This window comes from Habropoda laboriosa, unplaced genomic scaffold (genome assembly GCF_001263275.1).
Source record: "Habropoda laboriosa isolate 0110345459 unplaced genomic scaffold, ASM126327v1 scaffold18, whole genome shotgun sequence".
NCBI classification, from domain to species: Eukaryota; Metazoa; Arthropoda; class Insecta; order Hymenoptera; family Apidae; genus Habropoda; species Habropoda laboriosa.
The window spans coordinates 2,550,341-2,603,073 of record NW_017100152.1 but is presented as its reverse complement, the minus strand read 5'-3'; the positions used below and the strand labels follow the sequence as shown (position 1 = coordinate 2,603,073).

Sequence of the window (52,733 nt, the reverse complement as noted above, 5' to 3'; positions counted from 1 at the left end):
CGCGTCTCAGACTACCAAATTCCAGGAATTATTCAAGGAATTTTCCTCGTTTGCCAAAAAAGTCATTCCTGTAGCAAAAACATACATTCCTAAACTCGCTGCGTGTCACTCTATCTTTGACAAAATCGAAGTCCTGGTAGAAGCTTTTCAACTTCTATTTTCATAAATATTACGTTCCCGCCCTCCCAAGTTCCCGGTATCATTATGACATAGAATGCTTGTTCCTTACGTTCTAAAACTCTGGAACTCGAAATATTCATGCTCACGAACAACGTTATCATTGCAACAATCCAAGAAACTTGGTTGTCCCCGAATGTTGATATGACCTTTTGCGATTACAACATCGTCCGTAAAGATCGTTTCCGTGGCCGCCCGCACAGTGGACTTGCAATTTTAATACATAAAAGCATTAAATTCTCTAATATGCCACTGAACATACCGGGTGGCGTTGAGGTCGTGGTTATCAAACTAACTGAATTCAATGTTGCTATCATCTCTGCAGACAGTACAGATAGGGCTCTCGACCAAGCTTCCCTGGATGCCCTTACTTCTCTTCGTCTACCCTTTGTTATCGGTGCTGACTTAAACGCAAAGCACACCAATTGGAATAACTCCTGCTGCAATTCCAACGGCAAAACTCTCGATGCTTACTTAAAACGTGGCACGTACTCCATATACATATTATCCGGACACACATTCGCGCTTCGCTCCATTCAAAACAACATCCACTACCGACTTTTTCCTCTCAAACTTCACTATCAACGCTAATTGCGAGATTAAGTTGACGACTTGAACTCCGATCACCGTCCGGTGCTTCTCTCGCCCACATCAATTAAAATATCCACTAATTCAATACCAATAACAAACTGGAATAATTACACCAAATACACTACTAACATTAAAATCAATCACACCATGGATACACCTGCTTGCATCGACTCCGGTGTTACTCGAATCCAGCGCTTTTTAAAGAACTGCTTCTTTAAAACTTCCAAAATAATCAGCACTCCTAACAGATTCTCTATTCCCGACAGCACACTAAGTAAACCAATTAAACTTGGGAATGCGGCTCGGAGACGCTGGCAAAGATCAGGTAGCCCCATTAACCTTGTATTTTACAAGGAGCTCTCCAAAAGCGTAAAAAAGAGGATTATTTACTTAAAATGGCTACAGGTACAGAACCAAATTGCTAGTGCCAACCTGCCAAATCACACCTTCTTGCCGGTTTTTAGAAGGGTTGTTAACAAACCGCTTAATATTCCTCCACTCATGGACGAATGCGGAAATTTTTATTCCGGCAAAGCTGAAAAGGCCCAGCTAATTGCGGAATATTTCATGGGAACCTTCGATACAACATTCTTCACCGCTTCACCGATTCAAAATCTAATCCATAATGACGTCAATCTCTTCTTCAACAATGAAACCATTTCCTCTTCCTCTCCCAACGAACTTACACTCCTATTTTCGCCGAAGTCGATACACCAGATTGTGTCCAAGTTAAAATCTAAGAAATCGTGTGGGTGGGACAGGATTTCGGTCGACATGGTCAAGCATTCGTCGTCAAAGATCTTCACCCAACTGTATTATATATTCCGCGCTGCCTGGCGCTTAAGTCACTTCCCCAGAGCCTGGAAAGTTGCTAGAGTTATTCCTCTTCCCAAACCCAGGAAAAATCACAAATTCATTACCAACTACAGACCAATTAGTTTGCCAACTCTGGTAAAAGTCTTCGAAAAAATTATTCTTTTCCTACTGAATAAACACATAATTAAGAACAACCTTATTATAGATTCTCAATTCGGCTTCAGATCACACCATTCATGCATTTACCAACTACTTCGTGTTTCTCAATTCCACATACACCATGTAAACACTAACAGATATTCGGCCATGGTTCTCCTTAATCTTAACAAAGCATTCGATTTTGTTTGGCATGAGGGTTTCATTTTAAAGTTAATCAAATACGACTTCCACCCAAGCCTAATTAAACTAATTCACGCCTACCTTATTAATAGATCCTTCTTTGTGCAGATTGAAAATGTTAAAACTGGGCTCATGCCTATCAAAGCAGGCGTACCGCAAGGCTCGGTCTTGGGTCCCTTGCTATTCCTACTGTACATTAACGATATTCCCTACGGCCTCGACATCACACTGGCTCTTTTCGCCGACGACACCGCCATCCTGGCGGCCTCATACAGCCCAGTACGTCTTACTAAATTACTGCAAAGTTATCTAAACACCCTGTCTTCCTTTTTCAAAGGTTGGAAGTTAACCGTTAACAGCAACAAGTCACAAGCTATACTATTTACTCGTACAGCTTACTTGAGTCCCCCAAGTTAACCATAAATAGTGGAAATATCGAGTGGTCAAAAGAAGTCAGGTACCTTGGCATAACGTTCGACTCTAGTTTACGTTGGGATCCGGCGGTCCTCGACCAAAGAAATAAAGCCTTAAAAGCCATTAGAGCAGCCAGCATCCTACAAAATTTCAAATCTAAGCTCCTTACGGACCTAAAATTGATTATATATAAAGTTTGTATTCGTCCGGTCGTCACCTACGCGGCTCAGATGTGGCACATCGCTGCTCCTTCCTATATCGCAAGTTTACAACGAATCCAAAACAAAGTATTAAAAATCATTTTAAATTTGCCTCCTGACCATTCTACGTTTGACATACACATTAGGACCCAAATTCCTATGCTAAAAACAATAATTGATTCCTTAGTTAAAAATGATCGTCCTTATTTACACATAAATCCTCTCATCCGCAATAACTTGCTTTACAACAAAAACTTTCTTCCATACACGCCCAAAGTCAGATTTCCACTAGATCAATTGTTATATATCCATATGTGTGTACAGGTTTGTGTAACGAGCACGCACACCATTATACCGAGCGTGTCCTACACGGCTAGATCCCACCAAATGGCAGAGTGTTAGTAGGTTAGTAGGTCAGTACGTCCTATAGGTATAGCTCTACACAATCAAATCGTTGCCAAACTTTATCAACATTTATCTCGGAAACTATTTGTTTGCGGTATATGGCTCCTTTCAGACTTTATCTCTTCTCGTCGAGCAGAATACGTTGATGTAAAAAAAAATTTTTACATTAATTTTCAATGTTATAAACAATTTTGCGGAAACTTTTTTTTACAAATGTCCACCAATCCAAGGATGTAGATTCACCCCTTGAAGCCGTGACCATTAATTTTTTTACACCCTATACACTTACCATCGCACTTATGTATATCTTAATAAATTGAGGTGAAAACAGTGTAACGGCGTTTCCTCACCCACCTCAGTGTCATAAATTACACTATTATCCATACCGTATTGTAAACGGGAAAGTTTGGCTATTTTGCGATTACAATGTAGCAACGATTTATTTTTTATAATATCGTCGAAAACAGTAAAAGTGACTGTGCAGTGAAGTGAGTTCACCGACCCGGCCATAACATGAGCCCACACGCGGCCAACCAAGAGAAACCCCCCAAGCCAAGGTGTGAGATACCGTGCCGAGGGCTGCGTGGCGCAAGGGTTGTTGCGTCGCAAACGGTTCCTCCTAGATACCAGACGACCTCCAGGAGTATAAGTCAAGCCCCGGGCAATCGCGGCTCTGCCCAGATGAAATCGCTTGACCGCGGTACTCGCGAGATCAATATGGATAACTATGGAAACATAAAACAATCAATTGATAGAATATCAGAAAACCTTCTCCAGGGCGGGGCTTCCTCAAGTAGCAAACGACCGGAGGACAACTCTAACGTGGGGGTGGGCTCCTCGAGAGACCACCCGAAAACCTGCAAGGCGCAGCAAGACGCCGCTACAAAAAACTGCTCGAGAAAGGGGAAACTGAGAAACAGATTCCAGCCTCAACCCCCTCTCAAAGCACTCCTCCCCCTCCCCAGGTAGAAGGGGTGACCGCCGCCACCTCTGCAACCGGGAGACCAAGCAAGCCGTCCGGGGCGATAAAACGCACCAGAACGGAGCTTACAACCCCCCAGCCCCTTGGACCACCAGGGCAAGGAACCTAAGGTCCCTGACCAAGGGACTTATGCCCAGGTGACGCAGGAATAAGCAGGCTGGCGGTCGTCCCGGCTGAATACCCGGTGGGGAAACTAGGAGCCGGATATATGACTCGGATCAGGAAGCTGATTAGGAAGCACATTCTCGAACTCCCAGCGAACTCCAGGGCTCCTGTCTTCACTGGATCGTGGGAGCGAGACGGAGCCCTAATTTTCGCGTTTGCGGACGAACCCACGGGGGACTGGCTCAAAGGCCTCTCCCCCGATCTAAAGATTGACAGAGACACTCTGCGGGTGCTGTCGGCCGATGAGCTGCCCAAACGCCATCGGGCGGTAGTGCATGTGGAGGAGCCGGGCCTGTCTGCAGAGGAGGCCCAAAAACTCCTCGACAGACAAAATAAGGGCCTGAGGGCTGGGGAGTGGGCCGTCGCCTACCCACTTCGCCTGCATGTTCGGCAACGCGTCCTTAGAAGCCCTCAGGTCCTGCAACTTCAGGCCCTTCTGCGGGACCGTTCGAGCGGCTGTAAAGCTACTCGAAAAGGAACCGAGGGAGGGACCTGGAGCAAGCCAGGCAAACAAGAACGCCGGACCTGCCAAATAATGGCTCATTCCGGTATACAGATAACGCAAATTAACTTGCATCACAGCAAAAGTGCCTCGGCGAATCTAGCCAAGAACATGGCTGCGATGCACACAGGCATAGCATTAATACAAGAGCCATGGCTTGTTAACAATGCTATCAGAGGTTTGAGCGGGTGCGGTAATATTTCCTACACACGCTCAAAGGAAAAACCTAGGACTTGCATTCTGGTCAAAGGACTAAGTGCAATCCTACTGCCACAGGTGAGCTGCGGGAACGTTACAGTCATCCGACTCAAGCTCAACCTAAACGATGGAGGAACCCTGGAGTTCTTGTTGGGGTCGGTTTATATGCCCTACGACTCTCCAGACTCTCTAGGCTCAGAGATGATGGTGTTGAACAGGGGAACCGAACCTACCTTTATGGACTCTAGAAGACAAGAAGTAATAGACATTACAATCAGCTCGGAGGGAATGGCGGGCCTGGTGAGGAACTGGAGGATCTCCACGGAACCTTCAGGATCTGTTCACAGACTTCTCCCTTCAGCTGAACACAAACATCACTTGGGCACGCAACCCAAGACGCACGGACTGAGATGGCTACAGAGCAGATCTTTCTGCTACTGTAACCAACATCCCAACCAGATTACATACCAGGGAAGACCTGGAAATAGCAGCGTTCTGTTTGAACAACACCATCACAGACGCTTATGAATCAAACTGCCCCGTAAAGCCCAGGATTGGCTCGTCTGGAGTACCATGGTGGACTCCTCAGTTAGCCAAACTCAAGACAGAGACCAGACGGCTCTTTAACAAGGCAAGGAAAACTGGACTTACTGTACATTGGGACGCCTATAGATGCTCCCAAAAAAGATACAGCAAAGCCACCGTTAACCCCGGCGGCCTTCAGGCTGTGCAGAATCCTGTCCTTGGATCATTGAACCCAGCTTAATTGCTTGCAACTCCCAAATGGGGACTACACCAAGAGCGAAAAAGACACGCTAAAACACCTCTTGAAGACACACTTTCCAGGCTTCCAAGAGAAAACCCCCACAAGTGGCTGCTCTAGGCAAAGACCCGAGGACTCTTACCAGCCTCGGGACTGGTCTAGCAGCAAAAGTCATACAACCCAGGGCCATTGAATGGGCGATTAAAACCTTTCGCCCGTACAAAGCACCTGGATCCGATGGAATCTTCCCAGCCCTACTTCAGGAAGGACTAGGCTCGTTAATTAGCTCCCTAACCAAAATCCTCAGGGCCAGCATTGCCCTCTGACACGTCCCTCAGATTTGAGGAAACACCAAAGTAGTGTTCATACCCAAACCTGGAAGAAATGGACACATCCTAGCGAAGGATTTCAGACCCATCAGCCTTACCTCTTTCATCCTAAAAACGTTGGAAAGGTTGGTTGATCGCTTTCTCAGGACAGGTCCGCTAGCCCTTCATCCTCCAGCTTCCTCACAATATGCCTATAGGGAGGGGAGGTCGATAGACACGGCCTTACACCACCTTGTGAACAAGGTTGAGGCACAGCTGGAGGCCAAGGGCTACACTTTGGGGGCTTTCCCGGATATTGAGGGAGTTTTCGATAACACCTCGTATTCGGTGATACGGGAGACCCTAGCTGACCGTAATGCTCCCGAAGCCCTGGTGGACCGGACTCAAAGCATGCTAACGGGCAGAAAAGTGACTGTCAGCCATAATGACGTCACAGTACGCGGCAGACCGGCCAGGGGCTGCCCACAGGGTGGAGTGCTCTCTCCACTCCTGTGGTGTCTTGTAATGAACGAACTCCTGATAAGCCTACAAACAGCTGGCTTCCTCACCTTCGGTTACGCAGACGACATAGCCGTCTTGGTTAGGGGAAGCTATTCTTAAGAAGCGAATGGAAGAAGCACTTAAGAGAATACAGGACTGGCGCCTGGCCAACGGCTTGACGGTAAACCCCTCTAAGACCTCAGCCATAATCTTCACCAGAAAATATAAAGCAGCACCTATTGGCTGTCTAAGCCTATGGGGCAAAGACCTCCCGTATACTCCGACAGTAAAATACCTAGGAGTATACCTCGACACCAAACTCAGCTGGAAAACACACCTCGAAATAAAAAGGAATAATTTCTACGCATCCCTATGGGCGTGCAGAAGAGCAATAGAGAAAACCTGGGGATTTAAGCCCAGCATCGCCCTATGGATCTACAAAGCCATCTTGCTGCCGCGGCTAACTTACGCCGCGATAGTCTGGTGGTCCAGAGTTAAAAAGGTGGAGGCAAAGAACCTACTCAAAGGTCTACAGAGAAATTACCTGGGGGCCGCCGTAGGGTCTGTGAAAACAACACCAACGGCTGCACTACAAGTGGCATTGGGCTGTCCTCCCCTAGAACATGTCATAATCAATGCCGCTAAGCTCACAGCTTACAGACTTAACTGTTTGGGGGAATGGAAGAACACCGGGATAGGACACACGAAACTGGAGTTCTTGCGCAATCCCCCGTTCTCACTCAAACAAGACAGAATCTCCAGAAAGTACTAGCTACAGGGGGCTTTTAAGACCCACATACCAGCTAGGGACGATTGGAAGAGACCAGGCTTTCCGAGCGGCCTGGGTACAGAAATTTGGTACACGGACGGCTTAGAAAAGAACGGTCGCTTTGGAGCAGGTTTCTGCGGTCAGAAAATGGACCACAGAACCAGCTTTTCTTTGGGGGAGCTGGCCACAGTCTTCCAGGCTGAGGTCCTGGTGATCTCCGAATGTGCTAAACTTCAGACCTCCTTAGGAGTAAAGAACCAGAAAATCTGCATCTGCTCTGATAGCAGAGCAGCTATAGAAGCCCTTGCAAAGACCAGCACGGAATCGTCCGTTGTCTGGGAAGGTATGCAAACGCTAACACAACTTAGGGAACTAAACAGAATCACCCTAGTATGGACTCCAGGTCACCGAGGAGTGTAAAGAAACAAGGTGGCTGACGGTCTAGCAAAACTGGGCACCCTCAAGAGCTCAGGAAATCGTCGGCGTCCCTTTTGTCATAGGGAAAAAACACATCAAGGAGGACCTGAAACGGCGACACCTGACCTCCTGGACGAAGGAAAAGGGCTGCCGCCAGGCGAAACTCCTGATGCAGTAACAACTAGTCAGCAGAACTAGAGATCTCCTGGCTATGAATAAAACAAGGATGAGAACCTGCATAGGACTCTTCACAGGCCATGCGACCCTTCGGGCCCATCTACACAACTTCGGACTCGCTGAGCAAGCAAACTGCCGGCTCTGTGGAGAAGAAAGGGAGGACAGCATACACTTTTGATGCCACTGTCCTGCCCTAGTTATAAAAAGATACAAATCCTGGGGCAAAATGTTCCTATGCCCCAGTGACATAAACAAGGTAAAGGTGAGCAGTCTTCACAGCCTGGCGAGCAGCGCTGGACTAGGCCTCCCCTACCAGACTTAACCACCCAGCTGGATGTCACAAAGGAACTATAAGGTCTAGGTGACTTTAGGGACTTCTATAGCCCCACTCGCTTTGTACTACTACTACTACTACTACTACTACCTGATGGCTTTTATTGGCTGTAAAAAGTGGCTGTCGGTCTGTCATGGCACGCTATTTTTCATTGCAGCCAAAAATTTGTTGGATCCATAAGCAATTTTTTAATGCGCCGAAATCTACTTTCATTATTCAGGAATAGCAAAAAAATATTTACATTTCAGTTTCCTAACTGTTAAAAAACCCTGAGGCTTCCTTTACAATAAAAATTTATTGTGTATAAGTGGCTTAGAAATTAACGTCTGCGCTATTAAATATGTCTTACGCGCCAACGTAGGTAAGAGAACAAGGTGACCAAATAATTTTTAGTTTTCCGTTCTTTTATCAGCGTGTTACATTATCGACAGCTGACTTAAATTCGTTTGCGTAAACCATTTACCTACAACGCAACTTCCCCTCAAGCACCTGCAGTGTAAGACCCAAAAGTAGTGGGAATGATCTGAGCCACCTATTTTGCCTTCACCTGGCCAGGCTGTGACGTTAAGGACTTCACGTTTGGTTTGTCGGACAGTACTCAAGTATTTAGTAAATAAAGTAAACAACGTAATAGAGTAGGAACTAAATTTTTTGGTGAGGAAAGTGGCAGACTAACAATGAAAGAACTTGTGTTTCCGGCGGCGAAGAAGAAGTGGTAAGGGAAGGTGCACAGAGTGGGAACTAATTTCCTTGGTGAGGGAATTGGCAAAGTGGGAGAGCATTTTGTGTGGCCCGCGGTGGGGAAGAAGTTCGTCATCTCTGGGCCAGACGATAATGTCAGAGACTTCAGGTTTGCTTTGCCAGACAATATGGTAAACGAATCTCCGGAGTTACTTCGACTGTAAACAAACTATAAACAAACAAACTGTATAGTTTCGATGTCTTTCTATACAATAACTAAGAATAATTAATGGTATAAGTAACTTATCTTAATAAGTGCATCTAAAGCAGTAAGTGCAATATTATCGTCTTAGTGATAAGATTACGCATGCTCCTTATTTGAAGTCTTTAACCTATTGTTGAGGCCGATCTCAAATACAATCGAAACCCCATTATTCGGTGTTCCCTTTCAATATAGCATTTAATTTTCTCTCCTAAAACGACACGCCATAAACCAGTTCAGAGTTTAACTGTTGTAAATAGCGTCAATCTTCTATGAACCTCTGAACTGGCCCGTAGCAATAATGAGTTAATGAAGCCATCGACCATCGGTTACCTTCCATAATGTCTTCGACGAGCACCTTCGTCCTTTGTTCACGGATTAACATTTTTCGCCTTTGAATTTAGTTTTCGCATGTTTAGTAGGGTCAAGGCGCTTCATAAGGTTATTACCTGCTACGATCGAGACACGCGGAATTTCCCTGACGTCATTCGAAGGTGCCCTTGGTACCTAGGGGTGACCAAGGGACTTGGAGACGGTCAGCTTGGGGGTGATTGCCACCAACCTTCAACCAATCAAAACACCCGACCGTCTTCCCTTTCCAACTTAAAAATTCAGTATACCGACCACTCCGCGTGTCTCATCCCCCGTCACTGCCCTCCGCACGTACTATTTAAGGATAGGTTTGCGCGGAGCACGGGAGAATAATCAGTTGAAAATCGAAAATCAATCAAAAAAGAATCGAAAAGAAAGGAAAGGGACAATATCGAAACAAATCGTACATAGTATCATATCATAACGACGGTCGAGACAAATCATATATCGTATCGTACCATAACGACTAACATTAATCGTCTCAACCAGGCTTAGAGTTATTAATTTAAAACTAAGTCAGAGTATTCGCGAGAATCGTAACGCGAAGCTCAACACCTATTATCATCGTAGTTTTGTTTTTTACTGTTAATTTTTGGACGTTTAGATTTATAGTATCACTCTGCAAAGTGTGAAAAAAAAGTCGGCAATGAGTCAGGCTACTAGTAAAGTGCTTTTTTTTGTCACAGGTTCGGATCCTATTAGAAGAATTTTTCATTGCTATTTCTTTTTATATTTTTATTATTTTTAAATACATACATAGTCTACTATTTGTGATTAATCTTTTAGTATTTAAGTATTTGAAATAATTTTATTTTTTTAAACGCGTAAATATGTGGTACTTCTGAAAATAGCTGATTTTATTGTCAGACACTCATTGCTGTTTTTAAACAAATGCTGAACTGTGATGATGTAGTTACGTTGAAATTTTCGTGATATAAAAAACATTTATGCTTTAATCACTTCTTTGAGGAATACCATTACTGAGAATATTATATTGAATAATCTATATTAATTTCTTTTTCAGCATTTGTTTAAAAACAGCAATGAGTGAAAATAAAACAGCTATTTTCAGAGTTACCGCATATTTATGTGTTTAAAGAAATAAAATTATTTCAAATATTTAAGAACTAATAGATTAATCACAAATAGTAGGCTATGTATGTATTTAAAAACACTGTAAAAGAATTTTTAAAATATCAATGAAAAATTCTTCTAACAGGATTCGAACCTGGGACAAAAGAAAGCACCGTTCTAGCAGCCTTGACTTTTTTTTTTCTTTTTTCTTTAAACATTTATTAACAATAATATTACAAAGTACATGTATGCCTTAACCATAAGTTAATTTACACTGTCTTTTCCATTTTCTGTTTAATGAAAGTCCCTGCCTCTTTTTATGGCTCTACCTTTCGTTTTGCTTATAGTTAATATGATAACAATTGATTTTTTAGGGTAATACTTTGTGTTACTCAACATTTACGTTAACATTAAGATAGTAATTGCCATTGTATCACAGGAAAACTATATTATTAAAAAACTGATTTTATTGCTCTTAGTATTATCTTATTTACCTTATTGCTACCACACTCACTCGTACCACATTCTTTTCACGTTCATTCATGCTCACACTCACTCACATACTCTACTTGTCTTTAATTTATTGTCTTTTTAATTGCACTTATATTAAGCTTTGGTAAATAGGCAGTCTTTGGTATGGTAGTTTGTGCTTAAGTTTAAGTATTGAATTATTAAATCTAATATCCCCTATGCCATCTAACAATTTGTTAATGTTTTTAATTTTGGTGGTGTAGAATTTCTGCGCTGTTTCCCTAATATAGTCAGAAATTAACGGTATTTGTGGGTCCTCATGAAGCGTTTTTATATTTTTGTATCTATCTCTGCTTAGAATTAATTTAAGGCACTTGTTTTGAAACATGTGCAGTGGTTTAATGTTCGTTGGAGCTGTTGAACACCAGACGGGTGCTGCGTACATTATAATTGGTCTAAGAATTGTAGTGTATATTAACCTTTTATTTTTAATCTGTACTGCTGAATTTTTAACCATAAGTGGGTACACTTTCTTCATTACCGCATGGTCTTCCCTGATTGACTGCTTGATATGGTTTGGATACCGCCGAGGATAGAGCCCAGCTGCTGGACTACTTGTCGCGACGGCGTGTCCGGAGGGGGAGACTGTAACAAACATCAATGAAGACGGCGACAAAAATTTCCTTTCCGCAAGAAGAAGTGAGAGGGATGACTCTCTATCCTTGTCGACAATCAAATAATCGCGAAGCTATAGAAGCTTCCAAAACAATCTAGCTCGCGATCCGTGGGAAACTCGCGGTTTCGCGCTTCATTAGCAATGGTCAAATATAAATATCACGGCCGCGGGCGCGGCCAAGCATTCTTGCTGTACTCTGCTGGGAGAGAACGAGGTATTACCATCGGTCGCCCGTCAGAGTGGGAGTACGAAGCTTAGCTTTCGGACGCCCTTACAGCATAGGAGAGTACGGGGACTGACAGCTGGGTTACTCTCTAGAGGAGAGAACGGCAGGACTATCCGCGGGTCGCCTTCCAGAGAGTAGAGTACAGGAGGCTACCCGGACGCCTTCCCACAATAATTATTATAAATCACTTTTCGCGTATTACATAATATTGTGATAGAAGAATACGGGAGCTATACCTGGGTCGCTCTTGGAATGGAGAGAACGGCTGGACTATCCGCCAGTCGCCTTCTAAAAGGTAGAGTACTGAAGACTACCCGGGCGCCTTCCCACAGTAATTGTTATAAATCGTTTTATCTGTTTCGTTAATGTTATAACGGGAGAGTAAGGCTGCTTAAAGCCGGACGCTCGAAAGCGAAAGCGACAGCTTGAACACTGCATTAATTTGTTCGAAATTATTCTGTATCAAACATATAATATGTATCGACGAAAGATAAATAAACTTTTGTGTGTTTTTCCCAGATATCAAGAAAATCCTTTCTTTCCAAAAATCCTACTACAAACTGTTCTATTTGATAGAATATAGAAAATAAAAGTTGGCATGGCAATAATCATTTCAAACATGTTACTTTAGATTATTCGCGTTATATGAGAAAAATTCTCGTACAACATGATTTCCTATAACACGAATTCATACAACGCGTAACGTGTTAACCGCGTTATACGGGAGTCTACTCTACTGTAAAACATGGCCACTCTTTACCAGATACAGGTACATAGACCGCATGGGCTATACTATTTCAAATATACTAACTTTTCTTGTAATGCAAAAATAAAAATTCCAATGTAAGAAATGCGAGATTTAGGCGGCGAAGTGATGGCCTGGACTTTGTCATCCAGGAAGAGAAAGCGCGCGGGTACCTGAGGGTACCATAAACTAAGCCGTTTCCCCGGAAAGTCGAACGAGGGGGCTCCAACGGGGTTTTTCGGAGCAACGCAGGATAGGACGCGGAGAGGACACTCTTATTGAAGCCGTCGAGCGAGAAGGACACCCGAGTAATCTCGTCACCGCTTATATTAAATACTACATTTTGGTTGATAGCCTATCGTGTATTCGTTTATTTAAGTTGTGCTGACACCAATTTATCCGTAATTTGTTCTTGGATGTATAGTTTTTGTAAACAAATATTCAAGAAAATGTATTAACACATTGGCGACGGGGCGTTTGGAGCCGCGTTTGACGTGGGTACGGTGTGATTTCGCGTCTTTCCTTGTAATCGCGTTACGCTGGAAATAACTGGTATAACTTTTTAACTAATTAATATTTCACAAAGGAATTTTGGGGAAAGGTGTAAATAACTTTTTTGCGTAAAAATGTATACTTTTTAAAGTGCCAACGTCAGAGGTTCTCAACCTTTTTATTATTTGTTAAGAAATACATATTTATTATTCTTCTTACGGTAACATATAAAAATTAATATTTTTTCTTCGTATGGTACGTTTGGAAACAGTTACCAAGATGTAACGGTACGTTACAATCTTTACACATATAACAAGTCTCTCGACGTCTGTTATGTGAATAACACACACGACACCTTCTTCTGACATTCTTATTTTTGCTCAAAATTCTTACAGGTTCGTGTTGTTCCATGTTTCCTGTCAGTCTTTCTAGTGGATCGAAGCGAGGTGCTCGTGCGGAAGTTGATGGTTGATCCGATGGTTCATTCGTTGCTTCTTCAATATCAGAGTACGATGTATCAGCGGTTGTTTCTAGCCATGCTTGAGCTATATTCAGCATGAAATCGTGGAATCTCATTTTTGACTGTGGATTAAGAATTTGAAAGATGCGGAATGAATTAAATGAGGCGCAGTGAAAAAGATAGAAAAATATTGGGTTGGCTAATAAGTTCGTAGCGTTTTTTATTAAGTGTTTTATTGAATAAAAAAACAATAATTATAACAACAAATTAATCAATAATATATTCTCCGTCACTGTTTACGATCTGTTCCCACCTCTCGACCAATTTGTTGATGCCCTTTCGCCAAAAATCGGCCAGTCTGGTGTCGAAGAACTTGTTGAGCCAGTTTTGTGAAGTCCTCATCGTTGTTGAAGGTAACGCCCCTCATTTGGTTCGACAGGGAGCGGAAAAGGTGATAATCGGTCGGTGCAAGGTCCGAAGAGTACGGCGGATGCTAAAGAACCTCCCATTCGAGCTCTTGGAGGGCGGCTTTAACAACTTGTGCAACGTGGGGCCTGGTGTTGTCGTGAAGCACTATGGTTTGGCCTTGTCGATTGGGTCTTTTCAGCAGAATTGCCTCATTCACGCGGTGCAGTTGGGCAATATAGAGTTCCTTGTTGACCGTACTGTTCTTCTCGAGCATCTCCCAGTGCACCATTCCCTCCCAGTCCCACCAAACGCAGATCATGATCTTCTTTGGGTGTAGGTCCTGCTTGACTCTCGGCTTCAGCGTATCACCTGGGGCCACCCACTCTTTTCTTTGCCTCATATTAGCGTATAGGCACCATTTCTCATCTCCCGTGATGATTCGGTGCAGAAAACGTTGCTTATGCCCACGTGTTGCTTGGTGTCGGGCGAGATGTTGCGAAGCAATTTGAAGGCGATTTTCTTTATTTTTTTGAGTAAGCTCGTGAGGCACCCAGACTCCCAATTTTTCTGCGAATCCCATCGAGTGAAGATGATTCAGAATAGTCTGATGATTACAGTTCATTTTTTCGGCCAATTCGCGACTTGTTTGGCGACCGTCCTCTTTCAAATGTGCCTTAAGACGCTCCTCGTCGAATTCCGAATGTCTTCCGCTGCGAGGCATGTCGTTGAGTTCAAAGTGGATAACACACACGACACCTTCTTCTGACTTTCTTATTTTTGCTCAAAATTCTTATAGGTTCGTGTTGTTTCATATTTCCTGTCAGTCTTTCCAGTGGATCGAAGTGAGGTGCTCGTGCGGAAGTTGATAGTTGATCCGATGGTTCATTCGTTGCTTCTTCAATATCAGAGTACGATGTATCAGCGGTTGTTTCTAGCCATGCTTCAGCTATATTCAGCATGAAATCGTGGAATCTCATTTTTGACTGTGGATTAAGAATTTGAAAAATACTTTTTTAGTCCATTTCAGAGTTTTTCTAAAGATAGGGTTGTATGCGAGATATTGATCGGCAAGGTCGACACCATTCATATATTGATTGTAATCTATTATACAATGAGGTTTTTGGATAGGAAGCCTCGTGTTGCGGTCAATTTTATTCGAATTTATCATTTTAGCGTTATGAATGGTAGAGATCATTTGAATATTGCGTTTTTTTCCACTCTTCCATATCTGGAGCATAATTTCTCCTTTTCTCTTGTGGCATGTTTCTCCACGTTGTAGATGTACGTTTTTTAAAGAATTTGGGATTCTCCGATTTGTTCTTATTGTCCCACAAAGTCTGACCTTTTGTGATAATAATATAGAAGCTAAATTTACACTATTGTAAAAGTTATCTGCATATAGATGATGCCATTTGTTTAGGTATTGATCCATTAGGTTCATGATGGTGTTCTCCAACTTGACATTCTTTCCACAATAAAGAATAAAATTACAAATATGTCCTGTTTTGGACTCGCAAACCATTCTATTGAGAATGCCATATTTTATAATTTTACTAGGGTTGTAAACTCGGAATTGAAGTCTTCCCCTCCATGGGGAATAGATTCTGTCCTGGTTCATATACACTTTTCAATTTATCTAGAAAATAATCTATAATTTCCTGCACTTTTATTAGCTTGTTTTTATTTGCATGGACAACTGTGTTATTAGTGAAATGCAGGAAAGTACAAATTTGTAAAAACCGATCTCTACTCATAGTATTGCCAAAAACTGAAGTTGCTATAAGTGGATTTGTGGACCAATAATTGTGTATCTTGTTTTTCTTCACTAAGCCCATAATTATTATAAGGGCAAATGCTTTCTTGATTTCCGGAACTGTGACATCGACCCATTTAGATCTATGTACAGGATTTTTATATCTGTGGCTATTTGTGTTATGATAAAGATTTGTTTCAAGCACAATTTTTTCAAATAAATCATCCCCAATGAATAAAGAGATCACATCCGCAACACTTTGAGGATTGTCTGGAAAGATTTTCACTCCAGCAATACCTTCGAATTATTCGTTATGTCTTTCTGGATTAAATTCCGACCAATCCGTATTATTTTCTTCTATTTCTATTTCTTCTTCACTTGATGACGACGAGGAAAGCACACGTAATAAACCCACTCTTCGTCGTAGCGGTACAATATCAGAGTCTTCACTGTCATTTTCAGCGACGTCTGATAAAGAGTCTTCACAGATCTCCGAAAGGAATTCCTCCATTGTTTGGATTTTTAGAAAAATATAAGAAATAAAATTTTTACTATTCAAACACAGGAAAGCACTGACTGCTCGGAAACACATACGATAGTTGTTGCGAGCGTTCGACCTTGTGCGGTTCTGAGCTCCCTATGGTTCAGCCTTGAATTAAAAATTCTGAACCTCGTTGAAAATGGATACAGACACTGTTCTTTTTCGTTGTTCCTTAGGTGATGTTTATTCGTAATCTGAGACCTTTCGGTTGTGAGGTGACTTAAGTCACCTCGCAGAGGGCGCGTTCGGGGGATGAGACTCGCGGATAAGTTGATTGACATGTATCGAGTTGATGCGACATGTATCGAGTTGGCGAAGAGAGGTGGTTGAGATATGCTATTGGTTAATCATAGTAGGTATTTTGAAGAAAAAGTAACCGCAGGTACAGAAGTACCTTTGAGGGACGCTCGCGGGATTTCCGTGTGTCTCGGATAATGACCGTAGCGAGCAATAAACTTAGGAAGCACTTCGACTCTGACAAAACATGCTGAAACTAATAAAGAGAAAAAAAGGGACATGGGAGTCTCTGGATAGACAATGGCTCGGAAAATATTGAAGCTTCTTGCGACGCAGATGTCGGGCCGCGATATGACCCCCTGTAGAGGGTGAGGAGGTGCGACGCAACAATAGCTGCAAAGGCCAAGAACAGACTAAAAGATTTTACTCTTGCCCTGTCAATGCAGGGTCACTTTACCAACCATAAAGAAATATCTTATTCTGATATAAACAGAGTTACTTGAAATCTATCACTATGGTCTGAAGCAACGCCCAAACGTCGAATGTGTACCTCATCACGCTAACGTTGTATATACAGTCACGGTATCAATCATCGCGGAATATAATAGAAAGAGAAGAGAATTTCTGAAGAGAAATCGAACTGGAAGCTCTTCGTCCGGTTTATCTATATGGGCACGTTGCGCAAAAGCAACTTTTGCCTCGGACAAGATTAACATCCCCTTTCTAAAGACCATCTTGTTCCCTAGTGTGTTAACGTCCCTAAAGGGGCGCGCACCAACTGCCTCCATGGCATCCCAAGTTCTCTCAATGAGAGATCTCCGACGCCGGAAAGTCACTGGGACTACGGTCGGGTGGCGCTCACGCGGAATGTCGATTGCAGAGACTGCAGTAGGATCAGATATCTTGAGGCGTGCGAAGATGCCAGATAGTATGGCCTTGTCAGTCTCGTCATTCGTCTTCGACCGAAAAGCATCGATACGTTTTTGACGGGAACCTTTTCCTGTTTTCGCAGGTTTCTTCTTCTCCACCTTAGATTCAACATCCTCCGAGTCGGCAAGCTTCTCCTTCTTCATATCCTTGATAATCTGAGACATGATTAAAGTATGAATTATGAAGTTCGGCCAATATCAGTCGAAAATTCACAGACGATAACGTCTTACAAATTTATATTGGGACAAATATATGTGTTACGCGGCACATACCTACACTACCCCAAGGGGAAAGAGACCTCCATAAACCGGGTCAGGATTTCTAAATTTTGCATCGTTCGAATATTTCTCCAAATCCTGACCCGTCGGTAGAGACAATAACTTTATGAAGCCATTGATTCTCCATCGCATTTCTTATAAGTCCCTGTTTTTTCACCGATGACCGAGGTTTAGAATTTTTACTTTATTTCTTTCATGTATTGTTCACCTCAGAGTGCTTCATAAGCACCCAGGGAGCACGTGTTCTACCTGAGAGTGACGGTTTGCTTGGGGGTGGCTATTTTGTTTCTCCTTCCGCATTTTTTTTCTAACCTATCAGTCAAAATATCAACCACCACCCTCGCTACTTCCGACTAATGACATTCACCAATCCGCATGTCTCAAACCCTTAGACACGCCTTATCCGAGGTGAGGTGAAGGACAACCGACGGACCTCGAATCAGTAACAACACAAACTCAGCTCACTACACAAGAACACTTGCATTAATAAAGACTCCTAGTTTTAAGATAGCTTAGATTTCACTAATGTTTGCAAATAATAATTGAGTGTTGCAAAATCCAACCCATTCTCAATCAATTATCCCTTACCTGCATAAGAGTTCGTAAGGGAATCCCGCTGGTTCCACACGTCGCGAACCGCGTGAACAGTGTTGGTCCTTCGAGCCGGATTTTAGTAGTGCGAAATCAATCGTGACAAAGAACGAAGCAAACCGCGAGTGAAATCAAGTGTCCACAACCATCATCCCAAGGCGATCTTCAAGCAACTTCGGCATCCAGGTCCAGGGAACGGAAGCTTGCCAGTCTCGACAATCCTGAGATCCTCGCAGTTCAAGGTAGGCTCGTAAAATTATCACCAATCCTTCCTAGTTTCTCCCTTCAAAATGCAAAGTCGAGCCGCTTCTTCAAATCCTTCCGCGAAGGCTTCAGCCAGCCAAGATAAAGATATTAGCGCTTTGCGTCGGAAACGTGGCCAAATAATCGGCCATTTGACTTCATTTACAAAGTTTCTCGAGCAATACGAAAAGACAGTAGACCGCGATAGGCACTTGATGCAAGCCCATCTCGATGGAACAGCACAGGCGTGGAAAAAATTCGACGACATTCAAGACGCTATCGAAGAACTAGACGAAAATGAGACAGATCGCCGATTCGAATTGCATAACAATTACTACGCCGTCACAGCACGGGCTAGAAAACTCTTAGACGAAGATCTCCACGCGACCACGAATACTCGCGCAGCATTCTCACCCACTATATCTACATCCGCGCCCATCACCGTAAAATTGCCAGAAATGCGTTTACCCACCTTTGACGGGACCATAGAGGATTGGGACTCCTTCTTCGATATATTCGAATCGACCATCGATCGAAACGAAAACCTGACACCGGTGCAAAAACTACAGTACCTGCGCAGTGCATTGACCAGAAGGGCCGCTACCTGCGTTCGATCTTTAACAACAAGGGGTTCGAACTACGAGGTTGCGATCGAATTACTTAAACAAAAATTTGATTGCACACGCCGTATTCTACTACGCCACGTAGACGCGATTCGCGATCTTCCAAGATTATCACGGGAAACTCCAGAGGCACTAGGAGAACTTGTCGATACGTATAACTTACATCTGCGCGCGTTGAAGAATATGGGCGAGCCGATCGAGGCGTGGAATACCGTGTTAATCTCCAGCATCTTATCGAAAATCAGTTACGAGACCGCGTGGCAATGGGAACTGACGTTAACAAATAAAAAGATGCCAGCGTATAACACCCTAGTAGATTTTTTGGAAAAACGGGCAAATTGCGCGTCAGCCATAAAACCGCCCTTTGGAAAAAGGGATTATAAGGACTCGCGACAGACATCATCAACCGCCCCAAAGACCGTACCGCCGCGGTCATACGCGTTCATCACGACACAAACCCAACGATCGTGTCCCAATTGTCAAGGACCGCATGACATCTGGGCATGCGAGAATTTCCTCGCTAACACAGCGTCTAAGCGTTTTGAGATCACTCGAAAAATACGTCTCTGCACAAATTGTCTTCGACCAGGGCATTCAGCAGAAAGATGCAACAGTAGCTCGTGCCGCGTGTGCAACAGTCGACATCACACACTACTGCATCGGAAGGAAAATTCACGTCGACATTCATCGTCACCCAGAGCCATACAACGTACGCGAACATCATCGTCCTCATCGTCAACACCGCCGCCCTCGCCAACGAAATCGTCGCGCAGATCAGGATCTCCACCCGAAAGATCACGGACAGACCACAATAGCCAACGAAAACCGCAACGGAAGTTACGTCCAAATAAATCAAGGCCGCAATCACCCGGAAGCGAGAGTCCAAAATCCGATTGACTAGCAATAAAAACCTCACCATGCGCGTTTGTCCTTGACACAGCATCAAGCGATCTCTTAGTAACCGCGCAGATCAACGCACTAAATCAGGATCGAAAACCCATCATTTGTCGAACCTTGATCGACACGTGCGCGACGACAAACTTCATCACAGAAACGTTCGCGAAAGGGCTCGGACTTCCCATGAGATCAACCCACATACCTATTGGAGCGCTTAATACACTAAGAACAATCGCCAAACACACTGTTGCCGCCACTATACGCTCCCGCACGTCAAGCTACGAGCGCACACTGACATTCCTCGTAATAAAGGAAATCTCTTCGCCGATCCCGAATCAACAGATTGATCGATCGGGCTTCTCCATCCCAAAGAATATAAAACTTGCGGATCCAGACTTTCATCGTCCTGCGCCAGTCGACATGTTGCTGTGCGCAGGAGCGGCTTTATCACTACTATGCGTGGGACAAATAAATCTTTCCTCTCCCAACGGCCCGGATTTGTACTTGCAAAAGACCAAATTCGGATGGGTCTTCGGGGGGACAGTCAGCACGTGCCATCAAAGGGAATCTTCGCCGTCGTGCTTTTCAACTACAACGCTGCAAAACGACCTCTCAAGGTTTTGGGAAATCGAAGAAGGTCCGCAGAAACAATACCTCTCGAAATCGGAAGCTATATGCGAAGAACATTTTCAGAAGACCACAACACGGAATAAACACGGCAGGTACGTCGTCGCTCTACCTTTCAATGAAAGCAAAAATCAATTAGGAGAGTCGCGTGCAAGGGCGGAGAAACGGCTTCTCGCCCTCGAAAGACGCCTCATGAAGGAACCAGACTTGAAGGCACAGTACACTACTGTCATCAATGAATATTTGGAACTGGGACACATGTCAAGGACAAATCCTCGCACACACGGTCACTCATACTATCTCCCACATCACGGAGTAATCAAGGCACGCAGTAACACGACGAAGCTTCGTGTCGTTTTCGACGGATCCGCGGAGACCACCTCCGGCATCTCACTGAACGACACACTACACACTGGACCAAAGATACAAGACGATTTACTATACATCCTGCTTCGATTCCGCACACATCAATACGTCATCACGGGAGATATTGAAAAAATGTACCGACAGTTTCTTGTTCGCCTACCAGACCGCAGATATCAGAGGATCCTCTGGCGTGATCATTCGGGAAAAATACAAACCTACGAATTAAACACGGTGACATTCGGTTTATCAGCAGCACCCTATCTAGCAATCAGATGCCTCAAACAACTCGCACTGGACGAAGGCCATCGATACCCGCACGCCGCAAATATTCTACAGCGCGATTTTTACGTGGACGACGCGCTCACAGGAGCGACGACAAAGCAGGAAGCCTTCACATTACGGCAAGAGCTCACACAATTACTATCTCTAGCAGGTTTGAATGTTCGACAATGGGCATCCAACGACTCACATCTACTCCGTGGACTACCAGCCAGCAAGATTAACAACAAACTACATCTCGGTGAATCCACGACCGTCAAAACGCTCGGGGTGTACTGGGACTCGGCCGCGGATACAATTAATTATTCAATCACTATCACAACCTCGATGTCACAAATAACAAAGAGAGTCATCAGCTCGGAAATCGCCAAGATCTACGATCCATTAGGACTTCTAGGTCCCGTGATCATTGTCGCGAAGATTCTTCTCCAGAAGATTTGGGCTTTAAAAATCGATTGGGATGAATTGCTGCCTATGGATATTCATCACGCATGGTCACAATATTATTATAAGCTTCCATTACTCAACAATATATCATTTAGCCGCAAAACAGTTATCAGAGCAACCGCGACAATCCAATTACACGGGTTTTGCGATGCCAGCGAAAGGGCATACGGGGCATGCGTATACCTGAGAACAATAGACTCAAGCGGCAACATTCAAACGGAACTTCTAGTAGCCAAGTCAAAGGTCGCCCCTTTAAAATCACAAACCATTCCGCGACTGGAATTGTGTGGAGCTCTTCTCCTTTCTTCTTTACTTACTACAGTACGAAACGCGCTCCACCTTCAAATTGACCATTGCAGCCTCTGGACCGATTCAACCATAGTTCTCCACTGGATAAACACATCACCTCATACACTCAAGACGTTCGTGGCAAACAGAGTGGCCGAAATTCAAGAGAAAACTCGAGCATCCGACTGGCATCACATCCGGACAGAAGACAATCCCGCGGACCTGATTTCCCGCGGCCAATCGCCAGAAGATTTTTTAAAACCATCCAACTGGCACAACGGACCGAAGTGGCTTAGGAGACCAGAAGCTGACTGGCCGACATGGAAGGTACCTTCAATTGAAGGAACGGCCGACGAGCAAAAGGGCTACTATCTGTCTGGTAACTGCCACAATTGACACCGATATCTTAGATCGGTATTCATCATGGGGGAAGTTACTAAGAGTCCTTGCCCGCTGTCTTCGTTGGAAACCCAACAACATTGTTAGAGGAAACATCACAGTTCCTGAATTACAACATGCACATGACACAGTCATTAGGATGCTGCAACGACAACACTTCGCGCATGATCTGAGAAATCTGGAAAAGGATCGAGAAGCGCAACCGAAATTACAACGTTTGGCTCCATTCATCGACAAGGACGGTATTCTTCGAGTCGGTGGGCGATTGAGAAATTCGAAAATTCCTTTCTCAGCTAAGCATCCAATTATTTTACCAAAGACATACTCAACAGCTTTACTAATTAAGCATCATCATCTCATGCTCTTGCACTCGGGAGTGCAAGCTACCCTATACTCCATGCGAAGACAATACTGGCCCATTGACGGGCGAAGTCAGGTATGGAAGGTCATAAAAGAATGCGTACGCTGCTGCCGAGCTCAACCACCTGCGGTAGACTACGTAATGGGCAATCTACCTGGAGACCGGGTTAAACAAGCTAGACCATTCACGAATGTCGGAGTGGATTGCTGCGGGCCGTTCTTCATTAAGCAACGACGACATCGTAATCGTACGCGAATAAAGGTATACATCGCGGTGTTCGTCTGCTTCGCAGTGAAGGCGGTCCACCTTGAATTGGTAAGCGACCTTACTAGCGAGGCCTTCATCTCCGCCCTTCGTCGTTTTATAGCTCGACGCGGCTTTTGCTCCAACATATATTCCGACAACGGGTCAAATTTCGTGGGAGCGTACAATGCTCTGCGCGAGGTCCAAAACCTCTTGAAGTCACCGGAGCATCATGATCGAATCCACGCATTTTTAGTCGAGCGAAACATACAATGGCATTTCATTCCGCCGCAGACTCCCCACTTCGGAGGACTCTGGGAGGCGGCAGTGAAGTCCTTTAAGAACCATTTCAAACGCGTTGCAGGCTCCACACTTTTTACATTCGAAGACATGAACACGTTAATTATCGAGATCGAGGCTGTGCTGAATTCGCGTCCTCTTACTCCTCTCTCATCCGATCCAAATGACTTCTTGGTCCTCACTCCTGCGCATTTCCTCATCGGTGAATCTCTGACGAGCCTACCCGAGCGAGATGTCAGAGATATAAATACTAATAGATTGTCGAGTTGGCAGCACATCCAACAAATGAAGCAGCATTTCTGGGCTCGTTGGCATAAAGAGTATCTCAACGAACTCCACAACCGCACCAAATGGACCAAAGGGTCGCACCCTATCAAGGAAGGCACCGTGGTTCTACTCCGGGAGACGAATCTGCCCTCCATGCAGTGGGCCTTAGGCAGAGTGATGAAGGTTCATCCAGGGTCCGACGGTATCATCCGTACCGTGACAGTCAAGACTGCTACGTCTACCTTTGATCGAAGTGTCAAGAAACTGGTACCACTACCATCCCAGTCTGCAGAAGACCAGATCGAGAAGGCCATACCTCATAAAGAGACCCTTGTCTGATTACATAATAACATAACACTGTACATACTCACACATTCGTCACAACACTTTCTTACACATCCTTCCTTCAATGCTCTTATTGATCGTAATACTCTCAACGGGGGGAGGATGTTACGCGGCACATACCTACACTACCCCAAGGGGAAAGAGACCTCCATAAACCGGGTCAGGATTTCTAAATTTTACATCGTTCAAATATTTCTCCAAATCCTGACCCGTCGGTAGAGACAATAACTTTATGAAGCCATTGATTCTCCATCGCATTCCTTATAAGTCCCTGTTTTTTCACCGATGACCGAGGTTTAGAATTTTACTTTGTTTCTTTCATGTATTGTTCACCTCAGAGTGCTTCATAAGTTTATTACCTGTACCGTTCCGGGTTTCGAGGCAAGCGGATTTTCGCGACGGTCACCCAGGGAGCACGTGTTCTACCTGAGAGTGACGGTTTGCTTGGGGGTGGCTATTTTGTTTCTCCTTCCGCATTTTTTCTAACCTATCAGTCAAAATATCAACCACCACCCTCGCTACTTCCGACTAATGACATTCACCAATCCGCATGTCTCAAACCCTTAGACACGCCTTATCCGAGGTGAGGTGAAGGACAACCGACGGACCTCGAATCAGTAACAACACAAACTCAGCTCACTACACAAGAACACTTGCATTAATAAAGACTCCTAGTTTTAAGATAGCTTAGATTTCACTAATGTTTGCAAATAATAATTGAGTGTTACAAAATCCAACCCATTCTCAATCAATTATCCCTTACCTGCATAAGAGTTCGTAAGGGAATCCCGCTGGTTCCACACGTCGCGAACCGCGTGAACAATATGAAGATATCGATGACGCGAAAACGCGTCATCCGTACCCAAGTAAAGAACTTGAATGACGCGTATACGTGTCGTCCGTCGCCAATGTGTTAATATTTAACTGGAAAAATTATGTAAAATTATGTAAACAAATGGATTTTTTGTCAAATATTTTACAACCATCGAATTCGTCGTTAAAAGATACTAATTTCATCGATTTACACAATTACTCTATCTCTAGTAGTTTCCGAAATATTCGTCGAAATAGATTTCGCAGCTTCCACTTTGGGAGTAATTTTCACTCCCTTAACTTGGTTAGGTTAGGTAGGTCGATAAGAAAAATATGTGTCAAATATTTTTATAAGAACTACATTATACTTAAATTTCATCAAAATCGATGATTGACACTTCCATATATTCCCTTGTAAATTATATTTGTGACTGCTTGATAGCCCATTGATTAAAAAGTAGCCTACTGGTAGTTTCCATCGGTCATTTACACAGTTAACTAAAAATACCAATTGTCTCTTTTGCTTCCGGTGAAGTAATACTTTCAGCTTGTTTGCCAACATCCTAAAGACTCCTTTAGCAAGAAATCATTTTGTATATATTTTCATAATTAACTTGTAAAGTTACATACTGCTGAAACATTCTTAAAACATACCCCACAAATTTTTATCCATCCCACTCTATTTTCTTATAAATTGCCATTTCATCAATTATCAAAGCACAGACACAAGCTTTACCTTTACCTACACACTCAGAAAACTTTATCTTTAAAGTATTTATCAATTCAGTATGAAAACCTGGTTCACATGCAACTGATGCATACAACTTTTGCAAGGTTCGAGGATGAGGTAGGATATTATGAAATGTATCTCTAACATAATTATATGCTCTTGGTGAATAAAAGTTTAAAGTGAGTGCAAAGCTTTTCAGCTCAGCAGGACATATTTTGGATTTAAATTGCATCATTTGTTTAACTCTTTGCAGACTGCCGCCACATATGTATGTTCCACATAAACACATCACTGTGGCCGATAAACCCATATATAAAAAATGTTAATAAACAAATAAACATTTTATTTATCCTGTGGAGACTCTGTGCATGTACATATGTTCAGAATTTGGCATCTTGGAGTGCTATGAACGTCAATAGCGCGAAGGCAGAAATGTGTGCTGGCAATTTCAAATGACTATCGTGACAGTGGCTCGACCCCACGGAACACGTGGCTTTGAACCGTCCCGTCCGCAAAGGGTTAAATAGGGTCTTGGTGGAAGTGGATAAATTGTTCTAAAGTGTGTTTAAACAAGAAAACAAAAAAGAAATAGTAGGTGCTATATACAACTACATATAAAACATCCATGTACATTTCTACTTAATATGACAAGCAGAAAATAGAACAACCCATTAATAGAATATTTCGTGCTTATATCATTCAAATTTATACATACCGAAAGAATTACAGAAACATCTTCAGTAATCATATGCTTCTTTCTCAAGTCACCCACTAACAAATATAAATCTTTAATTTTTTGTATAAGCCTTTTGTTTTTCTGTTGCAATGTTTTAATTTGTTTGTTTGTTTTTTTTTTTGCTATTATTGTATTAATGATCTGCACATAGTATTCTTTCTCACTTATCACATCACATTCATAAAATCATCAACATAAGCTATTCGCTTCTTTTTTCAAGGTTCCTCAAGGTTCCATTTTGTTCGTCATTACTAACAGTATACAGGGTGTCCCACGCAACTGGAACAGGCTGTACCTCCTAAACGGTTGGGAATAGAAGAAGATATTATAAGTAGAAGTTAAATGGTATCAGATGGTGCATAATATGCAACTAATTTTATGCACTTTTGTGCATCGGTGCATCAGAAAAATGCAACTGCACTTTTTTCTTAAATGGAAACCTATGTTTTTGAGTCCACCAATCGATGCAGTTTCTTGTGCTCGACATAAAAGTACTAACATACTTATGCCCTAAACTTATTCGTTAGGAAGTTATCGAAGCTAAAATTTCTCTGAATTATTTCGGTCTCTCGGTAAGTGTTTCAGAGTACCTACGTTATGTTCCATTATAATTCAGAGAACTTTTAGCTTCGATAACTTCCTAACGAATAAGTTTAGGGCATAAGTATGTTAGTACTTTTATGTCGAGCACAAGAAACTGCATCGATTGGTACACTCAAACACATAGGTTTCCATTTAAAAAAAAAGTGCAGTTGCATTTTTCTGATGCACTGATGCACAAAAGTGCATAAAGTTAGTTGCATATTATGCACCGTCTAATACCATTTAACTTCTACTTATAACATCTTCTATTCCCAACCGTTTAGGAGGTACAGCCTGTTCCAGTTGCGTAGGACACCCTGTATATTAAACAGTCTCCTTCAAGTTCATTATTTAAGCTAAAAACAAATTATAGTGGAGTTATACCTTGCAGTTTCATTTTCTGTTTCAATCCATGAAACACTGAGTATATCTGTTTCTTGCCTATGCAGTGTTTCAGGTACATCTGATACATTTTGTATAGCATCAGCTCTTAATATTCGCTTTGAACAAGGACTTTCAACAAAGTAATCATTTGCAAAATGTTTTGAACATACTCTTGTATGAGGTGAAGACTCAAAATTATTACATTTTATTGCTTTTATCCACTGTTGTTTTAGTTCCCGATTTTTTTGAAATCTATAAATAAATTCTTTTAGAACCGCTACAAAGAACTTAATCTTAAGTATACAATAAATGTTGCTAATTATAGGTTATGCCACGGACACAGAGCCCCATAAGATGTTAGTTCTATTCTGTACGTCGTCTGTGGTTGAAACTAAGAATAGTGGATTTGCATGAAAATCTCGCAGCATGGACCTCATGACTGATTCGCATGAGTCGTAGAACGTGGACGTCACATTGAGATTCTATGTTTCCATTTAAGTCTTACGTTTTCAATTTGATGTGCGTAATGATTGATATTACGTAAAATATTACCATCAATCTGCCACGAATAGTTCAAGTTAATATTATTTGTTCGAATACAATGGACTTGTGCTTACGCGCGCGTGTGGGTGAATTTACTTGCTAAGCATGCAACAACGTATTAAGAATGGAGAAGTTATATCCATAGATATTTCTCTATAATTGTTACGTGCAATAACACATCATAGTACATATTGTGATAAATAACGGAGTAGCATTTTTCTTCCAATGATTGCAGAATGCATTCCGACGTGCAAATATCTTACAATCTCAATGCAAATAAGATTATTGATGTTTACATATAAGAAATGTAAACAAAAGTGTAAACAACGTTACTAATACGCGATGTTTATCTTTGCCGGTACATTGAACTGTCAAGAGTGTTAAATTCGTATGCAGTTGCCAACAAATCCCGTTGGTGGAACAGTATCGTGTGATTTTATTTACAAATCGAGTACTTTCAACTGCGTCAGCAGTTCTTTTATATAAGTAGAATCAAACGTTTGCATATTTAGTAGTTCAAAAAAGTTCAGTGAGAAGTAATTTTCTATATTGAACAATTTTTTGTCAGACAATTAAACGACACTCGTAAAAAGGATAAAGTGACGTCAAGTACAAAAGAACAATATTATAAACAGAGCATCATTGTGTCATTATACACTAGCAAAAGCTAGTGTATTAATTTTATTTTTGTACAATGAAAATCATCTAAACAGAAATAGTTAAAAGTACTGAAAATAAATTGGAAGGAGTGTTTTTGATATTTATGTTTTATTCAAAAATTAATGTCTTAAATTATGAATAGTTGCGATAATCGTTAGTGTGAAAAGTTAATACTTTTACTTAGTAAAAGTTAATAATAATTTATTCTCTTTTTATTTCTATCCCTTTCTTATCCGATCTACAAAGGAAACTAAAAATGACGTGAATGCTACCATAAAATATTATCAAAGATCTTTTTATCGAGGTATACTTCAAAACTATATACTATCATTGTTACATTTCCTTCTTTTTTCATGAGGAATAATCACTTTTGCATTCCATATTCTCTGACTTCAAAACTATAGTTACTTCCTTCGTACTTAAACTTATCGCGTTATATTACATTAAAAGTCGTGCGATTATGCGCATTACATATTTGTATCCGCATACAGCGGATTAAGTATAACGCTATGTATGCATCTGCACATATATGTCATGTTACACATATAAATATACGTGAAGAGGAAATGTTAGGCTTACGTCCAAATTAATAATAGTTACACCTGTTCGCGAAAATTCGACGCTAAATTAAGCGATTACTAAAACGTCTTTCAACATTCTAACGATTTTGAATTTTGATACATCGTGCACGTAATGTATTTTAGTATGTACCATGACTTATTTACATATAGGATAGCTTTTCATAGCATATTTTTCTAATTTCAAGAGCAACTATGTCTAAAACAAGGATGCATTCGTGAAATAATTATTCATTATACATATTTTTCACTTCTAAATACAGTTATTATAGGTTATTTTCATCGTATTAGTTTACTATGTATATAAGTTGAAAGTAAAATAACAATCCTATAATTTTAAATTAGAGATTTCTTATTTTGTAATAAAGCATACTGCTATAATATTTAGACATTTATATACATAAGTAGGAAATATTTTATAATTACAGGCAATTAACAGATAGTGCTTCGGGCAAAAATTATGGTGGAAGTGTTAACAGAAGTCAGCTATTTAGTCGCATAAGTACATTGTGGAAAACGAAAATGTCTATGCAAAATCATTCGAAACTTTTAACGCAATTGAAAGATTACCTACATAAATTTGGTTATGATAAAAATCTACAAATCATTTTATCCAAAGATTGGTTAGATTTTCTACAGAGAATTACATATTCACAAATAAATACGTTGAAGAAACTATCACTAAATGAATTTTCCAAAAATATAAGCGATGGAAAAGCATTAAATGTTGAAAAGTGTGGTAACAGCAAAACAGAAAAAGAGAAAGCTATATTGGAAACCCAAGAAGAAGAAATATTAGCTGCCAATTCTGTTAAATACGAGGAAGTAAGTTAGTTATTTTAATTAACATATGAAAATAATATACTCAAAGATGAAGTTATTTACCGTACTAAATAATGATTATTTATGTTTTACTTGTACAGCAAGTACAGGAAGAGATTGTAAATGAACATAAATTTCAAAACAAAGGAGGCTCTTATGCTTTTTCTCAGTTTCTTGGTGCATTGATATTTAAGTTAACTGTTCAAAGTAAAACAGCCAACTTAGTTGTGTCACCAAAATGGAAAGTAAATGTCCATAAAACTATACCAAAACATAGCATTGCATCTAGAACACGACATGTTTTGAACAGTATTATAACTGCTGAATCAAATGCTTCACGCTGGAGAAGGATCGAAGATTTGTTAATACATATTGATCAATATCCAGAGTCCAGGCATTATGCGATTAAAGAAGGAGCAATTAGAATATTGCTCAAAACTCGTCAAAAAGTTAAAGATGAACAAATAAAAGGTACACGTTGATTTAGAAATATACAGGATGTTTTATAAATGCACGTCAATACTCAACGAGGTAAATCTACACACTAAAACGAGTAAAAAATATCCTATGGACATATGTCCGATATACCTTAGTTTTCGAGTTATGGATGATTGAAAACAATGTTTGAAGCGCTCGTCTCGTGCCTCAATACACGCTGTTGCACGTCGTAGCATGGAGCTCCGCACTCGCTGGAGAATACCAGGTATTCTTCGAATAGTCTGATTCATTTTCTATCCTTCCTTGCAGATCGTGCACATTATTCACTTACGTTGTATACACAATAGTTTTTAAATGGCTCCAAAGGTCTAATGGGTTACAATCAGGAGATCGTGGTGGCCATGCAGTGGGTCCACCTCGCCCTATCCATCGATTTGCGAACGTGTTGTTTAGGAATCTTTTCACTGCACAAAGGAAATGAGGTGGAGCACCATTGTGCATGAATCACAAGTTTTGTCTGATATCCAGGAGTATATCATTCAGTACTTCCTGGAGGTCGTTTTGTAAAAAGTCAAGATAAACAGTTCCATTTAGGCAAGATGGAAGAAAGTATAGTCCCAAAAGACTTCCCCCACAATTCCTCCCCACACATTAACAGAAAACTGTTATTGGTACCTTAATTCCAAGTTTGTGTGTGGATTATCTTCTGACCAAACATGTTCATTACGATAATTCATTATTCCATTTCTAGTAAATGCTGCCTCGTCAGTAAATAAAATGGGACATAGGAAAGTGGGATTTCCAGCATGTTATCTGAGTAACCATTCGCAAAATGTTCTTAAAATGTAATCTGCCTGTTGAAGGCCTTATACACGTTGCAAATAATATGGATAAAGCTGCTGTGTGTGTAATATTCGCCACACTGTGGGATGAGAAACATGAACCTACAAGATAAGGCGTAGACACTCTTCTTGACCGCCCGCGATCGTGTGTTCGCAACTTCAATGTTCTACTTTCTTGAAGCCGTCTATGAATGGAAGAAAACATTCTACGATCCGGAATTCTGCATACTGGAAAATGTTCTCCAGACGTGCTTCCAGTTCATTTCCGTTGGCACGGTCATACATGAAATGCATGTCGGTCATTTCAGCAGAAGATACATAATCATTTTGCCGATTTTTAGAACACTACTGAACTTGCAAGAATAAGGCACTGATTGCCAAAAATTTTATCTGCTTCATTTCGATGGATATTATTTATAAACATTAGATAAGGTCAAAACGTACTAAGGCATACAGTAGCGTGTATTGAGGTACGAGGCGGGCACTTCGAACATTTTCTTTAATCATCCAAAACTCGAGAACTAAGACCATACTGACCATTTGACCTTTTTTTTTTTACTTGTTTAGTGTGTAGATTTACCTCCTAAAGTATTGATATGCATTTATGTTGCACCCTGTATTTTCTGTTAAGACAACAAAATAGTTTTAATTTTAAGACATTAACTTTACAGCATCTATCAGAGAAGCATTAGCAGTATTGGGTTATACAGATCCTCTGCCTGGTAGAGGCATTAAAATTCTTTCTATCGATGGGGGAGGTATACGTGGAGTATTAGTTATAGAAATGTTGAAAAAACTGGAAGAACTGACAGGGAAGAAAACTCATGAAATGTTCGATTACATATGTGGTGTGAGTACAGGAGCTATTCTTGCTGCTGCTTTAGGTATGTATACAATGTACATATTTTTTATTAAACCATTGTACATTTTCTCATTTCAAGACTTGTTTTTAAGACTTATAATTATTTTAAAAAGTTGATATGCCTAACAATGTACATAAGTAGTATACTTAACTAACATTTGTGTACAGTCCCCCTAAAGGACCCTACAGAAGGTAAGGAAGGTAATCACATTTTTCATTGCACGTTTTATAATTTACATTTTATCTCCTTCTCGTACATCTTCTCTAATAATTTACTTCAATGTTCTTAACCTAACTTACACTATGTTAATTAGTTAAGAATGTCAGTAGCATTTGTATGTAATCATAAAATTTAATACTATTTACGACTTAATTATCTTTTAATAATGAATTGTTTTATAGGTGGACACAAGCGAAAATCATTACACGAGATATCTGAATTGTATAAGGAATTAAGTTCTAAAGTATTTACGCAAAGTGCTATAAAAGGTACGAGTAATTTAGTATGGAGCCATGGGTATTATGATACAGCACTTTGGGAAAAATTATTACAAGAGAATTTAGGTGACAAAGCTCTCATAAAAACAGTTCGCGATGCAACTGCTCCGAAAGTATGTCTACTTTTTATTTATATACAAAATTTTGCAGTAGTAAACTTTTTCATAACACCGAAAATGAAAAGAATTTTAATACGGAAACTACTGTTTAGTTTTCAGCCATATCTGCTGTAGTAAACCATGAACGTGTAATGGCTTATGTATTTAGAAATTACACTTTGCCTCATAGAGTTGAAAGTCAATACATAGGATCTCATAAACATAAATTGTGGGAAGCTATTAGAGCATCTGCAGCAGCACCTAGTTATTTTGAGGAATTTAAATATGGCGAATATCTTCATCAAGACGGAGGTATACATCAATATATTTTATATAATAAATAACGAATGTTTAAGTGAAATATAAAAACAGAACGTTAAACGTTTAAATGGTTCAATTTTACGCAGGGATTCTTGTAAATAATCCGTGTGCAGTTGCATTACACGAAGCCAAACGATTATGGCCAAATAATCCAATTCAGTGTGTGATTTCATTTGGAACTGGGCGAACATTAAATCGAACATGTGAAAACAGCGACGAACGTACGGAAATAGCGATCTCAAGTTGGAAAGAAAAGTTTTATAAAATTTTAGATAGTGCGACAGACACAGAAGGTATTAATTTATGAAATAATCCCTCAAACATTTACTTCATTGTTCTGTACGGAATGTATCCTTTAATTTCGATAATGATTTTCTCTACAGCTGTACATACAATGCTGAACGATCTCCTACCCGAACATGTCTACTTTCGTTTCAATCCATACTTGACGGAAATGCTATCGATGGTAGAAATACGCCCCGAGAAGATCAATCAGTTAGAACAAGATGCAAGAATGTATATACGCAGAAATGAAGAAAAGTTTCAAAAAGCTGCAGAAGTTTTATTGCAACAGAGAAAAATGCAGCAAAAGGTTATGGATTGGATTGTATTACAAAGAAAAATATCAGGTCTATGAATTACCGTATTTCACAAATTGTCACGCATTCCATAATTTACGGAGATATGTAAAAAGTTACATAAACACTAAGCACAAATTTTACATAAACGCACGCCTACTTGTACGTGTATGTATAAAATGTTATTGAATATTATTAAAATATTAGCTTTCACGAGAAAACAAAACAAGCTCGGAACTAGTTTTGTAATATAATTTACCTTTATTTCAGTGTTTTTAAAATAGTCAGATAATAAAATTAACATATACTGTAAAAGTATCGTATTTCAGATAATCTCTAGTCAAAGCTAACGATTGAATTTTGGTATACGTACAGCTTTTAAAGAATCAAAGATCATGTACTTTTTGTTGTGGTTTCTGTGACATAGACTCGGGTATTTACACGTGTAAATAAAAGATCCTTATTGAGTGACAGATCACGAAGTGGTAGTGCTATGTATTAATATTTACACATTACACGTTATGTATTTTACTGTGATTATCATCATATCAAAATAATTTATTGTTATATTCAGTTTACTAGCACGCAAAGACATTAGTGATAGTTATGTTTCGTGAATAGTTTAATATTTTCTTGTAATGCAGTACTTAAGCGTACACGCGCATGACCAAAGAACTAAAGTTTTAAATAAAATTAATATTTATATAAATAATAAGGCTGTATGAAAGTAATTTATGTTACGAGCATATATCTCACTGTATTTAGTCCTAATACTAGTGCTCGGTATTATATATACTCATAATTTCCGTACAAACTTATAAATGTATTTTACAACAAAGAAAGCTTCAAATAAAACAGAAGATGCGCAGAGAAAAGGAAATGTAGCTACATACGTTGTCACTACACTAGTTATATTTTCAGACAGGACGAGGAATTTGTATATAAATAAATAAAGTTTATTCAAATAATATAATAATATCTTTCTTTGGCACAATACTTTGAACAATTGTGTCTAAGAAGGTATTATTTGTAGATTGACATCAGTCTTTTTTTTTTCCACCCGTGTTATTTTATACAGAACCCGGGACAGTTTGGATGCCCTATAATCCGTTTGTTACTTGAAAATACTAGTGTTAATTTTCCTATTTGCTTAGTTACACTACGCATGTGTCATGCAGGAAAAATCAAAAACCTGTTAGCATGTGTTAATAAGAGGTGAAGGTAGTTTTACGGAGACGAGCTGCAGTGAAGACATAACTGAACCAATAATCGGGCGTTTTACAGTATTCTTGAAAGTTTCCGTATATTTAAAATGTTTATTTATTAATGTATAATGATAAAAATTGAAAGACTCAGTTTTGCACCAGAGTTCAAAAGTTACATTAATGTAAAACCAGCAAAATATTTTTAGATGACCATCAGTGCTGCCACAATCGTGGGCCGTGGGCGAAAGCAGTTACCCCCACTATGATTATGACCTACAGCCGTCTCCCACTATACCGTCCTCATGCTCTCACGCAAGTGTAGTGGTAGCTCTGCGTTTGCGAAGCCTGTTCGACTTTTTCCGCCAATAATCTACGTCACCACGTGACGCTCAAGAAACCTGAGCGCATGAGTATCTCGTGCTCTCACACAAGTGTAGCGGTAGCTCTGTCCGTGTGCGAAGCCTGTTCGGCTCTTTCCACCAATTATCCACGACACCACGTGACGCTCGAGCAATCTGAGCGCATGAGTACGAATTAGGAGATTCCCTTTGAATCTCGGTGAGACGCAGTGTTTCGAGTATATGGGTGTTCGGGACAAAAATCATAATTTCTAAATTAATCAATTTTCGACTTAAGTTCTCTAATACTTTTTTGAAGAGAATTCAAATATGCATTGATTGACACATAAAAAAATATATGGTTTCATTTAAAAAAATTGTAGCGATCTATATTTTTTATCGAATAAAAACTTTTTTGTAAATTTTCATTAACATGATTTATTGTCAACTGAATGCTGATTAACTTTTGTTTGAAAAATTTGTTCATCAGTTTCGCGGAAATACCGACAAAATCGTAGTGGCCGTTTCGCACACAGGGGTTTCAGAGACAAATATCATAACTTTGTATACATTCAAAATTTCTCTTTTATTTTTGTTTTGTAATTTTCATTAGGTAGTTAAATAACAATATAAATAATTAAAAAATTGAATAACGCGTACAATAGTAGGATAGGACGCTAGAATACTGAACGCGTCAATAACGATTTTGACAATTTTCTTCTTTAAATTTGACATTAATATAAAGATTTACATATATGTTCAAAATTAACATACGAATAATAATTAATATACAAAAAATCACAGAGGTATTACTCGGTACTTTTTTTAAAAGTCTCGTTAAATTTGATAAAAATTTTACATAAAAAATTAGGAAAATTTATTACTATTGTATTAAAATTCTGTGTCAGCTTCAAAAGTATTCAAGTACCAAACACAACCTATAAAAATCAAATCAAAAACACAAATAGTCTGAGAATGGCACATATTTGGAGCAAACTTCACGTCTTAATTTTAACAGCAAATGGACGTATTCAGTCAAAATTATAGGTAATATTACAAACTATGGTTTGTTATTAACATCTTAAAATGAAATAATTTTTAGATTTTGCACTTTGAATTTCTGATTTTTGTCCATTGGTCGAAACACTGTGCGCCGGTGTTACTTTTTATTTTTAATTATTTTATAATTTAATTTTGTAACTTTTCAGTGAAATGAAAAATTTGAGAAATATTGATGTGCAAAGCACTTATCAAGAAGACTACATACCTGACCCCCCAGGATTTTAATGAAATTTGCAGGGATGAATCTAGAAGTTGAAAAATGACATTCTGTAAAATATTTCATTTCAATGCGCATTTTTTATAAACAATTGAAATTACTTCTATAAAACTTTAGAAGTTTAGGCACAATTCAACAATCGGCTGTGAGCCAGTACACAGGATGGTTGTTTCGTAAGCGGTTAATCTGAGTTCAGATCTTTGTACAATGAAGAATTGTTTTCACTCTTATTTTAATTAATAAAATTTCACATTATTTTATTTTTATATTTTTACTTTTATGTTTCTTCAACTGTTTGAAAACAATAAAAATATAATCATTCATTCATCGTAAACTATTTGCGTCTATACTTATATAAAGGTACAATTCATTATTCTTGGTTGTCCCCAAAAATAATAGTTGAATAGCGAATAATTTCCTACATTAATGTAGTTTATTTTCCACCAAATATAAAAAATAACAAATGTAATTGTAATTTAATATTGTTTGTTAGATGTGCACATTGCAAAAAATTTCTGTTTGTACTGTTTTTACAATTTGTAGCATCCTGCTAGTTGTCATAACTAAAAAACATCTTGGGCGCATGCCCACTGCCATTTTACCATTTACCATTTATTTTTATTTGTTAACATGACTGTAGAGGAATACATTATATTTGTAATGTGACGGGGAGGCGAGCTGTGTTACGCTTCCTGTTCTAGGACATCTGACGTGCTGGGGTGAGGGGTTGGGTGATTTCTTCGAACGTGTGTTTTGCGGATTTAATCATGAGATTCGGTGCATAGGGAAAATTTAGTAAAAACTTACAAGCTTGGTGGGTGGGCGTTTACTTAGTCGTTAGAGGGCGGGGGTTTGGGGATGTTAGTGGGTGGTTAGCGGATGCTTAGGCTATGTTAGTGGATTAGTCGTATTTGCATTATTTGCATTATGTTACATTTGTGTTACTTATGAGTAGTATTTATGGTTTGCTTATATTTTTAATGAGGGGTTGTAGTGTTTGGCAGCTTATGTGAGTAGTCAGCCAGCTCGGTTTTTTTTTCTTGGTGGGCTTGGAGTTTGTTGTAGTGCCTTTCATGGGTGGGTTTGTGTGATTTTTTATGTTGTTGTTGAAGTTAGTGTTGATATTTCCTATGTGTGCAGTTATTGGTGTGATGTTTAGGGTGCGCTGAATGTAGGCGGTTGAGGTGCGTTTTGGGAGGTTTACCTCTATTTTTAGTCTTTTGTTTTGGGCTACTTGGAGTTTTTTCAGATGGGTATGCGCAGCTGTATGCCAAACTGGGCAGGCGTAGGTGAGTACGGGGTGGATGATAGATTTGTACAGTAGGAGTTTTAGTTTTGTTGGGAGGGCGGGGGATTTTATTAGGTGGTAGTATCTGGCCAGAATGGAGGTGGTTTTGCGGGCTGCATCGGAAGTTTGCTTGAACCACGTGAGCCTGGAGTCCATGTGGATTCCTAGGTATTTAACTGATTTTTTGGTTTCAATAGTAGAGTTTTGAATTTTCAGGTTGTAAGAGATCTTTCTTTTGTGCGTGAACAGGATGGCCTCAGTTTTGGCAGTGTTTATTTGGAGTTTCCATTTGCTTAGTCGGGAGGTTATTAGGTGAGCTGCGTTCTGGATGCGGTTTATTGCTTTGTGGGAGGATGGGCTGGCGGTGTAAAGGGAGATGTCATCCGCGAAGCCGGTGATGTGAGTGGATTTGGGTAGGTCCTTGAAGGCCGGGGCTATAAATATGTTGAAGAGGGTTGGAGAGAGGACGGAGTACGGAGCCCTGTGGGACTCCTGCGGCTATGGTGTAGATACAGGAGCGGGCCTGACCTACTCTGACCGTTATGCTGCGGTTTGTGAGGAACGAGTGAATTAGCCTGGTTAGAGGCAGGGGAATGTTGTAGGTGCGGAGGCGGTGTGTTAATCCTTCGATCTATACGGAGTCGAAGGCCTTTTCAGCGTCTAGGAGGATCATTGCCGTGGTGTTTTTATTGGACATGTGTAATTTAATGTCATTTGTTACCCTTGCTAGCTGGTGGATGGTCGAGTGTTTTTGGCGGAAGCCGAATTGGGTGGGGGGAATTATCTCGTGTTCGTTCAGGAAGGAGGTTAGTCGGGAGAGGATAGTTCTTTCTGCTACCTTGGAGAGGGAGGGGAGTAGGCTGATTGGACAGTAGCTGGAGGTGAGGGATGGGTTTTTATTTGGTTTAGGTATTGGGATGACGGTGGCGTGTTTCCAGGGGGCGGGAAAGTGGCTGTGTGCAAGGATGGCATTGATAATATAGTTCAGGTAGACTACTGCTTTTTTCGGGAGGTTTTTAAGGAGTAGATTTGTGATGTTGTCGTGTCCCGGGGCTTTGTTGCTTCTGAGGCTCCGGATGATGGATAGGATCTCCTTGGGTGAGATTAGTTTGATATGGGGGGGAGGGGGTGACGGTGATGTTTTCAGGTGTTTGACGGTGGCTGCGTTTATTTGGGCGGTGAAGGAGGGGTTTCCGTTTGTGTGTGGGTGAGGGCGTAGTGAGAAGCTAGTGCTTCGGCTTTGTCCTCGTCGGTGTAGGCTGTAGTGTTTGTGGTTGTTAATGGTGCGACGGTTCGTTGGTTTGAGGAGTTGAAGAATTTGGTGACTTTCCAGAAAGAGTTGTCTTTCAGGTTTAGTGATTTGAGTTTGTTTTCCCATTCGGTGTTGCGCCATTGGGTTAGTCGGTGGGTTACGAGTCTGGTGTAGAGATTTAGGAGGGCTTTCAGACCGCGGGTTCTGTGACTGCCAGAGGTTTCTTAATCTATTTTTCTTTTTGATTAGGTTTTTGAGGTGGTCAGGTAGTTTAGGTGGCCGGATACGCGATACGCGGCTTCCGTGATAATTTTGGAGAGGCAGGTAGTTTCGCGGTCAATGTCCTCAGGGTTGAGGATGTTGGGCTTGGCGTTTGGAATTTGATCGTTTATGGCGTTTTTGAAATTGCCCCAGTCGGCAGCTCGGTGGTCGGGTCTGGTGACGGTGGCTCTGATGGGTGTGTGGGTAGCTGGGAGGTTGTAGATGACTGGGACGTGGTCGGAGGAGCCCGCGGTTATAGTACGGGGGTTGGATATTAGGTTGGTTCTGTTGGATAATGTAAAGTCTGTGATACTTGGGGTGAGGTTTGGGGAGTGTGGGATGTACGTGAGGTGGGTTGGGGCGGATATGGTGGCTGCGTGGTTGGTGATTGCGTCGTGAATGATTTGGCCGTTTTGGTTTTTTGTTGCACAGTGCCATAATTGATGCCTGGCGTTGAAGTCGCCTGCTAGGATGGTGGAGGTGGTGCCTAGTAGGGTTTTGAGGTCGCGTGTGGTTAGTTTGCTGCGTGGAGGGTTGTAAATGGCTATGATCGTGAGTGGGTGGTTGTGTGGTTTGGTTTTGATAGCTACTGCTTCTAGGATATTGTTTTTGATGGGCGGTATTGAATAGGGAGTGAGGTGGAGGTGTTGTTTGGTTATGATTGCGACGCCTCCGCCTTGCGTTGGTCGATCGAGTCTGGTGATGTTGTAGCCGGTTATTTTGAGTTTAGCGGCTGGGTGGAGGAAGGTTTCTGTGACTATAGCTATGTCAATTTTGTGTGAGTGGAGTATGTGTTGGAGTTCGAGGAGGTGCTTGCGTATACCCTGAATGTTGTAAATCATGAGTCTTAGGGGAGGGGGTGGATTAGGGGCCATTGTGCTCGAAGATGTGTGCGTGCTTGAGTAAGACAGTTGCCTTTTTTATACCTGTGCTTGCTGACTTGTACTCACATATGAATGTTTTTATTTCGGCTACTAGTTTCGGTATGTCGAGGCTTGCAAATTCTTCGTGTTGTTCTTGCAGGTCAGGGGCGAGTCCACGGGGGTTACGGGTCTGGCCTTGGGCGGGTCCGTGCGGTCGAGTATCTGGCGGTGTTCGGGGCTGTGGTTCAGTCCCATGTGTTGACCATTTGGCTGCGTCGGCGTAGGAGAAGTGCTCTGTCCTGCGTGTCGGTTGCTGGGGCATACGTCTGCTCGTGTAGGTGTGTGAGGGGGGGCTTCTGAAGGTTTTTTTTTCCTGGTAGTTTGCCCTAGCAGGGCATTGTCTAAAGCTGGCCACGTGCTGCTGGCCGCAATTTGCGCGTTTGATGGGCATGTTGATTCGATTGCACTATTTCGCGTCGTGATTTTTGCCACACCTGACGCATCATTGCTTCAGGTTGCAGTGGACGCTGGAATGGCCGAATAGCTGGCACCTGAAGCATTGAGTGGCTTGAGCCCTTGATGCGAATTTTTCGAAGGTGCATCGGTGGTAGAGGATTGCGTCCAGCGCTTTAAGGTGTCTCAATGTGGTGTCCGGTGGGGTCAACAGGATGAACAGCGGGAGGGGGAGTTTGGTTCCGTCCGATTGGGATTTGGACATTTGGTGGACTGCTACGGTACTTTTGATTTGGTCGCTAACGTCCGCGGCGATGTCCTCAGGCTGGAAGGTGGTGGGTAGTCCTCGGATTAAGTATTTCCTTTTCTGGTCGCCTTTGTAGCCAAAGGTGTGGAACTCGGTGTTCGTGGCTTTGAGCATCTCCATGATTTTTTGGTGGTCTTTGTTTGTTTTTGTATGGATTTGGGTTGTCCTGCCCATGTTTTTTAAAAAAAACTGTTTTGTGATTTTGCCTAGTTCCTGAATGAATTTATTGATTTCGGCCGAGGTGCCGTTGAGGACAATGGGCGGTGGTTTATCCTTGACTAGAGGTTCGGGGGGCGTTTCCGGTGCGTTTCTTAGTAGCGCAAATGAGTTCGATGTATGTACGTTTGGGACTGCGACGTCGTTTTTGCTGTCCATTTCGGATTCGGCAGCCGAGTGGGTGGATGCGGTCCGGTCCTGGATGGCCTTCTTTGTGGGGGTGGTTTCGGTGATTCCTGCTTGTTTTAGGATCTCCTTTGCCTGGGCAGGCGGTACAATGTGCAAGACCTTTGACTTAGTGGGTGGAGTGGCGCGCTTCATTGCTTGGGTGGCGTGGCGGGGTGGGCCCTCGTCATCATTTGGGGTCGCGCGTTTCGGCACTTTTCCGATAGGGCTTGCTATCGTGGTAGGTTAGTTGCTTTCACTGATATTCACTGTTAGAGTTTTTTTTTTTTCTTTTTTTTTGGCACTGGGCTATCCAGGATGGGTGCAGCGCGAACGCACGGGTGGCCACGGTAGGCGCGGAGCACGTGGAGACTCGCTGGTTCAGGTATCACGTTTTCGGTTTTCCGAGTTCTGGATAGCGTCCGTACCCTTCGAAGGTTGGGGAGAGACTGGACGCCCACTGCCGATTGTTGAACGTTACTTAAACCAAAGTTTTATATAAGTAATTTCAATTGTTTATAAAAAATGCGCATTGAAATGAAATATTTTACAGTGTAGTAACCCTGCTACGCTCTGCCACTAGGGGGACGGACTAACAGCAAATTCTCGCTAGTCCTCATAAAGGCTCCTATTTGTATACAGGGTGGTCTGTAACTCTTCGAACATCCGGAAATAGGGGGTTGCTGGGGTGACTCTCGTTCAGTTTTTCCTTTGAACCTCAGTTCAGTTTTTCTTCTACCACCGACGAAACGTACCCGCCGAACCGCTGACGCAAAGCCAGTTAACGCATAAAACGGTTGTATTTTCCGGGCGAATTGTACACCTACCATCACACTTATGTATATCTTAATAAATTAAGGTGAAAACAGTGTAACAGTGTAACAGTGTATCGCCAAACGATAGAAACAATAGACATTGACATCGACAACAATAGACGTCGAACGCCGCGACGTCTTCTGTTTTTTTCCCCACTTTCTCCGCGGGTCAGGCAACGTTTGGCGAAGGCCGATCATATGAGTTCACCGACCCGGCCGTAACATCAGCTGTTTCGGATTGCCTGGAAAAGTCAGGATCGACACACTGACCCACTTCCGTCGAAGCAGATTAATTCGTGGACGAATGAGTAAGTTTTTCATAAGTAATAAAACACTTTATTCCTTTCGGATAACGAATAAAAGTATCGAATACAGTTATTAAACGACTTATTTGTTATTCATGAAAAAAAAAAGAAATACGTTTTGTAAATCTATGTCAATTACATATACACACGCTGAAAATTTCATCGAAATCGGTGGATTGAGAAACAAGCAACAGGTATCGAAAGATGTAAGAATCTGCAGATTTATTATAGTTCTAGGCCGAAAGTCGTGAAATAGTGCGATTTTCACAATCTTTAACCGTTTGTAGCTCGTAGCAACACTAACCGATTTCGATGAAATTTTCAACGTGCGTATCACTGACATAGATCTACAAAACGTATTTTTTAAATTTTCATTACGAGCTCAGGTAAAAAAGTTGTAAAAACGACCTTCGCTATTTTCTTCGCGATTCCGACTAAATGCAGTTTTTTCAAAAATTTATACAAACGTCGGAATGACGACAAAAAACCATTTCTCTAAGCCTTATAAAAATAGCGGTGCAAAGTCAAATTTTTTTGACAGCGATCGATAACCGAGAAGTCACACGTACGCGTCGTTCACGATAGCGCGCGGGCGAATCTCTGTTTGCTCGTCCCTGAGCGCGGGTTCTACGCGCGCTGTGATTGGCCAGTGTTTTTTATTAATAATTCAAAAACGAAGCTTCAAACATTATTTTCGTCAAGGAAAAAGTTATTCAGAGTCACCCCAGCAACCCCCCATTTCCGGGAGTTACACTTTTTACAGGACACCCTGTATACTTATACAGTAAAGATTCTATAAAAGTTCTTTCAGATCTGCGCCATGACTGTTCATGGTCAATCCCCACCACAAGGGGGGACCACCCTTGAACAAGGCAAGCGACTAATGTGACACGATCACGGCATCTCCTTATCGCATTCGGTGGCAGCATGTCCGTGAAACAATGCTACAAAACTACAAAAGTTTGTTATTTTCAATTTTTCATTAATAAAAATTTCATCAAAATATTGATGAGATTTTCCTGATTAAAATGATACCAAACACGATATTGTTACAAAACTTGGTTGTGTCGATTGGGCTTGTGAATCTTCCTTTGCCCGCTACGTTTTTCTACGTTCATTTCACGGTTTACATCTACAGAATGTAACACCTTTTTTGTGAGGGTTTCACAGCTGTGCCGAAAACGAACCGTTATGCAGTACTAGAACTGAACCTATCCAGTTATTCTTGAATGAGCCACTCTTCTTCAAACTAACGGTTCGTAAGCGGCATTGCCTTTGGTCCGTTATGGAATAGGAAGAAACGAATTTTGACCTCTGACGAGTTTAAGGAACACATAAGAATACACATAGGAGTTGTTATACTAAAGTTTACACTACTCAGGACTCTTCACAAGCAGTTCGCAAACAGTTTGCAAACAATTATAATTTACTAAGATGTTAAAAATTTTACTAGTCGGCGTTTTTGATGAGTAGGTGAAAAAAATTAAAGAGAAAAAAGTGATACTATTTTTTGCAAATAATATAACAACGTATGTGAACTTTTTGTGTTTGTATTATTTTTTTGGAAATGAAAATGACATTCAATTTTTTAAATAGAATTTAAATTCTATTCTATGCTGACTAGTAAATCCGTTAACATTCTGTATAATTATAAATAGCTGCAAGTTGTATTTTTGTAATTTTTTGTTAATTTCATTAATTTTAGTAATTCTTTTGAATTTTTCGACCTTTTGTAATTTTTTAATTTTGTATAACTTGGTATATAACTTTATTTAATTTCTTATAATTGCTCATGTAGTAGAATTTTTGGAAAGAAAGGATTTTTTTTGGTATCTGGGAAAAAACACACAAAAGTTTATTTATCTTTCGTCGATACATGTTAAATGTTTGATACAGAATAATTTCGAACAAATCAATGCAGTGTTCGAGCTGTTGCTTTCGCTTTCGGGCGTCCGGCTTTAAGCAGCCGTACTCTCCCGTTACAACATTAACGAAACGGATAAAACGATTTATAACAATTACTGTGGGAAGGCGTCCGGACAGCCTCCTGTACTCTACTCTGGAAGGCGCTTGGCGGATAGTCCAGCCGTTCTTTCCATTACAGGAGCGACCCAGGTATAGTTCCCGTACTCTCCTATCACAATATTAAATGATACGCGTATGATCGGAGAGTCCACCCACACCTTTCCTGGTAGGCGACCCGCGGATAGTCCAGCCGTTCTCTGCATACCACCAGAAGTACTAAGCAATCCTCTCCGAGCTTCCTCAGGCGTCCGGGTAACCTCCCTGTACTCTCCTCTGTAAGAGGCGACCGGCGGATAGTCCAGCCGTTCTCTCCTCTAGAGAGTGACCCAGGTGTCAGTCCCCGTACTCTCCTGTGCTGTAAGGGCGTCCGAAATCTAGGTTCCGACTCTCCCACTCTGAAGAGCGACCGATGGTAATACCTCGTTCTCTCCCAGCAGAGTACAGCAAGAATGCTTGACCACTTTTTTTTTTTCATAATTTTCTCATGCGTGGTTTTTATGCGGTGCCCGGGGCAGTTTGTTGCCTTATTACCCGCTTGTGACCTGGAAAACTTATTGTGAGTATTTGCATAATTTGTGGTGTTGTTTATATAATATTCTTGAGTCATGCAGGATAAAAGTTTCAAAAACCTGTGTACATGGAAAGGTGGTATTAGTGAGGATGGTTTTAGGGAGCCTAAGGATATTACGTTTCTTTTCTAACGGGATATTGTGGATGTCATAGTTTCCTATGTTGCTGACTAGTGGGTTTGCATGCATGTGGTAGTATGTATTTTCTACCATGCGTTTGATGTATTGCTTGATGTATATTATGTTAGTTTCTGTGTGGAGTTTACGTATTGGGTAGTCTCTTGGTGCATTTTGTATGATACGGAGGAATCTATTTTGTGTTGTTTGTGGTATTTTAATATAAGTTTGTGCTGTTGAACTCCATACTTGTGCTCCGTATGTGAGGACTGGTCTTACACATGCCTTGTAAAGTTGAATTTTATGGGTGTGTGGTAGCGTGCTGCCTTTTCCGATGAGTGGATATAGCATTCTAATAGTGGCTAGTGCTTTATGATTTCTGTCTACTATGGCTTGTTTCCATGATAATCTATTACCTAGTATGATGCCTAGGTACTTTACCTGTGCTTTCCATTCTATTGGTTTGTTTTCTACAGTAATTGGTGGTAGTTGGCCAGTGTGCTTTTTGTTTTTGGTTGTGAACAGTATGGTTTCTGTTTTACTTACGTTGATTTTTAGTTTCCATTTTTGGAAGCGGGTTATTAGTTTGTTTAGGTGTAGTTGCAGTATTTTTGATGCTTGTTTGGGTTGCCAGGATGAGGTGTATACTGCTGTATCGTCTGTGTAAATGGCTGTGTGAAAAGTATTGGTCCCAGGACTGAGCCCTGGGGGACTCCTGCTGTTATATGTTTTGGGGATGAGTGGTCTCCGGCAATGGAGACTTGAATGTGTCTATTTGTTAAAAAATTATGTATGATTTTGATCAGGGGGTTTGGTGTTTGAATATTTTGGAGTTTTAGTATTAGGCCTTCGTGCCAAACTGTGTCAAATGCTTTTTGTATGTCAAGTAACGTCATTGCAGTGTATCGGTTTTTGTTGAATTCTAGTATAATGTGTTCTGTGACTCTGAGGATTTATTGAATTGTAGAATGGTTTGCTTTGAATCCAAATTGTTCCTTTATAATGATATTATTTTGTGTCAGATGTGTGTTTAGTCTGTTTAGTATGAGTCTTTCTAATATTTTACTCAGTATGCTAAGTAAGCTGATAGGTCTGTAGTTTTGTGGGTACGTGGGATTTTTTCTTGGCTTGGGGTATGGTGCAACTTTGGCTGTTTTCCATGGGTCTGGGAAGTATGAGTGCTTGTAAGTGTATCTGTAGATGTAGTACAGTTGTAGTATGGGTCTTCTGGGTAAGTTTTTGATTTGTGTGGCTGTTTAGTGGTCTTATGAGTTGGGTGATTAGCCTTGGGGTGATAAATTGGTTCGTTGTTGTTCCATGTGGTTAGAATTGCGTTGTGAGCTTCCGTTTCCCATGATGAGGTTTGGGAACTTGTGGTTTGATGTATTTGTTGAAAGGTATGTGCCAGAAGTTCAGCTTTTTCTTTGTTTGAGTATGCTGTTCATGCTTGTGCTGTCAATGGAGGAATGAGTCTAGGTTTGTTTTGCAGTGTTTTGTATGTTTTCCATAGTGAGCTGTCAGCTGTGGTTAGGATTTTAAGTTTTTGCTGCCAGTGGGTTTGCTTTATTTAGGAGATGTGTTTGTCTATGAATGTAGTGAGGTAATTTCTTACTAGTTTATGCTCTGGGTGGCCTGTTCTTTGGTATTTGCGGCGGTGTCTGTTTCTAGTTTTTATTAGTTCGAAGAGTTTTAGGTCTGGTGTGTAGGTTCTGACGTATATTTTGGTTTTAGTAGTGGCTTGGTTGTATGCGTTTTGTATTGTAGCGTTTAATCTGTGGATTTTTCTGTCTAGGTCTTGGGTTGTGTGAATGCGGTGGTTTATTCGATGTCTGTTGCAGGATGTTTTGTAAGCGTACCAGTCTGTGTGTGTTAGTAGTTTGTTTGTATATGGAACGTTTGTGTTGCCTATAGTTAGGATGACTGGCAAGTGATTTAATAAGAGGTCCTGCATTGTGTGGCACGTAGTTTGTGCTGTGAGATTTGTCAGGTAAATGTCTATGTTTGAGTGCCTGCTTTTTGGGGTTTTGTGTGTGTAGGTGTCACTGTGAAGGATGTGGTAATTATTGTTGCTAATATGGTTGTAGAGTATGTTTCCGTTTGTGTTTGCAGTTCGATTGTTCCATGTCCTGTGTTTGGAATTTAGGTCTCCTCCGATGATGAAATGGCATCTGTGGGTAGTTAGTGAATCTAGTTGTGGTGTGAGTTTTTGTTGAGGTGGGAGGTAGGCTGCTCCTATGATTACGGTGGGTTTTGTTTTGACTTTTATAAATGTTGATTCTATAGGCGTAGTGTGTGGTTGTGGGGTGTGTTCTGTGTGGAGGTTTTTGTGGATGATGATAGCTACTCCTCCACCTTTCTGGATTGTTCGATCGTTTCTATATGTTTTGTAGTTTAGTATATGTAGTCTGTCTGTTGATTTTAGCCATGTATCAGTTATTATAGCTATATCTATTTTTTGGGTTTCTAGGAAGAGTTGAAGTTCTTGTGTCTTGGTTTTAAGACTAGTGGGATTTCATAGGAGTATTCTAGTCATCGAGGAACATAGATACTTCCAGGAAAACCACGAGCCTTTCTGTGTTGGTGGTACAGTTTCTTAATTTGTCCGCTAGCATTTTAAACGCTGTGATCAGTGTTTTTATGTCGCACATTGATTTGATTTGAGAAATTGATTGGAATATTCCATGTATATTTTGGAAGTCGCTGTTGTTGCTTGGTGGTTCAGATTGATTGTGGGGAGTGTTTCCTATTGTGTTTCTTACTGTTGCTTGTGCTTATGTTCTGCTGTGAGGTAAGGTTGGGTGGGTTTGTGATTTTGTTGGAAAGGAAGGTGTTGGTATTGGTGCATGGATTGTGTTGTTCTGAGTTGGTCGTTGGCGAGGATTTGTTTCGGTGTGCGCACGTTTGGCCAGGTAGGCTAGTAGTGCTGGGCACTGATTATAATTTGCTGGATGGTCCCCTTTGCAGTTGAAACATGTAGCTGGCGTGTCCCTGGTTTTTAGGCAGTCTTTGGTTAAGTGATTTTTTGCGCATTTGACGCAGTTTGGGTTCTTGTTGCAGTTTGCTGAAGTATGTTCATGTGCTTGACATCAGTAACATTGGATGAAAGGTTTTTTGGAGTCATACTTCTCCCAGTAAATTCTTACTCTGAAGAGTATGCCTATCTTCCTGACGTGCTGGGGTGATGTTCCGGGGGCGAATGTTATTTTGTATACTGGGTGTGTATTGTGTGGGTCTTTTTGGATTTCTGTGCATGTTATTGGGTTTACATTATTTAATTTTAGTTCTTCTATTATTTCTGTGAGTGTGAATTTCGGGAGCCCTTTCAGGACCATGGCTATGGTTTTTTCTCCTGATAGGGAGTAAGTGTGATATTGAATGCTATTCTCTAAGCAGAAGTTTTTGAAGCTGTTGTGATCTTCTGTAGTTTGAAATTTTATTTTCGTTTGATTTCCTAGACATTTTATTGAGAATTTATCTCCGTATGTGCCTTTTAGGGTGGCTATTAGGGTGTTGAATTCCGTTATTTTTGTGTGAATGTGAATTGGTGGAGGATTGTTAATTTGCTGCTGTGCTGGGATGTCTGTTTGGTTAGGGTTTGTAAGTCTCGCTTGCTTGTTGTTAGGAGGCTCAGTGGTTGGATTGGGGGTTATTTCCATGTCTGTTTTTTCTTTGGCGAAGCATTTTGATAGTATGTGATATGGATTGGATGTTGGGACATTTGGGGTATGTTCTAGTTCCATACCTGTTTTCTTTGGAGTTTCTTCTTGCCTTGGTGAATCGCTCTGCGATACGGATCTTCTCCGAATTTTCAGGATGTCGTACGGGTTGGTTGGCTTTCCTGCATGGTGCCTTGCTGACTTCCGCTTGTTTTTGCTCGCCTCCGTAGTCGGAGGTTCCAGGATTTTGGGATTCTTCTTGTTTTCCAAGGTCAGGTGACCTGGTGAGGTCCGGGCTGCTGCGTGTTTTTGTTCCTCTCCTCGTAGTGTGAATGATGTTCTTGCTCTAGAGGTTGTTTGTTCTTCCTCTTTCGGCGGTGTGTTTGTGTTAGGTTAGATTTTTGTGCTGTTCTTGTTTCACGACCTTTAGTGCGTGCTACTCCGTGATCGGTCAAGAACGTACTCAATAACGATGACGTTTTTCGAATCGAATAATTGAAGTAATTTGTTCTAGATTCTTCAATTTATAATAACGAAGCGATATGCGATTGAAATCAATGATGATCAAATGATCAGGAATCAATATCTGATGAATCAATCATGATGATGCTTAACCGCGTTTTTTTTTTTTTTTGTCAGACTATTACGTCTGTGGTGAGGCAGGAAGGATCGCAGAGTTTCCTGAAGTTTCGTCGCTCGTTACACTCTAAAATAAATAAAAGTGGTTTAGTAACATGAATAATGAGAAATAGCTGGGGCAGTGTAATAATTAGGTTCACAGGAAAATTTGCAAAAAACCTGTACAGCAACAATGGTGCTTAGGCACCAACAGGAGTATGCCAAGCCATAAGTGCATGCGTGAACGTGAAACTGGATTTGCAACTGAGAATAGTTGGTCTATTTGAAAGCTGAATGTGCTATTAATAACCATGAACTATTGATGTAGTGGGAATTTGATTTTGGGTGTGTATGGAAGAAGATCTTGTCTGAAAAGCATGGTATTGCGGACAAGAGGATTAGTGTGGGAGTAAGGGCAGTAATTTTTAATTAAGGAGTCTATGATAGTCTTTAACATAAGGATTTTGGTTTTGATGTGAATATCGTATTTGGGATGATCGGGTGGTAAATTTAAGATGATCTTTAAAGCTTTGTTCTGGATGCGCTGCAAGCTTGTGATGTGAGAAGGGGCTGCGACATGCCATACCTGGGCAGCGTAGGTTATGACTGGGCGAATGCAAACTTTGTATATAATTAATTTCAGTTCAGTAGGAAGTTTGGATTTTGAATTTAATAGTATGGTGGCTGCTCTAATGGCAGATAAAGCTTTGTTCCTCCGGTCCAGAACCGCAGGACCCCATCTTAAACCAGAGTCAAACGTTATTCCAAGATAGCGAACTGTTTTTGACCATTCTATAACTTCGTTATTAATGGCTAACTTGGGCGGACTACCCGAAGCGAGATGCTTCCTTCTGCGAGTGAATAAAATTGCTTGAGATTTATTACTATTGACAGTTAGTTTCCAATCATTAAAGTAGGATGATAGAATGCTAAGATAATTTTGTAACAGTTTAACAAGACGTACAGGACTAAATGAGGCCGCCAGAATGGCGGTATCATCAGCGAAAAGAGCTAGTGTGGTATCGAGGCCGCCGGGAATATTGTTAATGTGTAACAGAAATAGTAAAGGACCCAATGCAGATCCCTGAGGCACGCCTGCTTTTATGGGCATGTGCATTGTTTTAACATTATCAATTTGAACAAAAAAGGATCTGTCAGACAGAGAAGCTTGAATTAGTTTGATGAGGGATGGATGAAATTTATATTTAATTAGTTTAAAAATCAAGCCGTCATGCCAGACCGAATCGAATGCTTTGTTGAGATCCAACAGAACCATAGCCGAGTAGCGATTTGTGTTAACATGATGTGTGTGAAATTGTGAAACACGAAGAAGTTGGTGGATGCATAAATGATGCGATCGAAAGCCAAACTGGAAGTCTTTAATGATGTTATTTTTAATTATATGTTTATTAAGTAGGGCGAGAATAGTTTTTTCAAAGATTTTAGCCAAGATTAGTAATAAGCTAATTGGTCTGTAATTGGTTATGAATTTATGGTTTTTACCAGGCTTGGGAAGTGGAATAACTCTAGCAACTTTCCATGCTTTGGGGAAATGGCTTAAACGCAGGGCAGCTCGAAATGTGTAATACAATTGAATGAAAACCTTTGGTGACGAGTGCTTGATCATGTCGACCGAGATCCTGTCCCAGTTTCGGGATAGTATGTAGAATACGTACCACGGTCTAAATGAGCGTCGAGCATTTTGCCGTTAGAATTGCAGCAAGAGTTATTCCAATTCGTGTGTTTGGCATTTAAATCAGCACCGATAACAAACGGCATCCGAACAGAGGTGAGGGTATCAAGCGCAGCTTAGTCAAGGGCCCTATCAGTGCCGTATGCGGAAATGATACAGACATTGAATTCTGTTAATTTAACGGCGACGGCCTCGACACCACCCGGTATGTTCAGTGGCATGTAAGAAAATTTAATGGATTTGTGAATTAGAATTGCGAGTCCACCGTGCGGTCAGCTGCGATTGTAGTTAATGCGATCCTTGCGTACGATGTTATACTCACAGAAGGTAACATCAGCTTCGGGAGTTAACCAAGCTTCTTGGATAGTGGCAATACAAACGTTATTAGTAAGCATGAACATTTCGAGTTCAAGCGATTTATTTCTTATGGAACAGGCGTTCCATGTCATGATAATACCGGGAAGTTGGGTTGAAGAGAATGCGATATTTATGAAAATAGAAGTTGAAGCGCTTCTACTATGACTTCGATTTTGTCGAAAATGGTGACATGTGACTAGCTTAGGAACGTACGTTTTAACTACCGGAATAACTTTTTGGGCGAACGAGGGAAATTCCTTGAACAATTCTTGGAAATCGGTAACTTGGGACGGAGCTGCGGATTTCGAGGTGCGGAGGGTACCCCCACTAACTACTTGGCTGTACGTTCTGCCTTTGTTGAGGGCAGAAGTGTTTACGGGTGACTGTAGGAAGGACGGTCAAGGAGGGGAGGGGAGGAGGAAGAAGCGATAGGTTAGGTGCCTTGCGAGCCGGGTAGCTGGAGAGCCCGATGTTTCTGGAAACAACAGTGTTTCTTTTAACAAGATAGCCCAAGAGGAAGGGGCATTGAGAGTAGTTTGCTGTGTTAAGCACCACAATTAGCACAGGTGGGCATGGTATGAGAATCTTTGACACAATCTTTAGAAGTGTGGTTACCGCCACATTTAACACATTTTGGATTTTTGTAACAATTGCCAGAAGCGTGCCCGTAGGATTGGCATTTGAAGCATTGGGTGTAGTTACGTCCGTTTCTGTACTTTTTCCAATAAATTCTTACGTGGAATAAAAAACTAATTTTCCGAATTTGAGCCAGAGTCGTGGAGGGAGGAAAAGAAATTTTGAACATGGGGTAGGAAGTTTGATTCTTGAAATTTACACAGCTTAAGGGGCTGAGATTATTTTTCCTGAGTTCGTCTAGAACTTCAGAGGGCTGAACGAGGGGCAAACCTTTTAAGACGGCATTGAAGTTCTTTTCAGAAGGGAGGGAATACGTATGAAATTTTAGCCCGGCTTCAAGAAAAGCCTGTTTAGCAGCGGTAAAAGCATCTATATTATTAAAATTGATCCTAACTTGATCACGGATGAATTTTAAGTAATAATTCTTTTCACCAATACTCCCGAGTCTCCAGCAGACGACGCCATCGCCGTCCACCGCCATAGCCGCGTCTACCCAAGGATTGCGCAATGTCGCGTCATCGCCACGCTCGAGCGCAGCACTTTGTTAAATAAACAAATTACCGATTCGACAATGTTCCCAATCGAAAGAACCAAGAAACTAATCTACAGGACAGGATATCCTGTCCTAGCAGATTAGTTACCGGCGAGATATCGACGCTTTTTGTCGCGCGTGTAGCGAGAAACGGGCTACATAGGTGAAATTCGACCGGAAGTCGCAAAACAGTTAATTAAGCAGTGATCCGGTCGCTGAAAAAAGAAATAAAAGAGGAAAAAAGGACGCAGTACACCCCGATCTTCATTAAAAAAACAAAAAAAGTACGAAAAACACTCCAGGAAGTCCAAAAGAGAACCACAATCTCCGCGCAAGAACGCAGCCCCATACGCCCGTC

At 41.1% G+C, this 52,733-nt stretch overlaps 4 protein-coding genes across 4 annotated transcripts; all 4 read left to right on the top strand.

Annotated features, from left to right (window-relative positions):
• Positions 1-18,545: 18,545 nt before the first annotated feature.
• On the top strand, positions 18,546-20,018 carry LOC108575312. The gene has a single exon (XM_017938077.1). It carries the CDS (start codon positions 18,546-18,548, stop codon positions 20,016-20,018), a length of 1,473 nt encoding a protein of 490 aa, XP_017793566.1.
• A 420-nt stretch (positions 20,019-20,438) lies between these two features.
• LOC108575302 lies at positions 20,439-22,421 on the top strand. The gene has a single exon (XM_017938066.1). It carries the CDS (start codon positions 20,439-20,441, stop codon positions 22,419-22,421), a length of 1,983 nt encoding a protein of 660 aa, XP_017793555.1.
• A 142-nt stretch (positions 22,422-22,563) lies between these two features.
• Positions 22,564-23,934, top strand: LOC108575292. Its single transcript, XM_017938055.1, has one exon. The coding sequence runs from the start codon at positions 22,564-22,566 to the stop codon at positions 23,932-23,934; it is 1,371 nt and encodes a 456-aa protein (XP_017793544.1).
• Positions 23,935-29,473: 5,539 nt separating this feature from the next.
• Positions 29,474-33,705, top strand: LOC108575561 (calcium-independent phospholipase A2-gamma-like). Its single transcript, XM_017938386.1, has 7 exons — positions 29,474-29,791; positions 29,890-30,259; positions 31,740-31,952; positions 32,333-32,541; positions 32,640-32,838; positions 32,934-33,140; positions 33,231-33,705. The coding sequence occupies exons 1-7, from the start codon at positions 29,489-29,491 to the stop codon at positions 33,482-33,484; spliced, it is 1,755 nt and encodes a 584-aa protein (XP_017793875.1). The 5' UTR covers positions 29,474-29,488; the 3' UTR covers positions 33,485-33,705.
• Positions 33,706-52,733: the final 19,028 nt, after the last annotated feature.

Bases quoted from the DNA above. Each gene is read 5' to 3' on its own strand.
- LOC108575312 (XM_017938077.1), top strand. From the start codon at position 18,546: ATGCAAAGTCGAGCCGCTTCTTCAAATCCTTCCGCGAAGGCTTCAGCC.
- LOC108575302 (XM_017938066.1), top strand. From the start codon at position 20,439: ATGTTGCTGTGCGCAGGAGCGGCTTTATCACTACTATGCGTGGGACAA.
- LOC108575292 (XM_017938055.1), top strand. From the start codon at position 22,564: ATGCTGCAACGACAACACTTCGCGCATGATCTGAGAAATCTGGAAAAG.
- LOC108575561 (XM_017938386.1), top strand. From the start codon at position 29,489: ATGTCTATGCAAAATCATTCGAAACTTTTAACGCAATTGAAAGATTAC. The intron at 31,953-32,332 runs GTATGTATACAA...ATTGTTTTATAG, and splicing joins TATTCTTGCTGCTGCTTTAG to GTGGACACAAGCGAAAATCA. The intron at 32,542-32,639 runs GTATGTCTACTT...ACTACTGTTTAG, and splicing joins GCGATGCAACTGCTCCGAAA to TTTTCAGCCATATCTGCTGT.